Genomic DNA, 72,089 nt, shown 5'->3' on the forward strand with positions numbered 1-72,089 from the left:
TCATGGACTAAAAGGAAAAGGGAAAATATGATTGGTTGTATGTATAATGTGAGCCCGAGTGCAGGTGAGCAATACTACCTACGCATGTTACTCATAGTGTGTAAAGGTTGTAAATCTTTTGAGGATGTACGAAATATAAGTGGACAATTGTATCCCTGCTTTAAGGTTACATGTGAAGCTAGAGGAATGCTAGAGAATGATGAGGAGTGGTGTATGTGTCTTCAAGAAGCTGCATTGCAGAAAACAGGATTCCAACTACGTTAACTATTTGTCACTATACTGGTTTTCTGTGAGCCTATATCCCCTGGATAGCTTTGGAGAAAATTTTGCACAGAACTTTTAGATGATTTTTTTCATGGCTTGTAGTAGAGAGGGTGTGCTGATGATGGTGTTTGTCTTTCTATAGCAAAGAACCAAGCTCTGTTGCACATGGAAGATATCTTACAACAATATGGCAAATGACTACATGATTTTGAAGAGTTGCCTATTCCTGATAGATCAAGTGTTGCTATTATCAACAATGGTTTGCTGATGGAAGAGATGATTTTGAAGAGTTGCCTATTCCTGATAGATCAAGTGTTGCTATTATCAACAATGGTTTGCTGATGGAAGAGATGATGTTTGATTCAGTTCAACAGGCTGATTTGTCTGTATCCATGGAAAGGAGTCTAAATAGTTGTTAATTAAGAGCATTTGATACTATCCTTGAGGATGTTGCTTTGAACAATGGTGGTGTTTTTTTCCTTGATGGACCAGGTGTAGATCAAGCAAGACATATCTTTATAATGCCTTGCTATCTCGATTACATGGAGAGAATGAAGCTGCATCGCCCGGAATTGCTGCATTGTTACTATCAAAATGGTAATACAGCACACTCAAGTTTCAAAATCCCATTGGTTGTGAATGCTTCTAGCACATGTGGTATCAAAGGTAATAGCCGATTGGCTGAGGTGTTGAAGCTTGCAAGGTTGATCATTTGGGATGAGGCTCCAATGATGCATTGGCATGCCTATAAAGCATATCAAAGCCTACTGGATGGTAAGAGGGCTCGATGGATGTTGATTCTACAAGAATTTGAATTCACCAATGTCCATACTCTAGGAACAAGCCATACGATTGTCGATTATCTATCTCGGTTGGAGACTAGTGAGAGATTGGTGAACCTCCGAGTGCCTGATGATTTGCGAGATGTTCAATTGTTTACAACAGTAGAGCAGTAAGTGTTCCCATTACACCAACCTGGTATGATGAGATGTTGTAGTTTGTTGCAAAACAGGTCTTATGGGTGATAATATTTCTTGAGATCAGAGAAAAAGGCTAGTTGTCCGAAGCCAGAGTTTTGAGGTCATTGTTGGTCAATTGTACAAGAAAGGGATAGATCAGATTCTTCATCAATGTATTTTGCTACATGATTAGGAAGCCGTTTTAAGGGAAACACATTAAGGTATCAATGGTGGTTATTATGCCAGTGATGTGATGGGCCAAAAGATGCTTTGTTGGTTTGCGTGGCATCAATGATGAGGCTTGGGTCTTTATGAGAGGGGTTGCCAATGGCGAGGTCACTTGGATGGATTTACCTTTGTCAACTGCAGTGATGACCTTTTCATCATTATTGGATGATTTAGGATTGTCTTCAAGAGGAGCTATCACAAGACGATAATTTTTTTGTGATGGAATCCTTTGGGTGAGGTTGGTCAAGGAGGGGCTCTCGAAGTAGAGGCTTCATCATAAGGTGCTCCATTGATGTAGAGGGGGTAGGTATATATTATCAATAGAGAGGATATTTGCTTGAACAAAGGGTCTATTAATGTTAAAGATTTTGGGGGATTACCCTTGCTAGAGTAAGATTCAAACTGTGATGATGTTGATAGGGTATAAGAAGGGACATCTTTCAGCATGGTTGTGAGTTAGAGGTAGAAGCCTATTTGTTTAACGGCGGTGAAGTTAGAGGTAAAGGGGTAGATGAAAAGATGCAGGGGAGAAGAGAGCTTGAGCTCTTGCAAGCACACACACACTCACAAAACCCTAAAAGAGAACACACAAGGTGAGAGGCTAAAAATCTTCTTTTTCTTCACACAACACTCAACACACCATATACAAAGATAAGAGTACACACTATATGAAAGGTACTCAACCAAATACATACTAGGGTTCTCTATAGTGTGAACCCAACTAAATGAGCTGGCGCTATAACTATGCCAGTCTCTAGAATGACTGTCACACAGCCTGTCATCCCACTGGCCGCATATCACACATGATCTCACCAACCATGCTAGTGGTGTAAGTGTGGGGCCTATCCCCCAGGCGGGTCATAAGTGTCCACCGCCTCACTAGATGAGCTCGATATCTCAACACTCCCCCTCGAGCTCAACTCCATCTCATGCACACCAAGCGAAGCCCTGAATCTGTGGAGCTTCTCTATACCCAATGCTTTGGTGAAGATGTCAGCGGGACGATCCTGTGTGCTAACATAAACAAGGTCAACGTCTCTCCTACCAAAACCTTCTCTCTAACAAAATGGTAGTGGACCTCTATATGCTTCGTGCGAGCATGAAAAACTGAGTTCCTAGCCAATTGTATACTGCTAATGTTGTCATAGAAAATGACAACTTGTCTATCCACTGATAGACCCAAATCTGCAACCAAGTAGCTTTCTCAACCAAGCTACCTCACATGCTGCCATAGTAGCACCTCTGTACTCGGCCTCTGTACTGGATAGAGCAACTGTAGGCTGCTTCTTGCTGCTCCAAGTCATAGTAGCACTCCCCAAGTAGATCTTCTATCTGAGATACTACCAGCCCAATCAGCATCTATGTACCCATGTACACATATCTCTGTCCCAGTTTCATAAAATAGTCCACAATGCAAAGTAGACCTCACATACCTCAGTATGCGTCTCAATATACCATGTGGTGACCTAATCACCTCAATGCCCAAGAAATATCTGAGCTCCCCCAGATCCTTCATCTCAAACTTCTGTCTAAGCAAGATCTTTACATCAAAGATCTCTGCATCATGGTCCCTCGTAATGATCAAGTCATCTACATAGATGATAGCAAGCACAACCCCTCTATCACTGTGTCTCACATACAGCAAGAAATCTGCATTGGCTACATGAAAACCAATAGTGATAAGATATTCAGAAATCTTGTCAGACCATGCTCTTGGTGCTTGTTTTAAGCCATACAAGGCTTTCTTCAACCTGCAAACATGCTCGGGGTGACTCACATCCTCATAACCAGGTGGCTGCACCATATACACCTCTTCCTACAAATCCCCATGCAAGAATTCATTCTTTACATTCATCTGATGTAAAGACCATTGCTTTGACACTGCTATCACAACTCTCACTGTTGCCATCTTGGCAACTGGGCTGAAAGTTTCCTCATAATCAATGCCATATGTCTGTGCATATCCTTTGGCTACCAATCTAGCCTCGTACCTGCTTATGCTTCCATCACTGTTATGTTTTACTTTGTACACCCACTTACATCCAATGGCTTTCTTGCCTTCAGGCAATTGCACTAAATCCCAAGTCTCATTTCCATATAGTGCATCCATCTCCTCATCCATAGCTTTCTCCCAATACACATTTCCAACAGCCTCATCAATGCATGTGGGCTCTACAACCTGTACAACTTTTGCCATGTATGCATAGTGATGTGCCACATAACCATCATAGGTAAACCTCTGCACATGATTCTTCACTCTCCCAGATCTTCGCAGCTTTGCATTCATGGCTTCCATAGCCTTCTTTACACCAGGTGTTCTCATAGCTGGTATCCCAAGATCCTCATCAAGGCTCATCTCTGAGCCACTAGACTCTCCATCAACATGAGAATGCCCTGCAGAAATGTCAGGCATACTAAGGGGCTCAATCACTTTCTCTTTGCCTTTATGTGATGTACTAATCACATTTGCAGGACTGGTATTATGACGTAGCCTGCCACTCCATGGTCTATCAACAACTGAACCACTAGATGAGGACTCTCCTGGTCCACTCAAAGACTGTGATTGCTAACTTGCATTCTGTGCAACCACATTTCCACTTACATCAAGCCCAACAGCTTCTTTTTCAGCAGCATACCAGCTGCTCATCTCATCAAAAACAACATCCCTGCTTACTCTCAACTCACGTGTAGCAGTGTTATAACACCTGTATTCCTTTTGCTCAAGGGAATATCCAATAAACACACATTTTTTAGCTTTTGAATCCAGCTTAGTTCTCAGCTCATCTGGCACATACACATATGCAATGCATCCAAAGACTTTCAGATGAGACAAATCAGGTTTTCTGCGGGTAAACCTCTCCTCTGGAGTTACATCATGTATGGTTGCAGAGTTGGAGTCGTGTTCATGATGTAAACTGCTGTAGAAACAGCCTCAGCCCAATAGCTATGCGGTATATTCTTCTCCCATCAATGCTCGTGCAATCTCAGCAATGTGCCTGTTTTTCCGCTCAGCAACTCCATTTTGCTGCAAAGTGTATTTGCATGTAAACTGTCTCCGAATACCATTCTTCTTCAAAAATTCAGAGAACTCATTGGAGAAGTACTCTTCCCCTTCATATCTGACCTTAGGCACTTTACATATTTCCCTGTTTACTTTTCAACCATAACTCTGAAATTTTGAAAATGAGTGAACACCTCACCCTTCTCCTTCATGAAGTATACCCACACTTTCCTTGTGTGGTCATCAATAAATGTCACATGATACCTGCAGCCTCCCATAGACATGGTCTTCGTAGGATCCCATTCATCTGAATGCACAACATCTAGTGCATTTTTGCTCACATTTTTGTCACGTGGAAATACATGCTTTGTTTGCTTTCCAAATTGGCATGCTTCATATATTTTCTGCATACCTTCAACTTTAAACTTTGGCAGCCCTGTCACAATTCCTTTAGTCTGCATAGACTTCATGCTCTACACATTCACATGTCCAATTCTTTTATGCCAAATGTCTATGTCTGCAACAATTTCTGAACCATTTGCAAACATCGCAGCACTCACTTCAGGCATGTTTACATTCAATGTAAACATTATGCCCACTCTGTTGCCTTGTAAAACCAACCTGCACTTGTCTTTAAAGTCTTCAACATAACAACCATCAAGGTTAAATCGAACCTGCAAACCTTGCTCAATCATCTGGCCAACTGAAACCAAATTCTTTGTTATGTTTGGAACATGAAGTACATCTGCAAGGTACTTCACTTTGCCATCCTGCATAGACAATGGCACATCTTCAACATGGGCAATTGGATGAGCAGTGTCATCACTTGTTTCCACAAAACCTAGTCTTTCAAGGTTTTTCATCTCCTTGAAACATTCCCCATGACTTTTCATGTGGTTTGAAGCACCTGAATCAACGCACCATACATCATCTTTATGTGCTGCTTCAATATTTTCAGACCTAGCATTAACGATATGCTACATAACAAACAACCTTTCATTATCCTCATTGTTTCTGCTCGAGGATGCATAGTTGTTTTGTTGCAATTTTCCATTTTGCATGTCAGCTTGCTTCTTATAATAATCTACCTGCACATGTCCAGGCTTACCACAATAAAAGCATCCACTTGTATCATTATACTGCCTTTGCCAATTTCCACGACCTCTTTGACTCCCCCTGTCTCTGAATTGGACTCTTCCACCTGTGTGTTATTGTTGTTGTGAATTCTGGGACTGTTGCTGCTGCTGCTGCTGCTGGCCATAATTCTGATTACTTGTTCGGCCACCTCCTTGGCCGCGTGCACGGCCTCCTCTACCTCGTCCTCTTCCTGAACTTGTGTAGAAGGCCTGTTGCTCTGAACTGTTTTTTGTTTTGTGAAGACTATTGGTCTTCACCCAAGCTCTTCTCTTCTATAATCAACATAGACACCAAATCTGTGAAATTGGAAATGTTTTCTCGAGTCTGAATAGACATCTTGAACGCCTTGTATTGTGGCCCGACACCATGTAGACAGACTTCCACCTTATCATCATCATCTACTGAAACACCAATAGATGCAAGGGATTCAACAATGCCCTTGATCTTCAATGCATAGTCATTCACAGACATACTCTTTTTCTCCACAGTATGAAGTTCATTCTTCAACTGTATCTTTCATGCCTTGGTATTTGTTTCATAGAGTTTTATACCAAGGTGTCCCACGCCTCCTTGGGGGACTTGGCATCCTATATGTGCCCAAACATGGTGTCCTGTATACTGATAGAGAGCCAATACATAACTTTTCGGGCTCCTTGGTTCCAATCCTTGAACTCTTTCATATCTGCAGCAGTCAGATTGATCTCCGGTATCTCCGGTGCCTCTTCATGCTCACCTTCTATATAGTTCCACCAGTAATCCTTTTCCATCATGAAATTTGTCAACCTCAACCTCCAAGCATGGAAGTTGTTCTTATCTAGCTTCTCAGGAACAATCTGGTTTATGCCATTATTTGACATCTTGGCAGACACACAAATTTACTAGAAACAGCACTCTGGTTTGTCCTGCACACGCACAAACTGTTGTATTTTTTGTAGCGGTACTGTACTACACTCAAATGTCACAACCAATAACCTCAATGTGCATACATACGCCCAATGGAAACTGTTGACCTCCTTGTAGCACACACAATGTCTGCACAACCAATCTGTCTTCCTACAGTTCTTAAAATAGAGTTCTGCAGAGAATTGATGACTTACCCGCAGTGCTCGAAAATGCCTGCTTTTTGAAAAACGGAGGTTCTAACGCGCCCGAAACGCATTTTGCGCCCAAAAAAATAGTCCGATAGGACAGTATAGTTGCCCTATAGCTTTACTCCCGCGAAGAAAGCTCCTCAATCAGAGATCGTTTGCCAGTGCCTCCCGTAGAGCTCCCGACAAGGGTGTAGTCGCCAACACAAATAAGGAAGAGTAGATGAAGCTCTTACTCTCGTACCGCTTCCTGTGCTTCTCTTGCTTGCAGCTCAGCCCTTAGCATGAACCAGGCTCTGATACCATGAAAAGATGCAGGGGGAGAAGAGAGCTTGAGCTCTTGCAAGCACACACACACTCATAAAACCCTAAAAGAGAACACACAAGGTGAGAGGCTGAAAATCTTCTTTTTCTTCACACAACACTCAACACACCATATATAAAGATAATAGTACACACTATTATCTTTATAGTACACACCATATATAAAGATAATAGTACACACTATATGAAAGGTACTCAACCAAATACATACTAGGGTTCTCTATAGTGTGAACCCAACTAAATGAGCTGGCGCTATAATTATGCCAATCTCTAGAATGACTGTCACACAGCTTGTCATCCCACTGGCCGCATATCACACATGATCTCACCAAGTGGTGTAAGTGTGGGGCCTATCCCCCAGGCGGGTCATCAGTGTCCACCGCCTCACTAGATAAGCTTGATATCTCAACAGTAGAGACTTTGCTAAGAAGGGGCCCTCGATGGAGAAGGCAGGTTTTTAAGTTGAGGAGATTTTTGGGAGGATCCTTGTACCCTTTTACATGTAGCATCATACAAATCCTTCAGTGATGGATTTTCTTTATCACAAAATGGTGTCACCATCTCTATGTTGTGAACCTTCAAAGTGATTGTATTACTTATGAAGCATGGTTTTGCATTGGTAGCAATAATCTATGCCCATCCACGTACTATGTCTGCTTCCAACATAAACTCAATTATAAAGAACTTGTAGTTAAGGGGATTAGATTCCATGTAGATTGTATGCTCAAAGTACCTCATACATGGTAACTTCATTTCATGCATGAAAGGAATTCTCTCAGGATGAGCTTACAGTGCAGATTGACTTACTAACTCCCATATTTCAAGGGTTGAGAAATTATGTTTATGCCATCATGGACAAAGTTAGGCTTGAATTTTGTTGATATTTCCATTTGGCTTTAAAAGCCACACAAAAAAACTTTTTGGGCTCAAAAAATATTGAAAAATCTTTTAATTTTAGAAAATTAAAAGAAGATTTTTGAACCAGTGTGGAGCTCATAGAAATTTTCGGCAACAAATAGCTCTAAAAAGTGATTTTATGAGCTTTTTAAGCTTGTATTTTGTAAGTCTTAAAAACCATGTTTTTTCACAAAAATGAAACTAGAACGTGAGAGGAAGATTTTTACAACTTGAGTAAAGCATTGGAGCATAAAGGGAGAGAAATTGTGATGATTTGCCACTCAGAGAATGCTTTTAGAGCCTCCTTCCTTAGCCCTTCGCATCCATGGAGCCCGATTTTGAACAGGGAAGAAGAAGAGAAAAATGGTTTTGTGGAGAAAGGTGGTATCTTCACCTTCATTTACCCTTTGGCTCTTCAACTCTTTAACGTTTGGAAAAGCCTTCAATTTTTTCTACTTGTACAAGTACATTTGTCCTCCCAAAGCTCTGATACCACTATTGAAAGGTAAAAAAATACCCAATAATATTAAATCACAAAATAACACTTACAAGTATAGAGTGGGAAAAATCAATACACAAGATAGGGTCCAATTTGTCCCCACACAAGAGCGAGCCCACGCTTTCTCTCGTGTATTTTAATTTATATTGCTTCAAATAGCTTGTATGACTTGAAATAGCTTTACTTCACATGCATGTCCATCTCAAGCAAAAATAGCTTGCTTTACTTTACGTGCATGTCTTTACTTTACGTGCATGTCTTTACTTTACATACATGTCTATCTACTCAAAATTCATGTATACTTTTAACCAAATAAATATTTACAACCTTTGCAATAAAATCAAATGTCTATATATTTCAATAAATACGCTCTACCAATAAATATGGACGTCGTCTCAAATGAAATAAGTAACGAGCGTCCAACAAAATAAAATAATAATTTGCTAACATCCAAAGTCGAGCGTCTCAAAATCTTTCTAACCACCACTAGCTTGCTTCGATTATCCAACTAAAAATCTACACTTACATCAACTACACTAGTTCTTTGTTAATTGAATAAATTTTTTATATAAATAACCACATAAAATCCATCTAATGAAGACAATACAATCAATATTATCATGCATATACAGAGTCACCCCGCATACGTTCAAAATAGGCTACGATCGCTTGGATTTAGAAAGACGTCTCAATTAAGAGAATTCATAATTTATAAAAAAAAGGCATAAATTCCATCGACTTGGATTTAGAAAGGCGTCTCAATTAAGAGAAAAGAATTCATAATTTATTTTTTAAAAAAAGCATAAATTCCATAAATTACTCCTCATAATAGAAGGTCAACGCCTTTCAATCCTTCCATATCCATGACACGAGAATGAAAACCAGCTTGTTAATCCCCAACAACTAATCTCTCAAGAAGAAGAGTTGGATCACCCATTATTTCTCCCGTACACAAAGCCAAACCCACGACTCCACCAGTAGTTGATTCTCGCGTAGTGTCAACACCACATTGTGAAAAATAATCCAAATGCAAGAACGCTTCTCCATACTTACATGATGATGTACATCTCTCTCAGTAGGACCATTCCTCCAAAATAGTTTAACACAAGGCTTCTTTAAAACATGATCAAGGGCACTATAGGGAAGAAAAACTGAGAGAAGATGCAATTCACAAGAGAATGTCTTATTTCTATCCTGCCTTCTTTTTCCCAAAATATAAACAATACTACCATGCGATAGTAGCACCCCAAAAATTCAGCATTTGTTGAAAGTTGTGTAGATGCTGAATTCATGAGACAAACTGAGCGTCACAAGCAGCCACTCAACACATCAATACAACACCATTTGCATCCAAGGTCAGGCCAAACACATCAACAAAATCAAAAAGCTAACATGTATAGAGATTGGTTTGTGGACAATACAACCCCCTGCTATATTGGTATACTTCACATGTAATCTCTTAAGTCCATGGTCCCTTGCCCGAGTGGCTATCACAACACACTGCCATGTGAGTTTCAACCCCGATAGCAAAATACATAGCATATAACTCACAACAAAAAGTTATCTTGAGCAACACTTTCTGCACTAGCTCATCTATTCATCCCATATCCACATACAAGGTCATTACATCGAGATTAAATTCCAAACCTGGACTCCACATCCTCTTGGCTATACTATCAGTTGATGCTCGAGCTGTTCAAAGCCAAGACTGAACTGCTGGGAAGAGCATGCTTCGAGGCCCAAGTCACAAAGCTGAATGCATATCTGAAACGTGCTGGCTTGGCAACACCAAGGCAACCCACAACATGTTCTCGGGTACTAAGCCCCATTGCTCTCTAGTAAAGCCGTTGAAAGACTCAAGACATGGCAATTAAGATCCCTCAAGTTTACCTGCAACAGGGACACGATTGCATCAGCAAGCTAGTTACCACCATAGCCCTGGTGAATTGAGCTAGTAGTGAAGTCCATGGACATGACATCAGAGCAAGTCAAGGTGAAGACCACTCACAAGTACCGCAACTCCTGTGTCATAGAAGCGTGGAACACACACGAGCCGCACTAGCTGCCCATTTGGACCTACAGTCAAACCAATGCCCCCAGCGTTAGCTTAGTGATGACACAACTTTCATGAAAAGTAGCCATGGCTACACTGATATACCTTTCAAAAGACGAGAGGCAAAATTGTCCTGATTGCCACAGAAGTAAACGTGTGGGCAAGTGTCAATTATGAACGGATCTCTGTCTGTGTAAGGATAGCAACCTGCAGGTAATCCATGTATGGTAGATAAAATTTCCATGTACTTGCATGCATTTTGAGCAACTTTAGATGCACGAACAAGGTGTGCGTGTGTGTGTGTATGTGTCAGGAAATGAGACAGAGAAGGGAAGGGAGTAGGTACACAACAAAGCAAATATGTAAAGTCTAACTCCAAGTCAAACCATCAGCTTTGGCATGCACAGAATAGGCTAAGAGCAACCCATAGTGAAAAAGACTAAGAATGGGGACTTGAGCACACATGGAGAAAGCTTGACCACCAGACACCCCACCGAGATGTTCAGGCACTGTAAAGTCCTCACTAGACCATGCCCATGGATTATCTGACATAGAACTGTGGATTACGATAGAGGACATACCTGAGAAACCCTAGCAAGGTTTCCATAGATCTGACATCGAATCATCACATGATCGCATGATCGCAATAGATTGTGCTAGTGACTCACCACCCAACCGTAGGTTTAGTACCTCAAACCACCCCCAAGCCTGAGGTCAAGTTACTGCAAGCCTGCCAGTCACCAATGACCCCAACCTGGCGTCCCATACCACCAAGCACTTTCTTGCTTTTACTTATAAGCTTTTAGCCAGTATTAGCTCTTAGTTATTATTAATAGCCCGCGGCTATTATTTACAATCCCATGGCTAATCTAGACCTCCACTTGCTAGCACCCTTAGCCTACGTGTGAACCCCCCACGTCCCCATGCCCTTGGTTAAGCCTTAATCCTAATTATGGGTTAACCCTAACCCTAATCTTGGGTTAGTCCATGTGTTCCCCACCCTAGCCCTAGGCTGGTTGGGACGTAACATACTTCCCCCCTTAATTAATTTGCGTCCTCACTAATGCATAAGGAGAACACCTGTAAGCATAAACTTGGATCTAGACATCCGTCCATACTCCATAGCACGTAGTCAAGTCCACTGGCATGTACCTTTGCCAAAGTAAGACTTCAGCTTTAAAAAGATCCACCTTGCTTACTGAAACTAATCGTACTCCATGAGGAATATTCAATCACACACACGATAGTTTCACCAGAACAACTCAAGCATAGATTCATAGCACAAAAAGTCTGTCATACCAAATGGTATTTTACAATGGTTATTGGTAAACACTAGACTACTTAACCAAGTCTCACACTTGTTTCATGTACTACACACTGATGTGTTACAACTTGATCTCCCCCATTCCAATCCATGACTAGGACTGAACGAAGACCATAAGTCTCAACTCTAGGGAGTCATCTATTATGTTTTGAACCATCCCTTGGAACATAACCATTCCGGATGTCCATTACTACATGAGTAAGTAGCTTCAGCCACCCTTCCTCTCACTCCCCTATTCTCGGAATGAACATGTCCTCATGTAGAGGCCCTACTTCCAAAACAAGGAAGTATAACTTAATCCACCCCTAACATGTCCGTAGCTACAACTCCTCGAACAAGCGGAATTCCATGAGACTCCAAAATTCTAGAATCAAAATAACTCCGTGGCACATCCATCCACACAAGAGTGTCTCTAACCATCAATAGATCAATACCAAACCTTGGACACACAACTGGGTCATAGGTACTCAGTCCTAGACCAAGTTACAAACTCCTTATCTCTCTCATGTACAATTTCGATGCATCAATATCACTTGGCCATCGTGAGAAAGTGTGTGATGAATCACCTTACGGGTGACATGTCATGCACAGACAACCAAGAAAGTACCTTATCTTGTTGTCACGCATAGACTAGCACTGCTCCTCACAATTACCTTAGATTAACTATGCCCAAGCATAGAGTGTCGTAGACAAAAAATGCACGAAGCCTCACGAGATCCTACATGAGAACACACTCTCGCGTCCCATACCACCAGAGCACACCCCACATGAAATCCTCGTAATTATTTGATCATAGGTGAGATGGCCAACTTCTCCCCCTATATTGTAGCCTCAAAGCAACCGAATTCCCCTCTGAAGGGTCAGCTCCATTGGCTGTTGTCTATAAGCCCCCCAGAAACCTTGGCCTAGGCATCTCTGAGAATGACCAACTCCACAGGACAACTTAACTAGCAATGCATGTGATTCTGACATGAAACCCACATAGATATCGCCTCCACACACCACTGGACAACCTCAAGGTTATCGTTTGGTTAAGGCATCAACTTCCTCCCTTGCGGGATGTTGGATAACGTGCTCCTGACTTATGATCTCATTCCCCTTGGGACTCTCGACAATGCTCTTGTGATCACCTTCCAGCATATCTAGTGGAGGATAATGTCCAATGACTTCAAGTGCTCAAAGTTACAATCGTCAAACCAACTCTACAGCCTTACTATGGACGCACTTCACTAAGTTATTGCCCACAGATTCCACATAAATACATCCCTTTGAATCCATAAAGTTTTGTCAAACTTGCGTACTTTTTTTTGGAAAAAAGAGTAGTAAAAGGTGAGGTTTTACGGACTGGAAAGAAGTGAAAAGAGTAAAGAAAGGTTTGAGAAGAGGCAAACAAATCCTGCACGAACGGGGGGGTTAAGAAAGACTGGCACCAATATGATGTGCTCCATGCACCTGGAGAGCCTTTTGAGAGATGCTTGAGAGACTTCAAGGTACGTAAAACAATAAGAGTGTAGATCCTTTTACATGGATTAAAAAAATCTTTGTGCTTCTTCTTCATTTTTAAAGCTAGCTTTCTGATTTTTATAAAAAGCTTGGTCTCTAGATTAACCCTTAGCTTGGTTTATAAAGCATGGTCCTTAGAAAACTAAAGCTCGGCTTTTGCTAAAAACTATAGCCCCTTGCTTTTTATTTTTATTTTTTTACACACACACACAAATTCACAATATATACCTTGATTTTGCCTTATTATTCACTGCATTCTCTCGATGCAAGCGCCTCCACACTTTTTCGCTTCTACCCCCTTGTCGTAAAGTTTTGCTTCTCTCTCCAACGTTTGTACTGGCTTGGCCTGAACCGCCTTGCTGTGTGCCGCCCTGTGACTCGCTCCCCACGTGTGGTGCATGCCAGACAACCCACTGCCCCGCACACGTGCCTGGGCTTCCTGACTGGCCTGTGTACCCTGTTGTGCGAGCCTGAGGTCAAATTACCGCGAGCCTGTCAGTCACCAATGACCCCAACTTGGTGTCACATACCACCAAGCCGAATCACATGATGCTAATAGCTCCATGGCTGAGAAATCGTGCACGCTCCTTGGTAACCCCAGCTACTGCGTGGCTACTTGATCTCTTGAATTTGCAAGTAGTAGGTGCTTTTTTTAGGTTTTGCTTGCAAGATAGGATTTTTGTGGATTCTGGGAAAAAGAGGAGATTTGTATGTGAAAGAATGGGTACTGTGCTGTGATACCCACAAAGAAATGCTGCAAGAACTGTACAAAATTGTATATGGACAGCAAGCATAAAGGAGAAAAGAAGATTACTACTGAATATCACCAGAAAAGGTAGTACATCATGTGGAGCACCATGAGGAGATGCTGCCTATCATTGCAGAAGCTGAAAAGAGAGATGATCTAAGGGAAAAGGGAGCCAGCCCTTTTATACTACCTCAGTATGCTGGTCGGCCAGCTGTAGCAAGCCAACAGCATGGCTGTAGCAAAAAAAATGCCTTAAAATGCCTTTAAAAATACCAAAAAATGGTAGAAAAAATGCTGAATAATCTCTGCTAAGATATGCCAATGCAGGGCTTCATATGGTGCCAGATACAAGCATGAATGTGCATGGGAAAGTCCATCTGGGGATGAAATAATTTCCAACACCTCCTCTTCAGTGCCAGATGGGTGGACCAGGTCCGGTATGCTGCAAAAAATCCTCCAAAGAGTCTGAAGGAACAACCTCCTCATAAAAGGCACAAAGCTCACGAAGATATGGTACATCTGAATACTAAGAAGGTCTCCGGAAGAAGCCACGAGAAGATCGAGAAGATATCGAAGACGAAACACCAGGATCAATCTGGAGAGAGAAGCCCTTGGGAGATGGAACCATAGATGGCTCCAAAAAATGTGGTACCTCCTCTGCATCTGCAACAAGTATCCGGACCGAAGTAGAATCCTCCTCCGAAGAAGAAGAAACCGAAACAACCACTGGAACAAACTGATCATCAGTGATAGCTGAATTTGCAAGTGGAAGATGCCTCCTCTAAAACATAAGAAGGAGAAGTAACTGCCAGGAGAGAAGCCGCCAAAGTAGGAAGCTCCAGAATATGTAAGGATATCTCAACAAAATCATCCACCTGCTCTATAGAAGAACCACTATCCTCCTCTAAAAGAGAGGAGAGAAAATATGCAATAATAGCAATGAGACTTTGTACTCTCCTCTGTCGTTGATGAAGTATCTGACCCATATGTGGGTGAAGTGTCTGAGCCATTGGAGGAGGACTCCTGCTTTGCTTTAGCTTTGTGGGAAGCAGCCTGTCGGGCAAAACATTTGGCCTCTGAACGACCAAGTCGGCCACAAAACTCACAAGAATCCTTCATCCTGGAACCCTTGATACTGTTAGAATTGTCAGAATCGTCGTCGTCAGAAGATGACTTTGTGGTGACTTTCTGCTGCTTGTTGTTGGAGTTCCCTTTTCCGCCTTTGCCTTTGCTAGAGGCAACAAAAGCAGACTCCGACTTGTCTTTTCCGGCAAAGCATGCACTTGTCATGGAGATAACTCACAACTTCCTCAAAAGGGGGGAGAGGATCACAGAAATAAATATTATCCCTCAAAGAATCAAAGGAGGCAGGCAACTTACCAAGAAGTTTATGGATGGGATTGTTGATGGTGCTCCCGTACTCCTCAAGTTGCAGCTTGATACGGGAGAACTCTCCAATCTTCTCAATCAAGTTATCTGACTCAGTGATGGTAAGCTTCTCCAGATCTGACTCCAATTTGGCAATCTTTATTGTCAAAACTCTCCCATAGCTCCTCTGGATCTCTATCCACATCTTATGAGTATTACTCAGAGAGGAGACAAACTGTGCCTATATGGATGGAGTCATGCAATGGATGATGATAAGATGAGCCCGAGCATCCAATATGCTTCGCAAAGCAGGGTCCACCAAGTGAGGTGTGGAGATAGCCATCTCCACACTGGCTCCTTCCAGCAACAACTGAGTGTAGAAAGACTGAGTATGATAGTTGGTTGCTGTAAGCTTCATGGAGTCACTGACTTGGGGAGGATTATAGGATGGTATGTGGGTAGGGGAGGGAGCAAGACCTGGATGAGAGAAACTCAGAGAGGAAAGATTGGGAATAGGAACCACCTATGGAGCGGCGGGAGCAGGTGATCCAGGCTGTGATGGAGCGGGAGAAGAGATAGGAGAAGGAATGGCTGTAGAAAAGTGGTCTCCTGAAGCCATGTCTGCTGCCGACAAATAATCCTCCTCTTGTCTCAGGTGGTCTGCTAACAACCTGCTAAGCACCACTGCTACAGTGCATAAGAGTATGGAGAAGTAACGGGAGCAGAGAATACTCTAGTAGCCTTGTCTTCTGACAAAGAATCCTTCTCTTACTCAAGTGGGCTGTAAAAACCAGTAGAGTACCTCCTCTCAAGCTGTGCACAGCAAGAGAAAGAAGAAAGAAAGGGAAGGGAGGGTGGGAATCTGAGGATAGAAGAAGCAGACTATCTTAGGAAAGTGTCATCTCCAGAAGCCATCACCTCCAAGAGCCCAAGCCTCCTTTAGAAAGACTAGAAGAGAGGGAGGGTGGGTGGGAGGGAACCAAAAAGAGAAGAGTATAGAATGACTCTCCAGTGGTAAGGCTGTAAAGCAGCTCTGTAGAAAGAAATTGCAGCACTTGAGGCAGTCCCGAGTGAAAACGCAGCTGCACATGAAAACACTGGTTACAGATGAAGAAAACGCAGCAGTAAACAGCTCCTATGTGCTGAAAACAGTCAACAGCAGCATGGGAAAAGAAAACGCAGGTCCTTGTAGATGTTACCCGCTCTGATACCATGAAAGAATGCTACAAAACTGTATATGGACAGCAAGCATAAAGGAGAAAAGAAGATCACTGCTGAATATCACCAGAAAAGGTAGTACATCATGTGGAGCAACATGAGGGAGGTCACATAGATGTTGCCTATCACTGCAGAAGCTGAAAAGAGAGATGATCTGAGGGAAAAGGGAGCCAGCCCTTTTATACTACCTCAATACGCTCGTCGGCTAGCTGTAGCAGGCCGACAGCATGGCTGTAGCAAAAAAAATGCTATAAAATGCCTTTAAAAATACCAAAAAATGGTAGAAAAAATGCTGAATAATCTCTGCTAAGATATGCCAATGCAAGGCTTATATGGAGCCAGATACAAGTATGAATGTGCATGGGAAAGTCCATCTGGGGATGAAATAATTTCCAACAGTATGAATGTGTGCACAGGGGAAATTGTCTTGGGAACCCCTTGTTTTTTCAAAAATAAATCTCACTCTTGAGTGGAGTGAATGCAAAACTGTCGTCCTAAGACCACGCATGAACAGGGGCTCTCGTACTAGAACCTAGCTCGCTCGCTGTGGTGTAGGTCCTAGATGCACAAGTACACAAACAAGTACATGTACTGTGAAGTACGTGAATAAGTACTTGTAGAAGAGCGGGTACTCAAGCACGTACCAGGTGCTGCAGGCAGGAGCATCTGCTGTAGTGGATACAGGAGGTTCAGCCGGTACAACATGTAGGCAGCAGCAAGTTCACAAGTACAGATGTGTATGGCTGCAAGTACACAGGTGGCTGCAGGCACACTGTCCGCAGGAGAGCTGTACAGATTCTGGCAGCAGCAAGTACAACCAGATGCTACTGGTCAGGTACAGCAGTTACAGGTTCAGCAGGTATGGCCGGTTACAATGGGCACAGTGGGTACAGCTGGGTTCAGTACAGCAGGTACAGGTACGGGTTCAGCAAGTATGGCCAGTTACAATAGGCACAGTGGATACGCCAGGTTCAGTATAGCAGGTACAGATACAGGTTCAGCACAGCAGGTACAAATATGGATTCAGCACATAAGATACAGGTATGGCTGCATGGTACAATAGGTACTGGTAGTACGGCTGTGAGGTACAGCAAGGTGCAGGCAAGTCCTGTAGGGCAGTTGGGCACTGTGGGGTACACTGCATGTGCCATCGGGGACTGTAGGGTACACTGCAGGTGCAGTCGCGTACTGTAGGTACTGGTCGGGACCTGGGTACAACAGCTACTCAGCAGCTTCACAAGAAGTCGTGTACAGTACAGTAGCCGGTACAAGTAGGGTACAGCTGGTACGGCAACAGGTACACAGCAGTCAGCAGCTTTTCTCTCTTTGTAAACTTCTGTGGTAATGGACTTGCATAGGGAGAGTAGACCCAAGAGAGAAAGATGTGCTTGAATACGTGAGGAAGGAGGGTGTCGTGGAAAAGTTGGTGGAGAGGAGGTTTAATGGGGTCAAACCCCCTCATGCCATGTGGCATAGCCCACCAAGATTAATAGTGGGCACCTCCATTAAGTGCCCACACATTAAAGTGGCCACAAGGTGGGTCTAATTGACCAAAGAGGGTGCCCGAAGCTTGGGCTGCCAACACATGGCCCTTGGGCCAAGGGCACAACCCAATGGGCGATCTAGAATTTAATGAGGGTCTGAACGCCCAAAGGTTATAAAACCTTCGCCCAATAACTAAAGGGTTAAATAAGATTCTTACCACTTGTTCACTTGCCACAAACCATGTCAGAATACAGAGCATTCGCACGGTTCACGGGTGGGCATCCCTTGCCCATGAACTAAGGCATGCACGTGCATTATGCACTGGATATATCTCCCATTCTTGGAACCTGTAGATAGCAGGTTTTCCCCGAGCATGGAACTGGCTCACACTATCCCAAAATCAGCCTAAAGCGCTGATACCACTGTGACATGCAGAAGCTCTAGGTAGTCTTCTTTCAGCCCTAAGCACTGCATAGGAACTCTTGATGCAAGAAAAATCAACATAGAGAGAGAGAGAGAGAGAGAGAGAGAGAGAGAGAGAGATGGTTGTATATTCAGTATATTCATATAGTACAAAAAGGTACATGTTCTTGTGGCCTTTGGCCTACCAAAAGGATAAACAAAAAGCCTATCTAGGACTTGCCTCACCGTGGGGGGAGATATCCAACAATGAGCAATGAGATGCCTTTTATAGACCTTGTAAGGAATAATAAATTGGCCGTCAAAGTTCCATGGACATGCATAAATCTATTTTCTGCTGACTCGATAGATAGATGCTCAACTATTGGAGCCGATAGTGTCCTGGTCCACACATTATGCCTTCCCATGCCTATGACAGTTGCTACTACAAAGCCTAATGTTTTATCTGCTGCAAATAAGGGATTAGCCTAGGATTGAGCATGTCCATGTGCATGCACATGACATTTGAACACTTGTGCCACAAATATCTTGACCATATGCTCAAGCTAAGGATGTCATCTATGCATGGCATTGGAAACTGATTCTTGATGGTAAGCTTCTTTAAAGCCCGGTAATCCACACACATGCGGAAGGAACCATCCTTCTTCTTCCCTAGCAAGACAGGTGAAAAATATGGCGAAGAGCTTGGCTGAACCAAACCTCAGTCCAACAATTCGGCCACCTATTTCATGATTTGTTCTTGCTGTGTCCCGCTTACCCTATATGCCGGTCTATTTGGCAAGGAACTATCCATCACCAAACCAATGCCGTGATCCTCGGTCTTTCAAAGGTAATTCTCCTGGCAAAGCCTTTGCAAAACAATCCTTAAATGGATCGCGTACAAAAAGCAAATACACAGAAACACTCTTTTTCATTGCTTTATTAATCTGAACATGAGATACAACTAGGATGGAGCTTTCCTCTTGGCCAGCATCAATAATATGCATGCGGCCTCTATGCATAAAATCATGTTTGTTTTATACTCCTTGTGTGGCTCAATGCGGTGATACCACGGCTTTCCTAGCAATCCATCACATCCTTGCAATGGTGCAACCAAGAAATTTTCATGATCAAGATATTGTCGTATATAAATGCGCAACTTCCCAATGATAGGGGTCACTTGCACTTGCTTTCCCACAAAGGCAACCTCTGCTTCAATTTGGGGTCCCATGTCCCCTACATTAATGTTTTATGCGGCTGCCATCTCCACAGAGATGAAATTATTTGTAGCACAGTCATCAAACATAAAGAGTGTAGGCTGATCCTTAAGCTGTCCCCAAGCTTTGCAAACCACCCTCTCTTTATTGCTCTCTTTGCTCTACGGTTATACTAAACTTGTGCTTTTTCAAAAAGGCATCTTTGGGCTGCGAATTTACAACCTTTCCTCCACTTTTTGCACTTTAACATGAGGTTTAGCATGATGTCCATTCTTTTGCAGGTTATGTTGAGCACTCTTTTTTCCCTTGAAAGCATGATCCCCTTTGCCAATATTTTGTAGTTTGTGCTCTAACTGCTCTATGGCAAGAGCGGCTACTATGTAGTCCTACAAGTTAGCATTGTGATGCATATCAAGACCGGATTTGTAAACTAGTTAAAGCCCAGAATTGAACTTCCATCTCTTCTCGGGCTTATCCATGAACAAAAATGGTGAGACATTCAAATAGATCTTCCAAAATTTATTAACATAACTTGCACAGTCTCATTGTCTTTCTGCTCTATCAAGGCCAACTCTCTATGAACTCCAAACTTTCAAAATAAGATAAGTCCCAACATCCCTGAGACATGATTCAAAACATAAAGACATTTCTTCATGATCTTCTCCACTGCATTGGGAGGTAAGAACTATGCATTGAACCTCTCTTTGAAGTCCTCCCATGTTTGAACAAGGCTACTAGAAAGCTTTTCGGTGATCCACCAATAGGCAGCTAAGCCGTTTAGAAACATGCTCACATGGCGAATCTTTGACTTCTCAAAAAACTCCTCATCTCTGAAGGCAATATCAAACCAGGCTATAAAAGCCATTGTCTTGCTCGCATCATAATCACCATGATAAGCTTCAAACTTTACAGATTTATCACCTATCTTAAATTCCTTCAATCACTTGGCATGGTGGCCCCTCATCTATCTTCCTCTTTCCCTTATCCAACGGCACAGCACTCAGTGCTGCATGCACATGACCTTGGAAAGAAACATGGGGCACGGTGACCTATGCAAAGGTGGCCTCCCAACACTTGCATTCACAAAAGGATCCCTACATGAAACTCATTTTCCATTGGCATACCTGGTGACATGAGTAACGGGTGACACATGATTGTCCTTGGCTGTCCCAACCTTATGCATAACTTTCAGCCCATGATAGGGTTCTTCCCTAACCAATTCCATAGGCAAAGTACCGTGGCTAACACGCCCATCACTTTCTCCATGGAAAGCATGTATCACAAACATTTCTATCATGTTTGCTAATCTCTCTTGCATGCACATCTCTTTCTTTTCCTAACCCATGCATGGTAGAGACTTTTTTTGAAGTCACTAAAACCTCATCCATGTGTACATAAGACTTGATCCTACAAGACAAATTGTTACCTATCTCCACACGCGGGAGTTCTGACACAAAGTTCACTTGCTATGCCTTTAACCACATATCCACTATTTATGAGACAGTTGAGAGCTCTCTCTTGAGGATCCACACCCAATTCCCTAGCCATAGAGTCCATAGTGTGTGCAATCATAGACTTGGCCTTTGTGGCCTCCATAAGCTTATGAACCTGCGAGTTCTCATAGAGCATCTTCAACTCTTTTTCCATTGCCTCTTTATGTGTTCCATCTCGGCCTTCAACCAATTTGGGTCATCTTCATGTATCTCATGTTTGCTTTGAGTGTCACACATGAGTTTGTTCCTCCACAACCTGTATGCATATGCCTATTACGCAAAGCATCAGAAGCATGTGTACCACTTGGTTGGCCATGTGAACTAGGTCCTTGCCCACTCTATACATGGCTGTCCATAGCGTATGACAGCTGTTCATAGGGAGCCCAATGCCCAAATGATTGTTTCCCCCACTGAGAAGAGGAAAGCACCCATGCTCTGATACCACTTTAATAACACCGGCTAGGTGTGAATGTTCCTGGGCACTATCTCGTCAACACTTCAATATGAATCAACAACAATGCAACAAGTAACTGAAAATATACAACTCTGCATAAGATAACACTGCAAAGATAGAGACTACACAGTACACCACCACTGGGGCCACCCAAGGGTTTTCCGGCCAGATATTCCATGCGATGCAAATAATGAATACATGTTACCCAAACAAGGGTGTGTTGGAGTAGAATGTAGCTGCAGGACTCATTAAAAGAGTCAAAATGACCAAACCATCAACGTCATACTCCTGGAGAGGAGTGAATGTGAAACTGTCGTTCCGAGACCATGCACGAACAAATGCTCTCACACTAGAGCTTGGCTCGCTCCCTCATAGAGGCTGTGGTATAGGTCCTAGGCACACAAGTACTCACGAATTTGTAGAAGAGCAGATATTCAAGCAAGTACAAGGTGCTGGAGGTTCAGCTGGTACAACATGTATGCCGCAAGTTCAGCAAGTACACAGGCGGCTGCAAGTACACACGCGGCTGCAGGTACACTGTCGGCAGGAGAACTGTACAGCAGTTGTTACAGATTCCAGCAGCAAGTACAACCCAGCGCTCCTGGTCGGGTACAGCACGTACGGGTTCAGCAGGTACGGCCAGTTACAGTAGGCACACCAGGTACAGCCGGGTTCAGTACAGCAGGTATAGGTATGGGCTCAGCACAGCAGGTATGGCCGGTTACAGTAGGCACAGTGGGTACAGCCAGTTCAGTATAGCAGGTACAGGTACAGGTTCAGCACAACAGGTACAGGTACTGGTAGTATGGCTGAAAGGTACAGCAAGGTACAGGCACGTCAGATACTGTGGGGTACACTGCATGTGCCATCGGCTACTGTACGGTACACTGCACGTGCAGTCGGGTACTGTAGGTACTGGTCGGGTACAACAGCTACTCAACAGCTTCACAGGAAGTCGGGTACAGCACAGTAGCTGGTACAAGTAGGGTACAGCTACTACGGCAGCAAGTACACAGCAGTCGGCAGCTTTTCTCTTTGTAAACTTCTGTGGTAGTCGACTTGCATAGGGAGAGTAGACCCAAGAGAGAGATGGGCCTGAATACATGAGGAGGGAGGAGGTTTAATGGGGTCCAACCCCCTTATGCCATGTGGCATAGCCCACCAAGATTAATGGTGGGCATCTCCATTAAGTGCCCACGCATTAAAGTGGCCACAAGGTTGATTGACCAAAGGGAGTGCCTGAAGTTTGGGCTGCCCACACATGGCCCTTGGGCACAACCCATTGCACTTTAATGAGGTCTAAACGCCCAAAGATTACAAAACTTTTGCCCAATAATAGATGCGTGCGCATGCATTATGCAATGGATATATCTCCCATTCCTAGAACCTATAGATAGCAAGTCTTCCCGAGCACGAATTAGCTCAATGGGAAGCCTAAAACTAGGATCCCTGACACTGGGTTCCGTGTCCTGGCCACGATACAGGTGACATGAGGCTTGGCCTCCCGTAGGTGACACGAGTCCCTGCCTCAGTACGGGAGACACAAAGCTCCTTGGTCTCCCGTACCTTGGCACGAAATAAGGGAGAGCCACTTGGATGGCCAAATGGTGACAGAAAGTCTCTCAAAAACCTCAAACCACAGAAACCTCTGGCCATGCTTTTAGGCATAAACGACAGTTTAAGTCTGAGAAGGCTCCACAAGACCAAACCCAATCTTAGGGTGAACCCAATCCAAAGAAGAATCAGAAGTACCAGCAGACACTCCACAACATTAGGAATGGCAGGTATTTCTCTTGCAGTCAGAAGGGCCATTTGGAACCAAGTCATCCGAAGGCAAAGACCAAGGTAGCTCATTGACCGACGTAACAGATAACCCTCAAATTTCTTCCATGGATACTATTGTTTTAGGCCAAAGTGCTTGCATGGAATGTGTTTTCAGCATGGTAATCTTCAATCCTATAACGACTTGATACCTATGTATGGGTCGGTGTTAGGGAAGACTGTGCACATCCTTTTTGGCCCTAGTAGCACTCACAACTTCATGAATATTAAACTTGTGCATAAGGTGGGAGTTAAGATGCAACCGAGTGATCACAAGTACCGTGTGAAAGTAGCGGCGGGACATGGACAGATCCGGGACAAGTGCACGTCTCTGCTACCACTGATGTCTATTCAAAGTTATACCTCTATCTAGATTGGAAGAGTCATGTTTGTCCTTTGTAATGGAAGATGCTCCAGTATGTTTGAAGGGTGATTTTGCGGTCCCACCCTCTATTTTGCAACTCAACAAGACTTCATAATATAATGTACATTTGTTATGAAGTGTTTCACTGTGTTGCTACCCTTTCATCTAATGTTTAATTGTGGTTTATAAAGGTTAAGTTAGAGAACACTGGTTTAGGAAGCATCAGTACAAGGTTCCACAGTTGAGTTAGTTGTGGTCTTCTAACTGTGAGTTAGTTCAGTTAGTTGTGCAGGGTTTCGCACGTGTTTTCTCAATTGAGTTAGTTATGGTCTTCTAACTGGATGGTTGGTTAATCACAGGATTGTTTGGATCCCAGGGTCTCAGTCTATGGGTACTGCATCTTGTTTATGCCTGTGTATTAGGTGATCCTCAGGAGGACTCCCTCACACCCTTGAAAGATGGTCTGGCATAGAGTAAGCTTGCAGCCTTAACAAGGGACCACCTGAGTAGAAATCACTAGCAGTTTTTGGGCATCTGCTTAGTTGTAATTACCTCAATATACCCTTGCAATGTACCCTTCTGACCTATTAAAGCAAGGGTGCACTATTATCATGGAATACTTCAAAGCCGTATAGACACTGTTGTGACACTACCATGAATGCAAATGTGTGCATTGTAATCACGCTGCAAACCCCAAGAATTACTCAGTACAAGCTTAGCCAAATAGATTTTTCCACCTGTGTTCATTCTACACATACCACATTATCAAAAATGCAACTTTGGCAATCAAAGTATTTGCACCTCGCACTGGGTCATTCCACTCATATCACATCATCATCAGCACAAGAATACCTAATGTATCTGGAGCAGTAGGGGCAACATGCCGCCACTTCAGAGTTCTTTCCATGAAGTCCACGTGTTCACTTGCATATGAGTATTTGTTTAGGTCATCAATGTTCTGACCTGAAGTTCCAAGAAACCTGTCATCAAACACGTCATGACTTTTTTATGGAAATATAGGAACTTGGAGATGAACAGATGAGCACCTGTAAAGCATCATAGGTAAATTTCAGATGTTTATTTGCAAGCAAGCAATAATGTACTTCACCTAACTCCATCAAGGTCGAAGCAATGGGGATTTGTAGCAGAGTAGAAAGTACTGTACACAGAAGCTCCTGGAAAGAGGCACGTATGCAAGGGCTGATCCAGTCCAAAGAGAAACATCAATTGCTATGTAATATGGAAACAAGATGGCACAGTCTTAACATGTAATCCAGAAATTATGAAGTGTCTTCTGGTTAACCTGCTGAGGTAGGGAGAAGTTTGCAGGATCATTCAGACCAGGCATTATATCTACAGGCACAGCTGCTGCAAGCTGATCATATCAAGGGTAAAGATGTCATGACCAAAAGTAATCAGAAATACAATCTCACTAATCCAACTCGGTGTTTGGGTGACATGAGATACTTAACCTGGGTTAAAGCCAGATCAAGCTCCTTAACTGGCTGAACCAGCTTAATTTGATCCTTGGAAGAGATTGACTGTGCAAACATCATGTAATGAAATGTGATGGATCCATGACAGAAACACCTCAGTTTCCACTCAAAATCTTGGAAGGACCAAAAATCTGTATGGCTAGCAGTTCAGTGGAGTTGCTAAGACAGCATAGATACTTGATGAGTGAGCACAAGATATTCTACCTGGCCTGATAGCAAGTTATACTGCATATGGACAGAATCTCCAGCTATAATAACGTGAACAACTTGAGCCACAGCATTTTGTTCCTGTTGAGTGCACAGGTGGTCATGACTCATTAGCCTTCCTTTGAGCTACATCAGGAGTAGAATCTTAAGCAGCAGAACATGATGCCCCTCAAAAACTGGGAGAATCAAGAAGTGTGTTAGAAACACAAGCCTTTTTGTCTCCCAAGTGTCCAGTAAGGTAGTCCACAAGGAGTTGAAACTGGAGGGGATTAGCCTCATTGGCACAAATCCTCAGTCCGGACAGTAATGCCACATACTTGTCTTCCACTGCAACAAAGATGAATAAGGCTAATTACAACCTTCAAGCTAAGCACTGCAAGCAGTATATAATGTATCCAAAACTTATCATGTGTGCATTAAACCTGGGTTTGTTTGTGAAGGCAATGGCGTTTGAGCAGGTAAACCTGGCTCTAGAATGTGCTGGACCAAGAATTCCCCGTCACTACCTTCTTGCCCATAGACGGCAACAACTACACCTGTGAAGAAAATAGTTGTAAGCACAAAATAGAAGCCAAAAATAATTTAAACACACAAGGCATAAGCAACCGTGATGCTGCTGGAAAACATAAACCAGGATGCTTAGAGAGGGGACATGCACCACCAGAACCTTCCATAGATGCCGGGAAAACATAAACTAGCAGCCAGTAAGGATGCCATACACAACCTGTTTCATGAGAGAAATAAAGCCAACCCGATCATCGCTCCTGTCATGCCTTACATAGACAAGGGTATATTTGTGCTTACATATAATAATGTATGCAGTCATGCCTACTGCCAGAAAAACTGGATAGCAAGGCATGTCTCTTATGCTTCAAAGCCCTTCCATAGCCACAATCCTCGGGGCAAATTTTCCCCATGACAACCACAACTCAAGACACCTTGCTGTGGATGGTCACCTTTACCAATTGACACATTAAAGGGTTGCCTAATGGACATTCGCAAACTTTTTTAAAACCCACTTGGAGCTGACAACGTTCTTCCTTTTCATTAAATCCACCAACTCTCAAGTCTCAGAGTTCCAATTGGAGGTGCCAGGTTCGAGCCTTATTTTCTGCAATCAGAGTCATAGTTGTCAGGCATGATTTGTACGATACCATACTGTACCGGAAAATACGGTATTATATTTAAAAAAATCTTATCGTACGATAAAATATGGTGTTTTAAAAAATTACTTATAAGCTTAGGTAATCCAACTTCGAGATATGGAGTATTTTAAAAAGGAGGGAAGCATCATAGTATAGAGGAAGCTCAAACAACCATAGAAAAGAAAAAACAAGACCATTACTCCCCAAAAAAAAAATATATGAAACAATATTTTTTTTGGAAAAAAAAAATCCCGGGGGGAGAGAGGGGGGGGGGGGGAGTTCGTTCGTACGGTATCGTACCGTACAATGTTCCGTACGATATGTTGTCTTACGTTGTACGGAGACAACTATGATCAGAGTCATCATGCTGCTAGGGTGCAAGAGGAGGGTCTACTTGGGTGCATGATTGAAATCTCTCATTAAAAAAACGTCCTTTCTTTCTCAATAGACAATGTCCTGTGTATATATTACTTTTGGTTTCTACGGGAAAGCATTCCTCTCATGTTCTTTACGTCCCCGCACTTGGTTTTCATTTGTTGTCAGTGCATGAGGTTTGCAAGACTGGCTTCCGGGTGGAGTTTGAGGAGCATTCTGTTGCTCTACAAGACCGCGAGACTGGCCAGGTTGTTTGGGAAGGCGGAGTGGAGAATGGTATATACAAACTCTCAGCACTCTCCTCTTTGACAAGTTCTCAGATTGGTGATTTGTGGCACTTTTGGTTTTGCCACTTAAATGTGGATGCGTTGCGGCGAGCTTTCCGGGACCAGATGGTGGGTGGCTTGCCAGATGTTGGCAGTAGGCAAGGACGTTGTAGTTCTTGCATTCGTGGTAAGCAACACAGGGAATCTTTTCCGAAGCAGGCTTCCAGATGAGGATACCTTTGCACCGACAGCGAGGATGACCACAATTCGGATCGTTCTTGCCCTTGCTTCTTCTCAGCGGTGGCCCATATTTCAGATGGATGTGAAATCTGCGTTCCTTAATGGTGACCTACAGGAGGAGGTGTATGTTGAGTAGCCTCCAGGCTTTGAGGTTCCAGGATCGAAGGGGATGGTTTACAGGTTGCGGAAGGCCTTGTATGGTCTTACGCAAGCTCCCAAGGCTTGGAATCAGAAGATTGATTCCTTCTTTCTACGGACTGGATTTCAGAGATCGGTTGCAGATCCTAACCTATATCTCTTTCGAGAACGCGGCATGGTCACGTTGATCATCCTTTTGTGGATGACCTCATTCTCACTGGTGGTCGTACGGAGCACATTGCAGTGACAAAGGCTGCCTTGTCAAAGGAGTTTGAGATGACCGATTTAGGCTTACTCCACTTCTTCTTGGGATTGGAGATCTGGTAGACGCAGAGGGGGTTCTTTGTCTCTCAGCAGCGGTATGTCCATGAGTTGCTTGAGGCCTTTGGGATGGAGAACTGCAAGCCTATCACGTTGCCGATGGACCCGAACACGAAGCTTACAGTGAATGATCCTTGTGAGCCAGTTGATGCCTCTCTGTACCAGAAGCTGGTTGGTTCATTGATCTGGTTGCTGAACACCAGATTAGTCTTGAGCTTTCCTCTGCGGTATCTACAGGGTACGAAGGATCTTGGACTCTTCTACACCACTAGAGGTGAAACGAAGGAACGAGTTCGCCTCCAAGGTTGGAGTGACTCAGATTGGGGAGGAGATCCAGACATGAGGAGATCTACATCAGGCTACAGTTTTACCTCGGCGTAGGAGCTATTTCATGGAGCAGCAAGAGGCAGCCAACTATTGCCTTGTCGTCTACAGAGGCAGAGTACCGGGCTGCTTGTGGTGCTACTTGCGAGGTTGTGTGGCTGCGGAGGTTGCTTGGCGAGATTGGGTTTCCACAAAAGGAGCCCACCGTCATCCATTGCAATAACCAGAGCTGTATCGCTATTGCTCGGAACCCGGTCTTCCGTGCCCGGACCAAGCACATAGAGATACAATATCACTTTGTTCGTGAGAAGATCTTGGCTGATGACATCTTGCTTCTTTATTGTTCAACGCAGGACAATGCAGTAGACCTCTTCACGAAGTCTCTACCTCAGGCTATGCTCCCAGTAGCACTCCAGCTCACTGGGGTTGGTTCCACATCCAGGAGCTAAGAGGGGGTGTTAGCAGTCATCTCCTGTCTGTACACTATGTCAAGGCCTCTGTTGTGGGTGTGGCTGCCCATATTTAGTGTCTTCCCATTTTTCCTCACTCTCCGTATTTTTTCCCATTTATATGGAGCAGTGTATGGGCTGTCAGCTGCCCCCAGATACTGGCCAACTTTGTTTGCTTGCTGCCCGACCCATCACTGAGTGCTGGTTTTTCACTGTCGACTATCAGGTTGCTGGTCGTGGGCAGCCAGGGCAGCTGCCGACTGATTTTGGGCTGGCCGACCAGCATCCAAGGGCCATATAAAATGGCCCCTTGCCCCCACACTCCCATATGTATATTTTCGAGATTTTATTGGTGTATATAGCAGAGTTACACAGCTTCTCTCTCTCTTTCATTTGTGTATTGCTCTCTACAGCAGTTGTCTTCATTTCTGTTGTGCATTCTGACAGCGATGTCACTACTGCTCTACATGAGATGTATGTGTACTAGTATGATGCCCCCTTTTCTCACAAAGAGTCTTATCCACCTTGTCCCGAAAGGTGGGGACAAGACCAATATTAGACAGTGGAGGCCCATAACTCTACTTGGGTCTGCTTACAATCTTAGCGACGGCAGTGAGTATGAGGCTTCAGCCTGCTCTTCACAGAGTTATTCATGATACACGGAATGGCTTCCTCCAAGGAAGGAGTATTTTTGGTAACATCTTTTCATTTTGGGAGGCTGTGGAGTGGACTAAATCTAGCCAACAACCCCTTGCCATTCTCTTGCTAGACTTTGAAAAAGCTTATGACAGAGTGTATTGGGACTTCTTGGACGACATGATGGCACGGATGGGTTTCTCCTAGGAGTGGATCAAAGTGGTCTCTTGCATGTATAGGGAGGCCTACAACACAATTTTGGCCTGCAAAGGGCGTGGTGAGTGCTTTCTGATCTCCCGTTCCATGAGTTAGGGATGCCGCTTAGCTCCGCTACTTTACCTTATAGTAGCGGAGACTACGAGCAAGTTTCTCACGGTTACCCCAAAGGTTTCGGGCCTCAGGCTGCCTCTTTGCACACAGAGGAAGAGTTACCGGACTCAGAGTTAGCAGATGATATTGCTACGTTTTTGGAGGCTTCACATGCATTCCACTGTGCTTTCCGCACTGCCTTGGAGATGTTTTGCTTGGCAGCAAGCGCCACCATCAACTGGCCTAAATCAACGGGATTCTAGATTAGTGACTCTCCGCAAACAGATTGGGTGGGGTTTACTTGGAAAAAGAGAGGATGCATTGCCGAAAACCTAGGTTGGCATTGACATCTCGCCTGCACAACAGTTCACTCCAATGCCCATGAGCATTAAAAGCAAACTTCAGTATTGGAGTAGTAGGAAGCTTGATTTGACCTCTAGGGCCTTGGTAGCTAGCCAAGTGCTGCTGGCGATTGCTTGGTTTGTCACGTCGTGCTGGGTTTTTCATAAGGGAAGCATTGGCCAGCTTCGTCGGCTTATTCATAACTTCCTGTGGTAAGAATTAAATGGCATTGTACAGACTAGGGTGAGAGTAGCTCGGGATACCATTATTATGCCTAAGCAAGAGGGAGGATTGAACATCATTGACCCAGAGGTGGAGTTGTCATGTGCAAGACATGCACTAGCTAGAGAATGCTTTTGCACCCAGCACTTGAGAGTCACTAGTCAGAGGATTATGCGGATGCATGCAACCATATGTAACCACTGGATCACAGGGAACTTCGTGGAAGGGCCTCATCACTTATGGTTTGGAGTATTTTCAAGGAGAGGGGTACCTCTTCAGGTCATGTGCCTTCCCACTTTGGGTGAGGACGACGTACCAGTTTTTTACTCCATTCAAGATAGATGGCTCTTAGAGAGAAGTCTTGGGCATGATATTATTGAGGGTCCGGCAGGTGAGAGTGGTAGGCAAGGCAAGGAAACACGTTTATATTAATCCCCCTCAAGGGATGATTACGGACTCTTGGAGCCTTTGGTTATATGATGGGTGTCCTATCAGATACCTGCACTGGGACCCGATGCGTGAGAGTGGAGGGATGCTTTTAACACCATGAAAAGCATGCCCTTCTTTAGTACACTCTGCGGAACGCCAGACACTTGGTTCTGGGACAAATCCAAAGAGTCCCTACTTTTAGACCGCATTGGGAGGCTTATGGGATCACCCTTGACATTTAGAGGTCTTTTTGGCAAAGGTTGTGGCACTCGTACAAGGAAACAAAGATTATTTGGCTCTCTACATGGTGGCCTTGCCACCAACCAATGGAGATCGATCTTTGGTGCTAGCCCATCTTGTTTGAGATGTGTAGGAGCTTCAAAGACAGTCTACCATAGCTTATGGGAGTGCAAGGAGGCACAGAGGATTCGGATTGCAATAGCACACCCTTTTTGAGGAATGCTTACATTTGTTTTGGTGCTATTGTTTGGTTGACACAGTCAGGCCTGCAAATTAGGTTTGAAGGGAATGACAGAGATATGGTCATGCGGGTTACCCGGGGACTAGGTCAGCTGTGCCGTCTTCAAGACATGCCATAGTCACGCTACGTACCTCTAGCATAGAGATTGAACACTGCATAGGAGATCATTACTAGCATCACAACCTCGCACATCTAGAAGGCTAGATGCACTAAGTGAAAGAGTGCACAGAGCGGAAGCAGAGTTGCACTAGAATGTGCTGAACAGAGAGTGCAAGAGAGAGAGAGATATGGAACAAACTATGCTGAATATACTGAACCAAAACAGTCCCAAGCAAGAGACAGTGTTAGTCTCATAAGTGAGGGAGCAAATATGTACAAGACTGAATGAAAAATGAGAGGCCAGCAAGTGCTGGCCGACTAGAGCTCATAAACAGGCCGACTGGAGCTGTTGGACATGGCCGACTGGAAAAATGCCAGAATGGCTGGGAAAAATCCCAGAAAAATAGTAAAAAGGGGTGGCCAGCCCACAAGCAAGGGCCATACAAAAGGGGACCAAATGGACACCAGAAATGGGCAGAAACTGGGGATGAATGTGTTAACACCCCCTTTCAGCACTAGATGCTGAACATATCTCTGAGAAGCCGAAGAAGGCGTCCTCTGTCAAAGACAAAAGAAAGCAGCAACAACAGGTACCAGGAAAGCTCCACAAGCAATCTCCATAGCAACTCAGCTACAAAAGTAACAGTACAAGCTGCCAGGTACACTGTTCTTCTAGAAGAGAACAACCATGTCAGTTGCGTCGTGCTACTCCAAATATCGGTGCCAAACCCAAATATACACACAGTGTCACAGGAATCCCTAGAAACCTGTAGCTCCAAGAAGATAATACCCTCAAAAGAAATAGAGTCCATCTGCTCCAACTCTATACCAAGAGTAGCCAAATGCTGTATAATAGCACCCTCCTCGAAGGTCGGCATCGCCAGATGTAAGAACTCAACTGCCCCCTCTGAAAACTGATGTTGGGACTCCACAAGCCCAACCAAATCCAAATCCCAATCCTTCAATCCCTGGAAGTACCACTGTGCCCCAGGCACGGTCACGGACATACCTGACCACGATCCTAAATCCTCACATAGAGTAAGGGAAATAGGAAAATTCACTGTAGTGCTAACTGAAGTAGTAGTAGCCTCCTCAATAGCATCACACAACGTAGAAGCAGGCTCCTCCATAGAAGGCAAAGGGACCAGCAACACATCCTGGTTACTGGTAGATGAAGAAAGAATCGGAGGCGAAGCAATAGGAGAAAAATCCCCCCCAAAAGCTGTGAGCAAAGATAGCCCACTGTCTTCCTCAAAAACATTACCAGAGATATCATCCTGGCAAGGAGAAGTATGCACAGAAACTGAAGGCAGGGCAACAGGAGAAACAACCTCCTCAGACGCAATGAGCAAAACTGGCCCAATATCCTTCGCTGCAGGAACATCTCCAAAAGAAGTATCCACAAAATCACTGGCTGCACAGCACCCAGAAGCAGAAAGCATCTGTCGGTCATTGGCATCACCATAGAGGTCACAAAGCAACTGCCATAGAGGTCACAAAGCAACTGCCACACATAGAAGGTAGAAGCATCATTAGGAGCATAGATGAAGTGTCGAAGAACCGAATCCTGACAATTCAGGAGGAGAAAGCCATAGATCTGTCCGTCAGTCTTCCTCCACCGACACACATCCTCCGCAGAGGCAAGGTCCGGCAAGCACCGATTCTTGTACGAGAGAAACTCCATCAAACCATACTCCCTAAGAATAGAAGTAACCTGCAACTTCCATGACTGAAAGTTACCACCATCCAACTTGTCTGCCTCATCAAGGAAATAACAAGAGAGTGGTACGGGAGCCAAATCTGAAGTTGCCATAATTGATCCAATAAAGAGAACCAACCCTCATAAGATAAAACTGTCCAAATCAGAAAATGCTGATATAGGGTCTTTCATCCCACCAAAACGCAGCCCTAAGAGGCTGGACAGCACCCAAGAATCCTCCTGTAGCAAAAAACGCAGAAGCTTCTGTCGACTGTACCTCCAACCTTGAGGTCACTAGAAGAGGGAAGCATAAAATGCAAATTTGATAGAGAGAGAAAAGGTAGCCACACGGGGCCAGGGAATATGCTGTAAGAGGGTGCAAGAGGGAAAGGCAACAACAAAGACAGTAGCTTGGGCTCTCCTCATGAAAACACACAATCTCTGAAGAAGAAGTGTCCTTCACAGGTACCAAGAGTGCCACCAAAGCCTGCAACACCACAAGCCCCCTCTGCACAAGGAAAGGGCCACTGGAGAGGAAAACGCAGCAGTGAACAAGTGCTGTCCTGTAGAAAACAGGCCGCCTGCAGTCCAATCTCCAAGTGGGCAATGAAACGCTGATCAGCAAGAGCCAAATGACTGAATTGGTGAAGCCAATCTGAAGGAAAAGCGACCAGCAGGGTGCTGTCCAGAAAACGCAGCAGCAAAAGCTATGAATCTGAAAGAAAACGCAGAGGAGTAGGTGCTGAAAACAGGGCTGAATCTGGGGCAGCAGAAAGGTTGCTAAACTGGGAGCGATGATACCATGAAAGAGTGCCACAGAGCGGAAGCAGAGTGGCACTAGAATGTGCTGAACAGAGAGTGCAAGAGAGAGAGAGATATGGAGCAAACTATGCTGAATATATTGAACCAAAACAGTCCCAAGCAAGAGACAGTGTTAGTCTCATAAGTGAGGGAGCAAATATGTACAAGACTGAATGAAAAATGAGAGGCCAGCACCCACTATTTATAGTGGGAAAGTGCTGGCCGACTGGAGCTCATAAACAGGCCGACTGGAGCTGTTGGACATGGCCGACTGGAAAAATGCCAGAATGGCTGGGAAAAATCCCAAAAAAATAGTAAAAAGGGGTGGCTAGCCCACAAGCAAGGGCCATACAAAAGGGGACCAAATGGACACCCGAAATGGGCAGAAACTGGGGATGAATGTGTTAACACTAAGGCCATGAAGGGAACTTTGGTTTATGACAGGCCTTGCTAATCTCCTTTGTGGCTTTCTTTGCATGGAGTTCCTTTGAGCCCTACGAGACGATGCCACAAAAGTGTGTGCACAGCTCTCTTTGAGGTTTGGCACCATGGGTGGCTCTTTTTAGATGGGAACGGGATTAGATGGAGTCATGGGCAAAGTGTTGCCTTGCTTAGTGTTTGTCCATGGACTCTTTCAACTTCTCTAGAGGTGGTATCGAGACATGAGCCAAGCTAGGGAGCCACTGCCCTCCATTCCTACTTAAGCTTTGGAATTGTTAGCATCGGAGGCACAACTTTAGTATCCTTGGTCTGGCATTTGTTGATGGTGTGGTTGTAGAGGCTTGTGCACAAGGTTTTCTTGACTTCGAAACCCAAATGTATTTTACATATATTTTATACTTATTTATTATATATCTTTATATTTTTGCATTATATTATTTATTTAAATGGGATACACTGCATTTGCAAGATCAAGTGTGATATTATCCACACGCTCATGGCCACTTGGGCCAAGATTCACAGACCTTTGAGGGTTGCAGGAAAACATGGCCAATTCACAAGAGAATGGGATCATGGCATCTTTTTCACTCTCATATGGGGCCTTGCTGGCAACACAAGGCACTAGATTGGTTGAGATTAAGATACGCTTAAAAAGATTGTTGGCCTTCAGCTATAGCCTGCAGCACCCCCCCCGGGGGGCCGTGCCGTGCCATCACCCCCCCCCCTTGGTGCGGTGCCCTCACACCCCGCAAACATTCCCCCCCCCCCTGGTGCGGTGCCAACACATGGACATGGCTAATCTAAGGGCTAATCCTTGGAGTTTGCAGCACATAAACAATAGTCTAGGGCAGGTAGCAAGTCCCTGACAAGCACCAGAAGGCTTCCTTAGTGTCCAAGATCAGGTCGGCCAGGCATAGGAGGTGTCTCACTTCAGGTCGGCAGCATATATGTATTTATGTGTCCATGAAGCTGGTCAACCGGCAGGTGGCCAGTTGGAAGGGCTTCCAAGAGCCTACAAAAGGCAAGGCATAGCTTCATTTGTAGATCGTTTGACCCCCTTTGGGGAAAGTCAAGAGTCGATCTTTTGGGTCCTAAGTAGCTGAATAGGAACCTTGGGTCCTAAGTAGCTGAATAGGAACCTTGATGCAAGACACCAACAAAGACAGAGAGAGAAGAGAGAGTGATAGCTGTATTTTCAGTATATTATATAGTACAAAAGATGTCAAAAAGACTTGTACAAAATCTGTGGCCTTCAACCTTCCAAAAGGTATCCTAAGACCGCTGAAAGAGAACACACAGAGATTATGTGCATGTGCCAGCATCAAGCTCAGTAAAGCTAAGTGCTGAAGGTGTCCTAGGAAGGTGCATAGGTCCAAGTAGAGTAACACAGCCAGGGTAGAAATTCCATGGGGCTAGTTAGTGTTAGCAAAACCCACGGGAATGGCAGCCTTGAGAGTCAGATGCCATTTGGGGCATACCAAGAAAGGCTCTTGGGAAAATAATTCCAAGGGGGTGGAGCAAGGATGCCCTGACCAACCTCCGGAAGGAGACCATTGTAGTGTTTAGGGACAAGGCATGAAGGCAAGGGAACAAAGTGGAACAAATGCATAGATCACAACACCAAATTTGTTGGACTGGAATGAGAGACATGGAAAGGTTGTCAGTGAAAAGATTGCCAAAAAGGAAGGATGACAAGTTTGGAAGCCCATGAGGATACAAGGGACATTGACAAGCCTCCATAACAAAGGCTGGAATCCCATCATCAAGTTTAGCAGGAGGGGATGTCATGTGCACACATGGACATGGCTAATCCTTGGAGTTGGCAGCAGGTTTACGCTCATCAGGGCAGGCAGGCTTCAGGAGAGCTTTCAATACCACTGACCATGTATTCACTTTGAGATGTATGATTGATCAGGCCAGAGTGAGGAAGAGAAAGCTCTATTGCTGCTTTGTGGATTTCCGCAAGGCATTTGACAAAGTACCACGAGAGAGGCTCTTTCAGTGCCTGCAGTCTCTTGGCATACCAGCAGATATGACATGGGGCATCTATGCATTATATGAGCAGGTTTTTGGGCGAGTCAAATGTCCAGGAGGTATGTCCGAGACTATTGCTAGCACCATTGGTGTGAAGCAAGGATGCCCACTTTCCCCCACGCTATTTGGGTTATACATTGATGAGGTGGCTGACTTCATTACACGGGGAGGCGGAGATGGAGTTGATTTAGCAGGTACCTCAGTACATATTATGCTCTATGCTGATGATATTGTATTAGTGTCTGAGTCTCCAGGTGGTCTACAGCAGCATCTACATGCACTCGATGATTTCTGCACACAGAGGGGTCTTACTGTGAACCTTGGGAAAACAATGGTTATGGTCTTTCATACATCGAGACAGGGCAGGAGTCAGCTGACATTCACTCTCGCAGGATGCCAGGTGGAGGTGGTGACATCATACGTGTACCTAGGGGTTACCTTCTCTGCAGCAGCCACACGCTTCACCATGGGTTCAGTAGCCAGAGCTAGATTGACACGGGGATATGCAGCATTGAGAGGGTATGCAGATTGTGCAGAGAGGAGGTGGAGAGTGAGGAGCATTATGTATGCAGATGCAGAGCATATACAGCCATCAAAGAGAGATATCCCATTTTATTCAGAGAGCCACATTCCCTGCGCCGCCAGATCTTTGAGGCAGCAGACCAGCGCATACTGTGGGGAGATACATTCTAGACATACAGCGCCACAGAGAGACATTATTACAGGCTCAGACAGCTCCAGAGGGGGGGCGACAGACACAGATTACTACATTCTTTCAGAGATCCATCCCCCTCCCAGCCCCTACACGGCAGGGAATTACTCTCCAGAGAGCAGAGACACTTAGAGCCCGCAGGAGACAAAGGACACCTGGCTTTCGGACACCACGCCTATACCAGAGAGAGATGACAGAGATCAGAGCTCAGTTTCACAGAGAGGGTGCGGAGCGACTGGCTAGCTTCAGAGCACACCCAGGCATGTTCTTCAGGGAGCTGTGGACACCCCCTTCACTGATGTATACCATTTTATACCCCCAGTATGGTACAGGATGGAGCTAGCTAGGTTGCATTGCAATTTCTACAGAGAATGGTGATAAGGTATATGGTTTACATTACTCAATTGCTACAGAATGCTGCCACCAGGAATGTAAGTGCATTAAAAACTTAGATACTACTAAGCATATTAGTATTCACCAGCCATCAAAGGTGGCCTTGAGCCAAATGTGTTTCCTGAAATGCACGCATGATTAACACTCCTCAAAAAAACCAGCTTTGAGTCTATCTCAGAGTCACAAGCCAGACTTTCACACCTTATGTGAAAATTTTTGACCCCCTTGCACTTACTTACCAGTTACATAAGATTTGGGAGAAACGTTTTCTCCTACTAATTTGACCCGCCCACTTTCATCCTCGAGAATCAGATAATCATTAGCATGCATGAAGTTATGGGCAGACACCAGTGGAGCAACTGATCGCTGCAAATCAAACCCAAATTGTTAGTACTATTAAGACTATTTAAATCATGCTATTAAAAGAGTATATGTTCTATTCCTTTGATGCCTTAAGAACTAGAAAAGCCTTGATGAATATTTTTTGTTTCTAATATTTTCCCCTAATACACAAGAAAACCTTACGTAACTCCCCAGAAAGGATTCAAAAACCTGTGCACCTCTTTTGCATATTCATCCAGAATCGATGGCTTGAGCTGCATTTGCTTGTACAAAGTGCCAATCACGATGCAATCCTCACCTTCTTCCAAGCCCAAGATGGTTCGAACTGCCCCACATAGATTTGTAAGACACTTTCAGCTTCTGCAATAGCAGAAAAAAAAACTAGGGAGAATGCAATCCAAAGATGGACCTAAGAGACTGCACTACATAAACACATGTGCTAGTCCCTCTGCAAGGAAAACTTCCAGGGGCATGGCCAAAACACAGAATCAAACAGCATTCTGCAAACCCAAACTTTGTAGCTACAAAGAAGTATTACACTGGACACATCAGAACATAGAGCTGGGAACCCTTGCTAGGAAAGCCAAAGCAGCAGTACACAAGTCAGGTACAGATACCCAAAGTAACCAGACCCAGATAAAAGGACAAGGCTAGATCAGAATCTGGACAGCCAAGCATATAAATATATATCGATGGAAAGTTCAGGCTATTTCCCAAACTTAACAAAAACGAGTGAAATCTCCATATGAGTCTACTCACAAAGCTTCAAATCATCAACTCCATCATGCAGAGCATAGACTATGCGCACAACATCCCCCGTCATGTTTATGCATAAATATGTGTCCATATCAGTGGACAAATCTTCATGATAAACCATTCTGTCATAGATAGCTTTGACTAGGTTATGGAAAGGCAAGCAAACCATCAATTAAGACTCGGACTACATACATATATACCTAGATGAATCCAGGAACATGCCCAAATTCACCTTTTAGGAACGTGCATGTTATATACTCATGGCAGTCAACCCACAAGACTATATAACTATCAACTCCATTATGCGTGGTACGGACTAGATACTACAACATCCCCACTAATGTCATCGGACTACATAAAGCTTTTTCTAATGCTTTCACCTAGGTCTCTATTCTCTTTTGCCATGTATTCATAGTAATGGATGACGTGTCACATTCTCCCACACCAAAACTCCAGTTGTACTCTCGATTGCATGGTCGTCTCATCCATTGGCAGCAGAGAAAGATTCTTCTTTGTGATTTGGATCTTATAGACATTTGCCAACTCCACATAAGAGTGCCCTCCCTCAAACCTCTCATGTTATGCCATACGTCAAAACTAGGCGGTTGCTCCCACCAAGAAGAGAGAACTATAGATGCTGCTCCCCTGAATCTCAACTAGAAATGGCCTCTATTTCTATCCCCATGCAAAAGATGGTTGAGCCACCTTCATCCACCGGATCAGTATCGGGCTCATAAAGCTGAACCTCCCTTTGGACCTTTGGACATCCCCAAGGACCATGCTTGAGAAAAGAGTGGCCTCCCTCAAACCTCTCATGTTATGCCATGCATCAAAACTAGGCGGTTGTTCCCACCAAGAAGAGAGAACTGTAGATGCTGCTCCTCTGAATCTCAACTAGAAATGGCCTCTATTTCTATCCCCATGCAAAAGATGGTTGAGCCACCTTCATCCACCGGATCAGTATCGGGCTCATAAAGCTGAACCTCCCTTTGGACCTTTGGACATCCCTGAGGACCATGCTTGAGAAAACAAACTTTGAGAACATGCACAACCAGAAATTGCAACCATGTCCTCAAAAGCATCTACAACCAATGAGGTAGCATAGTTGAATTTGAAAGGGTAGATGCCTACATGGTCCTCAGGCCAGCGTGCCCAAGGTCATTGGGTAACATGAGCGGCTGTCAAGGGTAACCTCAGAGGTAACACCACTGAGCTTTAATAATACTTCAAAGCAACTATGAAAAAAACATGTTGCCTAGATGGGGTGAAGTGGGCCTAGTGCAAGAGGGCAAGCTCACAGCTAGTGGGGAGGAGAGAGAGAGAGATGATGACCAACAATATAATCAGCACAAGGGCAAAGGGATTGAAGGAGTACAAGAGTAGTGGAAAGCATAAATTCATTGCATAAATTCATTATGCAGATAGGTCCTTTTTATGGGAGAGATCCTCTTTACAAAGATGATACATATGCTGCCACCACATATGCCATATGCCAAATATGATGCAAAGTGTCCCTAATAGGTGTCACTTTGCCACACATCACTACTTTACATAATATCCTTCTAAGAGGATGTTCCCACACAAAAGACTTATACACACACGTTGGAATTGTTGTATTTAAGCCTTCATAAAGTGCTAGTTTACACAACCACCTAGCACTTGGTTATTCCCACATTAATCACTATTAATATTTAACATTACCACCCATAGTGATAATATGGCTAGAAAGCCTAGTCATCCTGGACTAGGTTTGCTGTTCCGTCTTGTCATCAGAGGTAAAAATAGCAGAGTTTGCAGAGTCCCCATCAACTTTCAGCTTTGCAAGCCTCTTCCAACACTCTTGGATATAGTAGTAATGACACTTTCCTTTCTTCTTCTTGGTGTCACCCTATGATTATTCCACTTTGCCTTTGTCCCTAGAGAAGTAGGTGTCATGTGCATGCTTGCCCATGTACATTCTCAGGGCTAATCCAAAAGGGGCAGCCAAGAAAAACATCATTAGAGCTAGAAGTTGGAGCACAGAGTGCTATTGTCAGTGTGGACTTGGAGGAACTTAGGGCTGCAAGAAAAAGGAGTCGGCTGTACCAGAAGGTGTCGGCTGCAGCAAGCGCTTCAAGTCGTGGAGAGGCGCAGCCTAACTAGGGTTTATGGAGGTCCGACAACAGTCGGCCAGCCCATCCTTGACTCAAGAGCCTATATAAGGCATAAGGTGCTCATTGTGTTGGGTATTCTCTCCCTTATGGAGTGGATCAAGTTTAGGACAGATTTTGGGTGTGTTACACCTTTTGTATGAAGGCAACTTAGGGCTGCAGATTTAGGTACCTTTTTGTACCATTAGAATATACTGAATTTCCAGCATATCTCTCTCTCTCTCTCTCTACTCTCTCTTCATGTCTACGTTTTGCATCAAATTGTTTCCAGTGGTGTTTAGGGCTGAAGAAGACCCCCAGAGCTTCCGCGTGTTACATTGGTATCAAAGCATCAAGCTCAGCAAAGCTAAACACTCATTCAGTTCCATATGATGGTGTACAGGTCCAAGGTACAGGAAATTACACGGATACGAAGCCCAAGGCAAGGAGCACAGAATCGGGAAGAGCTCCCAGGAGGTTTGTTGGTGGTGTTCCACAGAGTCAGAGGGGATGGCAGTCCTGTGAGCCAGATAGGTTCTCGGGCAACGGTCCCAAGGGAGGATTATCCTCCAAGGTGTCACCAATTGGCCGACCATTTGGTCCATCTCCAGTTTTTGCGTCTCGTTCACTTGAGGCCAGGCCGGTGTCTCGTGTGAAGAGGCCAGTATTTTGCTAACATGGACGGGAGCCAGACTGGTGCCACCCGTGTGTTAGCAGGATGGTGTCGTATGGACGGGAGCCAGACCAGTGCCACCCGTGTATGACCTGGACTGTGTTCGACCCATGGGATTGTCACGCCATGGAAGAGCCAGTATTCGTGCCGTGTTTTGCCTATGGGACTGTCACACCATAGGGAAACTCGTGCCTGGAACTGTATCTTACCTATGGGACTGTCACTCCATAGGAAGACCAGGTTTTTATGTTTTTATGTCGTGCCAGTTTTGTGCCGACAGATATTTTGTACTTGCTCCATGAACGGGAGATATGTCCATGTTACTATTTGCACATGCACACATATTTTGCATGTTTGAAACTGTTTTCGCATGACATGTATTTGTGTGTTTGCCTGCTTGACGTGTTACTTACTGAGCGGGGACGCCTGCCAGTGAGTCGTGAAGTCTGCTCTGTATTCTGATGAGTTTTGGTGCATGTGAACAGGTGGTAAGTATGTTACACATGTTGTTTTTATTATTTTATCTCTAACCTCTTATTTTATAAGGTTAGGTGTTCACATTTATTTAAAAGTGGGCACCCCCTTTGGGCACCCACTTAGGGGCCAAGGTGGGGAGCCCCACTTTAAGTGAGTGTGGGGGTGGGCATGGTCACCTACCCAAACTCCCCACCCCCATGCAAGCGTGGAGTAAACTCCACTTTCATTTTATTAAAAAAAGGTTCCCTCCTTCAAGCGTGGATCATCACCATCGGCGTGCTCTTCCACCATCCTTCGTAGAAAAAAGGAAAACGACCAGCGCTTCATCTTTTCGCTCCTTCAGGCTGCGCTTGTACATGGGCAAACTGCCTCTGCACTTCTGAATGTGGCTGCACACAGGCTACTCTACCTTCCTTGCAGCAGGCAGCCAAAACAGGCTGCGCATGTTTTTTTTGAAGCGGCTGATGTACTGCTGCGCCTAACCCATACAGGCGACTGCTTCTACTCCTCCAACAGACGGCTGTCTCCCCTGCACAGCAGCTGCACTTCCTCCATACAGGTGGCTGCGCCTGTTTTCCAGCAGGCTGCTCTGCCTACATAGAGACAGCTGCCACCACCTGAAGGCTACGCCTCAGCTCTGCTACAGCTGGCTGCTCCTCCAGGCCATCTCCTTTTCAGGCTACAGCCAGGTGGCTGTGCACTGCAGCCAGGTGTTACTGAACTGCACACCGAGGCTACTTCTGAATTGCTCCCCCAGGCGGCTGTGTATCCTTCACCAGCAGGCTGTGTGAACATCTCCAACAAATTATATTCTGCAGCAAGTATCCCTCTTCTCCATACAAGCCAGGTCTCTCTCTTCCCTTGCAAGTGGGAACTCCTTCTCTCACAGCAGGCGGCTGTGGTTTTCTTGCGGTGGTACTTGCCTTGGAAGTTCACCACAAGGCGACTGAGTCTTCATCAAGGGGACTTCGCATCTCCTGGGTGGCTTCATCATACCACGAGTATTGGCTTTCTATCAACCATCTACAAGTAAGTGAATTTCAGATTCCAGTAAAGTATTTTATGTTTAAATCTGATAAGGGATTCATCCCTCTACGGCCACACCCGTTCGGTGCCGGGTTATCCAAGCTCTATTGGAGAACCTCGGTCCAAAGGTGCTGAGATCGGGAGAGCCAGGCGTTAGTACGAGAGCGCCTGTTTGTGCGTGGTCTCGGAACACCAGTGAGGCGCTCTCCGCGGAGTCCAGTGAAAGCACAGGACTGTAGAGATTGGACCACACTAGTGGTCGTTCTGCTTCGAGCTTCTACATCGAAATTCGACTTCGAGCCTATTTGTTTGGTACTGTTTTCATATGTACATGGACATTATCTGGTTCTTGGAACCCATGGAGCATTGTATTTATTAAATACTCCCAATAAATATATCATATATTGAGGGGGGGGTCGGCCCGGTCCGGCCCCAGTGCTGGTGTCCATCTTTCCATTTCATTTCATTTAAATTTCAAGTTGTATTAAGTTGTCCATTTCAAATTTGTGGTTTTAAAGTTGTGCTATTAAGCGTGTGGGTGTCCAACGGAGTCTTTCCCACTTGACGGGATCGGTTTCACAAGGGGTGATGTGAGAGTGCCAAACTCAGTTCTCAGGAATGCAGACCAAGACAGTGTTCAGAGTCAGGGCCGGAATAGATTGGGGACTGGAGGGAATAGATGCATAGATTTTATTTAGAGACAGAGTGGTTTTGGAGACCGGGCCGGGTTTTCAGAGAAAAGGGTTGCCAAGGATGGATGGATGACAGAGGGACTTTGGGAAAAGATTGGGATGATGACAGTCATCCAAGAACAAGTTGGATTCCCGTCATCAAGTTTAGCAGAGGGGGATGTCATGTGCATGACATGCTCATGTCCATTCTCAAGGCTATTCCAGAAGGGGCAGCCAGAAAAAGACCATTAGAGCTAGGAATTGGAGCACAAGATATAGAAGTGGACAGTGTGGACTTGGAGCAAGGCCTGGAGGGCATGAAGAGGATGTCTTGTCAGCTGCATTAGAAGAAAGGATGGCTGTCGGCTGCTCACAGAGGTGGTCGACTTAACCAGAGGACAGGGGCGGGCTGTAGGCGCATCATACCAAGTGAAGAAGTCCACTCGGGCAGCATTGGAGAGCATTTAATGCAATTTTGACTGGCCGACCAGCAGTCGGCCAGTATACCAAGTGTCCAAGAACCATATAAATAGCAAGTGTGCTCATTGGTTGGATCATTCACTCCCATAAGGGGTGGGTCCTTAGGGTCTAGCTTTAGGACCAGATTTTGGGTGTTTATCACCTTTTGTATGAGGCAGCCTAGGGCTGTAGAAGAGTACCTTTTTGTACTATATGATATATACTGAATTTCTAGCATATCTGTCTCTCTCTACTCTCTCTTCATGTCTGCATTTTGCATCAGATTGTTTCCAGTGGTGTTTAGGGCTCAAAGAAGACCCCCACAGCTTCCACATGTTACATTGATGTCATGTGCATGACATGCTCATGTCCATTCTCAGGGCTATTCCAGAAGGGGCAGCCAGAAAAAGACCATTAGAGCTAGGAATTGGAGCACAAGATCCAGAAGTGGACAATGTGGACTTGGAGCAAGGCCTGGAGGGCATGAAGAGGATGTCCTGTCAGCTGCATTAGAAGAAAGGAAGGCTGTCGGCTGCTCACAGAGGTGGTCGGCTGAACCAGAGGACAAGGGCGGGCTGCAAGCGCATCATACCAAGTGAAGAAGTCCAGTCGGGCAGCGTTGGAGAGCATTTAATGCAATTTTGACTGGCCGACCAGCAGTCGGCCAGTATACCAAGTGTCCAAGAACCATATAAATAGCAAGTGTGCTCATTGGTTGGATCATTCACTCCCATAAGGGGTGGGTCCTTAGGGTCTAGCTTTAGGACCAGATTTTGGGTGTTTATCACCTTTTGTATGAGGCAGCCTAGGGCTGTAGAAGAGTACCTTTTTGTACTATATGATATATTCCATCCACCAAGCTCTGAACAAAGTTTTGCCCAAACAAGACCCTGTTTGCCCCTATTGCTTCAAAATCTAGAGGTTTCACCCAGCTTCCATGGCCATTGTAAGCAACAATGAGAACTCCATCATTTCCCATGCTTTGTAGCTTGCCTCCTTTTGTAATCTTGTCCAACGACCAAATCATGCGTTTACCTGACATCGATAATGCCATGTTGGCATGTGTGAGGCATGGACAGCCCATGACTCCAAGTACCAGTTTTCCCTCTACCACCAATGCCAAACCAATCTGGATGTCATAAATTGTGTAAAAAGTTATTTAATGGCATGGTTCCATAACAAGGAAGGCAGTTTCCCTTGTATCAGTTTGTTAATATTAATAAGGAACCTTTCATATGCTTACTGAAAATCGTTGAAAGACGTCTTTTTTTCTTGTAGTTCTAGTTGTGTTTTCTTTTCAACTATTTTATAATACTGCCTAGGTTATGTGCTAACATTTTTATCATTTCAATTGAATCTCTCGCGCTCGATCCCATAGATGGAACTCGTGGGTTCTTGGAAGGTGAAGATGCCTTGTATGTGGTACAGTTAATGTCACTTGCTTGTTGCACTATTTTTATGCATTTCAAATTGAAAGTTGTGAGGTGTTCTCTACTCTCTCGTCATGTCTGCGTTTTGCATCAAATTGTTTCCAGTGGTGTTTAGGGCTGAAAGAAGACCCCTAGAGCTTCCGCATGTTACATTGATGTCATGTGCATGACATGCTCATGTCCATTCTCAGGGCTATTCCAGAAGGGGCAGCCAGAAAAAGACCGTTAGGAATTGGAGCACAAGATACAGAAGTGGATAGTGTGGACTTGGAGCAAGGCCTAGAGGGCATGAAGAGGATGTCCTGTCACCTGCGTTAGAAGAAAGGAAGGCTGTCAGCTGCTCACAGAGGTGGTCGGCTGAACCAGAGGACAGGGGCAGGCTGCAGGCGCATCATACCAAGTGAAGAAGTCCAATCGGGCAACGTTGGAGAGCATTTAATGCAATTTTGACTGGCCAACCAGCAGTCGACCAGTATACCAAGTGTCCAAGAACCATATAAATAGCAAGTGTGCTCATTGGTTGGATCATTCACTCCCATAAGGGGTGGGTCCTTAGGGTCCAGCTTTAGGACCAAATTTTGGGTGTTTATCACCTTTTGTATGAGGCAGCCTAGGGCTGTAGAAGAGTACCTTTTTGTACTATATGATATATACTGAATTTCCAGCATATCTCTCTCTCTCTCTCTCTCTCTCTCTCTCTCTCTCTCTCTCTCTCTCTCTCTATCTCTCTCTCTCTCTCTTCATGTCTGCGTTTTGCATCAGATTGTTTCCAGTGGTGTTTAGGGCTGAAAGAAGACCCCCAGAGCTTCCGCGTGTTACATTGGTATCAGAGCATTAGGCTCAACAAAGCTAAACACTAATTCAATCCCATATGATGGTGTACAGGTCCAAGGTACAGGAAAGTACACGAGTACGAAGCCCAAGGCAAGGAGCACAGAATCAAGAAGAGCTCCCGGAGGTTTGTTGGTGGTGTTCCACAAAGCCAGAGGTGATGGCAATCCTGTGAGCTAGATAGGTTCTCGGGCAACGGGCCCAAGGGAGGATCATCCTCCAAGGGGTGATGTGAGAGTGATAGACTCATTTCTCAAGAATGAAGACCAAGACAGTGTTCAAAGTCAAGGCAGGAATGGATTGTGGACTAGATGGAAAAGATGCATAGATCTTAATCTGAGACAGAGTGGTTTTGGAGACCGGGCCAGGTTTTCAGAGAAAAGGGTTGCCAGAGTTGGATGGATGACAGAGGGACTCCGAGAAAAGAGTGGGATGATGACAGTTGTCCAAGAGGAAAAGGTTGGAATCCTGTCATCAAGTTTAGCAAAGGGGGATGTCATGTGCATGCTTGCCCATGTACATTCTCAGGGCTAATCCAGAAGGGGCAACCAAGAAAAACATCATTAGAGCTAGAAGTTGGAGCACAAAGTGCTATTGTCAATGTGGACTTGGAGGAACAAGACTTGGAGGACTTGGAGGACTTGGAGGAACTTAGAGGGCTCAGTCGGCTGTAGGAAAAAGGAGTCGGCTGTACCATAAGGTGTCGGCTGCAGCAAGCGCTTCAAGTCGTGGAGAGGCGCAGCCCGACCAAGGTTTATGGAGGTCCAAAGCCAGTCAGCTGGTCCGACAGCAGTCGACCAGCCCATCCTTGAGTCAAGAGCCTATATAAGGCATAAGGTGCTCATTGTGTTGGGTATTCTCTCCCTTATGAAGTGGATCAAGTTTAGGACAGATTTTGGGTGTGTTACACCTTTTGTATGAAGGCAGCTTAGGGCTGCAGATTTAGGTACCTTTTTGTGCAATTAGAATATACTGAATTTCCAACATATCTCTCTCTCTCTACTCTCTCTTCATGTCTGTGTTTTGCATCAGATTGTTTCTAGTGGTGTTTAGGGCTGAAAGAAGACCCCCAGAGCTTCCGCGTGTTACAGTAGGCTTGGTCTCCTCTGCTTACATTACCCCTCGATATGTTCTTCCTTGTCTGCTAAACATGGAGAATTAATCCCGCCAGCTCCTCAAAGGATAGAGGATTGCCTTCTCCTCTTATAGAGAGATTCAGAGAAGTATGGAAACTCTGATAGGACTCAAGTAGGGAGTTAAGAATGGTGGTGACCAATTTTCTCTTATCAACTATCTCATCTATATTCAGCAACTACTCTTTTAGGTTTGTTACCTTGGTAAGGTGATCTGCGATGGAATCACCCTCGTTCATGGTCAAGTTGTCCAACTCCCGCATCAGGTACATGACTCATGCTTCATTACAAGGCTGAAACATGGTCTCAAGGACCACCCAATCAACCCTTGCAAAGCTGCAAGATAGGATGTGAGGATCAATGGATTGCTTGACTCAAAGAGCAATCATGACCATTGCTTGAGCCACACACACAAACCTGCACATTAGGGTTAGGTGCAGGATGGAGAAGCTCACACACAGAAATGAGAGAGAGAGAGAGAGAGAGAGAGAGAGAGAGCCAAAAGTGTGGTAGCCACAAAATGCAAGTCAACCCTTGCATGTGTGTCACATCCATATAATATAGAACAAAATATTATATGTAGAGTGTCCTTTCACACTTGATATCCAAGGGGAAAAACCACATGGGAAAAAGTGCCCTTGGTTAAGCCCTATTCACACATAGCACTACCATAAGTGGGCATATGCCTACATCCTTCTCTTTTGTGTCTTTGCTAAACATAGGATTAGCATTAATTGTCTTTGCTTAGCATTAATCATGAACACGCTTCCGCGATGCACATTACAATCATCCTCTTCTCTCTTTCCCTCAAAAGCACAAGACACAACAAGGCTATGGATTGAGCTGGAGCGTGGGCAGGGGCAGAGTCTATGAGCTGAACCGGAGAAAAAGCTATGGGCGAGGCAATGGCGGCAACGGCAATCTCAGAGGCAGACAGTGGACGGAGCTAGTCTCACAGCCACCGAACAGTAGGCGCAAGCCAGCTTAGCATATGCAACCACCACATATGCCATATGCCAAATGTCCCTAATAGGTGTCACTTTGCCACACATCACTACTTTACATAATATCCTTCTAAGTGGACGTTCCCACACAAGAGACTACACACGAGCCGTTGTTCACACACATCCCAAATTAATCACTATTAGTATTTAACAAAACCTTGACTGACACGTTTGTCTCACTACATGAGCTTGGTCTAGTTAGAAAACATGAAGTGTGAAGTTTGTTTTTCAATAACTCTACACCCCTTAGGTTTTGGAGCAGCAACACACAAACCATAGTCTGACACATAAGCACTGCTTTCACGACAACCTCGCCCACACCCTACTGCTTGGCTCATCGACACAATGTGTTGAAAAAATACAAGTATGCAGTTTCTCTTTCAATTACTCCATAAGTCATCAGCAAACAGCAGCACACACATTGGCTCCAGGGCAGCAATTCACAGAGCACTGTCTAACAAATAAGCACTAATTTCATGACCTTATAAAAACCTAGCCCACTATGGCACGTGGTTCATGATAGCACATGAGACAATAAAGTAAGGTGGGTAATTTGATTCTAAATGACTCTTCAGATCATCAGCAAACAGCCGCATATTCAAAGTGGACAAACTAGCAGCAAGAGTCTGACAAACAAAACCTTGCAAAACCTTAGCGCCCTGATGCATGGGCGCTAAGGTTTTGCAAGGTTCATGGAGGCAAACGTAAAAACAGCCATCCTTTACTTCCATACTGACGGGTGCACGGTTCATTTTAGGATTTATACATTCCTTTTCTTTTCTTGTAAGGATGGGTGCTTACCACGTGATTTGGGCCAGCGTTGCTGAGCAAGGGCAGTGAGAAGCTCTCTGAACTTGTGGAGGCGGCAATAGTAAAGATGGCTGTATTGCTGCCCTTTATACTTCTGGGAACGCAGATCGAAACACTCATCCTGCATAAATGAGGCAAATTGGTGAAAAGCTTAGAATCGCCAATGCAGGCTGTGTAGGATCTGTGTAAGGGTTCTGTCGGGGGATGACCTGGGGGTTGTAAATGGCCTGTTTCCTGAGAAGAGGTTGCTCCTCCATGGTGCTTCTGCAGTGTTGGCGGGAGTTCTTGGTCTTGGAGGGGGTTTCACATGGAGCGTTGTGGCCGTTGCCAATACAGCTGACGCCCAAACACCTCCTTGTGTGTGCTTTCACACTCTCGAGGAATTGCCCGCAGGACAGTTCATATGTACCTATCGAGTCTACATACTTGGGCCTCCTATGGACAATAGCGCAAGAGTCTACATACTTGGGCCTCCTATGGACAATAGCGCAACGCTCGTGCTTGCTAGAGTCTCCCGGTCAAGGTTTTGTCAGAGAACCTATATTGAGAGTGTAGGTATCACATGTAATTGTGGATTGATTCCTTCTCCAACTTCTTTACATGATATAGCTTCCTTATCAAAGGTTCTACCTGACCGTGAGCTCTCTTCGAGGCATAAACGTTTGCCTTCTTATCTTTGGGTTTCAATGAAACCCAAAGATTGGCCAGCTTTTCCCTCGATCATGAAGCCAAAGGCACGCAGCTTTACTTGGTTGCCTACTTGACTGCATGTTTCACACATCTCCAAATTAACAATGGGATCTACAGTCCCGTTAAATTTTGGCATTAGGTTGGGGATGTGGACTAACTTGACCTTCTTAGATTGTCTTAGTGTTGCAATAGTTTAGTGATGTGGACTAGCTTGACCTTGTTAGGTATTTGGAGTGCTGCTATGGGTGCCATTCACATCGCTACCCCCCTCCCTATTTCCATTTCCAATCTAAGCACATCCGTCTCGTTAACCCTCTTACGGTTGGGCGCTAGTGTAGGGATACAAATATGGATATGGTGTAGGGGCCTATAACCCTCTTGCGATTGTGTGTTTGTGTAAGGATACAAATATGGATATACGAACATTGATATAGATATGGATACGGATACAGATATGGGTATGGTGGATATTAGCCTCCTCATGGAACTCCTACTCCGGAGCTTCTCGGCTCCACGCCTTGTTCATGACTAAAAACCTCCTGAGCTATCCACTCTAAAAATAGATGATCTAAAGCCTATAGCCCCAGGTGCCTCCTACTCCAATATTAAACACTTCAGAACGAATCCTGCTCCAGAGCTTCCCAACTCCGAGCCTTGTTCACATGAGTGAAAATTTCATGACCTTCCCACTCCAAAGATAGATGATCTAAAGTCTATGGCCCTAATGTGCCTCCTCCCGCTCCAACATTAAATCTCCAAAACTAGTTGCTCCAAACCTCCAAAACCCAAGCTAAATGATTCTAGGCCTAAGCTTCTGGACTCTGTTCCTAGGCCAAATTCTTGAGAACTGGAAGAACCAAAAGCTCCTAAAGATGATGTAGTAGGAAGACCTATTGTGGTGACACTTATGTTGAGGGGAGAAATTGCTCTTGCCCTTGATGAGTTCACACTTCGCCAGCTAATCCAAATGCATTGGGGTTCATTCCCAGGGGACGGATGGCCCTACAAGTGTCATAGTGGGCCATCTTGGTAGCCATTTGAACTTTGTTGGGTGCTAAAGGTTGGGACGACTCTTCGAATAATGAAGTCTCTTATCTAAGAAATAATGAAGTCTCTTATCTAAGAAATAAAGCTTCTCTCAGTGGGGGGAGTTGTTGAGAAATGTGGTGCCAAAGAGTGTTAAGATGTCAAGCTCAACACGAGTTAACACTTATGATATGCCTAGGTGACCGTTTCTACCACTTACATCACTGGTGTGTTTGGTAGAATACTAACATGATAAATCTTTGCCAGTGATTCTATAGGTGGACTATGCCAACTACTAGTCCACCCCACTGAGTTATGGCATACTTATCTTGCCAGCTCACTCACTTAGTATGTTCACATTATGGACCACACGTACATAGTACTTTAGTACTTATGTTGTATTTTCCTCATCTCTTTGATAAAACTCTTTTGTGGAGAAGAAGAAGAATAATAATAATAATTTTCTACCTCTCGTCTTGTGTGTCCTCTTCTGGGCTTTGTGTGAGTGTGTGTGTGTGTGTACTTGCAAGAGCTCAAGCTCTCTTCTTCCCTACATCTTTTCATGGTATCAGAGCCTAGTTCATGCTGAGGAGCTAAGCAGTAAGCAGGAGAAGCACAGGAAGTGGTACAAGGGTAAGAGCTTCACATACTCTTCCCCCTTTGTGTTGGCTACTACACCCTTGTCTCGGGAGCTCTTTGGGAGGCACCGAAACGAACTCCAATTAAAGAGCTGTCTTCACACGAGCGGAGCTACAAGGTAATTGTATTTTCCTTTGGACTAAGTTTTTCGGGCCAAAAACATTCTTCACCTCCGTTTTTAAGTTAACAGGCGTTCGCGTGTACTGCGGTTTGGGTGTAGTATAATACTATTGCAGAGAATACAACAGTTTGTGCAAGTCAAACAAGAGTGTTGTTTTGGTGAATTTGTGTTACAGACAAGATGTCAAATGATGGAATTAACCAGATTGTTGTGCAGAGAAGCTTGACAAGGATAGCTTCCATGCTTCGAGGTTTAGATTAACAAATTTTCTGATGGAAAAAGGCTATTAGGACTACATTGAAGGTGAGCGTGAAGAGGCACCAGAGATACCCGAGATTAATCCAAATTGTTACAGATATAAAAGAATATAAGGATTGGAATCAAGGAGCAAGGAAAGTCATGTATTAGCTCTCTATTAGCATACAAGACACCATAATTGGGGGTATACAAGATGCCAAGTTATCCAAGGAGGCATGGGACACCTTGGTGAAGTTGTATGAAACTAACACCAGGGCACGAAAGATTCACTTAAAGAATGAGCTTCATATTGTGGAGAAGAAAAACATGTATGTGAATGATTATACCTTGAAGCTCAAGAGCATTGTGGAATCGCTTGCGTCTATTTGTGTTTCTCTTGATGATGATAAGGTGGAAGTATGTCTACTTGGTCTCGGGCCACAATACAAGGCATTCAATACGTCTATTCAAACTTGGGAGAACATTCTCAACTTTACACATTTGGTGTCAATTCTGATTATTGAAGAAAAGAGTCTGGGTGAAGACCAATCTTCACAAAACAAAGGCACTTCGGAGCAACAAGCCTTTTACACAAGTGCAGGTAGAGGACGAGGTAGAGGTTATGGCCATGGCCAAGGTGGTGGCCGAACATGTAATCAAAATTCTGGTCAGCAACAACAGTCCCATGAATCACAACAACAACACATAGGTGGAAGAGGCTAGTTGAGGGGCAGGGGGAGTCAAAGATTTCGTGGAAATTGGCGAAGGCAGCAAAATGATACATGAGGCTCTTTTTATTGTGGTAAACTTGGGCATTTGCAGGTAGATTGCTATAAGAAGCAAAATGACATGAGAAATGAAAAAGTGTAGCAAAATAACTATGCGTCCTATAGCAGAAGTAACAAGGACAATGAAAGATTGTTTGTTATGCGGCATGTGCTTAATGCTATGTCAGGAAATGATGTATCCACATGCAATGATGATGTATGGTATGTGGATTTACGTGCTTCGAACCACATGACCATTCATGGGGTGAGTAGTTCAAGGATATAAAAAATCTTGAAAAGCTAGGCTTTGTTGAAATAGGGGATGATACTACTCATCTGATTACCCATGTTGGAAATGTGCCATTATCTATTCAGGATAGTAAGGTGAAGTACCTTGCAGATGTACGTCACGTTCCAAATATTAGATGATTGAGCAGGGTTTACAGGTGCGCTTTAACCCTAATGGTTGTTATGTCAGACTTTAAAAATAAGTGCAGGTTAGTTGCAAAAGGTAATAGAGTGAGCAGAATGTTTACACTGGATGTAAATATGTCTAAAGTGAAAGCTGCAATGTTTGCACAGGGATCAGGAGTTGTTGCAGATATAGACATTTGGGATAAGAGAATTGGGCATGTAAATATGCAAAGAATGAAGTCTATGCAAACTAAAGAAATTGTGACAGGGCTGCCTACGTTTAAGGTTGATGATATACAAAAAGTATGTGAAGCATGTCAATTTAGAAAGCAGACAAAGCATGTATTTCTACATGATAGAAACAAGAGCAAGAATGTACTAAATGTTGTGCATTCAGATGTATAGGGTCCTACAAAAACTACATCTATGGTGGGTGGCTATAAGTGTTATGTAACATTCATTGATGATCACATGAGGAAAGTGTGGGTGTATTTCATAAAGGAGAAGAGTGAAGTTTTCACTCATTTTCAGAATTTTAGAGTGACGGTGGCTGAGAAGCAGACATGAAAGCATGTGAAGTGCCTTAGGTCAGATGGAGAGGGAGAGTACTTCTCCAATGAGTTCTCTGTTTTTTTTGCAAAAGACTGGCATTTAAAGACAATTTAAATGTAGATACACTCTGCATCAAAATGGGGTTGCTGTGAGCGGAAAAACATGCACATTGCAAAGATAGTGCAAGCATTAATGAGACGGAGAAGAATACGCCGAATAGTTAGTGCGAGCATTAATGAGACAGAGAAGAATACGCTGAATAACTATTGGGCTGAAGCTGTTTCTACAGTAATTTATATTATAAACTATTTCTATAGCAGTTTATATTATAAACAAGACTCCTACCTGCAGCCATATTATAAACAGATCCAAAAGTAGAAAAATGTGTGTTTATTAGATATTCCCTTGAGCAAAAGTGGGATAGATGCTATGAACCTACTACACATGAGTTGAGGGTAAGCAAAGATATTGCGTTTAATGAAATGAGTAGCTGGTATGCTATTAGGGTTGATGTAACTAGAAATATCATTGCACAGAGTGCAAGTCAGCAATCACAGAGTGCAAGTCAGCAATCACAGTTATTGAGTGGACTAGAGAGTCCTCTTGTGTTGGGTCTGTTGATAGACCATGGAGTGGCAAGCTGCGTCAAAACACTAGTCATGAAAATGCAGTTGGTACATCACATAAAGGCATTCTTTTGTTGATGGAGAGTCTAGTGGCTTAGAGCAAAGTCTTGATGATGAGCTTGGGATTCCAACTATAAGAACACATGGTGCAAGAAAGACAAGAGAAGCTGAAAAATGCCAAGCAATGATCATTGACAACGCAGGTCAGGAAGATCTAGAAAACATGTCGACAGGTTGACATATGATGGTTATGTGGCTCATCATTATGCATATACGGCTAAAGTTATGCAAGATGTTGAACCCACATGTCTTGAAGAAGCTGTAAGGAATGTAGATTAGGAGAAAACCATGGATGAAGAAATGGCTGCAAATAAGACTTGGGACTTGGTGCCATTGCCTAAGGACAAGAAGACTATTGGATACAAGTTGGTGTACAAAATAAAGCACAACTCAGCTGGAAGTATTAACAGGTATAAAGCAAGATTGGTTGTTGCCGCTCAAACTTATGGCATTGATTATGAGGAGACGTTCAGCGTCTTGCCAAGATGGCAACCATGAGAGCTGTTATTATAATGGCTACATCAAAAGCATGGGTTTTACATCAAATGGATGTTAAGAATGTGTTCTTGCATGGTGATTTGCAAAGAAGAGGTGTTTATGGATCAGCCAACCAAGTTATGAAGATGTGGGTCACCCTGATTTTGTATACAAGTTGCGTAAAGCCTTATATGGCTTAAAACAAGCACCGAGAGCATGGTATGATAAGATAGCACAATATCTTATCACCATTGGCTTTCATGTAGCAGATGTTGATCATTCACTCTTTGTGCGTGTGTGTGCATGTAGGTGATGCTCCTTGGGCTTGCCTCTTCTTCTTCTTCTTGCTCTCTCTCTCTCTCTCTCTCTCTCTCTCTCTCTCTCTCTCTATCACATACACAACACATGTGAACAAGCCATAGAATCATAAAGAACATACGTAAAATTACAAAAAATATCTTAAAATGCACACCTCAAAAGCCGGAGGGAGGAATCTTACAAGAAGAGACTTGCACTTGTTGGTCCATGGAATCACCGCTTTTTTCCTCATTTACGAGGCACAGCCGATGATCCTCTCCCATAGAACAAGGTCTTCTTAAGATTTAAAACTAAATAACGTAACTAATCGTATCTAGTTGTTTCTCAAGAATCCTTCCGGCCCATGGGTTAGTCAACCACCGGACCACTGAATTGGTGAGATTCCTTTATAAAGATTTGGTTTGGTTTTTGCCCGGGTACCGAGAGGAAAAGAGCTCCCAGGCCCCCTAGCTAGCGATTCATGCAAAAATCACACACAATATAAACTTGCCATTTATAAACAGATTCAATTGACTGTAAAAACAATCCTTCAATAGAAATCATAATATTTTTGATCATCATTTTTTAAAATTTTGAGTCCATTGTATTACAAAAATGTATCCTTTGAACTCTCCGTTGAAACGAGCTGGCCAACCAACGAGATCCAGTATCAAAATTTGGTTTTAAAAAATCTTTCCTTTTTGTCCATCCGAAATCTTCCTTGACGTATGCATGGGTGTCCTAGCAACCGCGAGCCCATGCATCGCCTGGTCAGAACCCTCTAGGATCCTCCTTAGGTATCCTAGCACTTCACTCAAGGAGGACCGCTTCGTCGGTCCTCGCCCATCATACTGGAAGCGCACCATTTTAACCGTACCGAGGCTGGTCAAGACCTCGGCAGGCTTTGTCGCGAGCAACGTCCCTTGACGACTGCCCGCCAGCTGTTCCAACGAACCTCCTCTTAGAAAAACATAAGCCAATTGCTTCCTCCCAGCATTCTGGCGTAAAACAGTCCTTTGAATGAAAAAAACAAAGGTTCCAATGCAAGTAAAATTTCAATTTGAGATTGGTTTTGACAACCCTTTTTCCATAATTCCTAGTTTCATAATGAGGATCCTTGATCTCTCCTGAGGGTAATCTACTCATCATTTTGTCCATTTGTCCAACTAGATTCTTGGTGAGTTTGGTGAAGGAAAAACTAGATTAGTTTTGGTAGTCTATTCTTTGGATTTAGTAACTGGAATTGGTCACGAAGTTTTTGTCTGATTCAGATCGAGAGAAGGACAATTAGGTTTACTGTCCGTCCCTCACGTAGTCTAACCAAATTCATTCGGTTTAGTTCTACAAGGATTCCCTTCAACTAAACATCTAGATTTTGGGTAAATATCAATTTAGTGATTTTACCAATTAAAATATCCAAGAATATTCTTTATGCCACATAATTTCTCAGCCTTAATTCATTAGGTAGAATTATGGTGGAAATTCATCTTTTGACACTAAAATTTAATTCAAATCCATCTTTTCTTAAATATCATAAAAATTCATCTTTTAACTAAAATATCAATACCTATTTTTTTTAATAAACTTCCTTCTTTTTCTCATTTCAATGAGTGCAATCCAATTATCATGGGAATTCCTCTTTTACCATAAATTAAATCTACTTAAAATTCTTCTTTAAAATTACATAAGAATATCCATTAATTACATTAAGCTAAAAATTCCACTTTTCTCATTTAAACATTTGAATTCCAATATGGTGGGAATTCCTCTTTCATCATTTAAAATTATCTATACAAAAAGATAAATTTAACTAAATTTTTTCTTAAAATTAAAATAAAAATCTCCATTAATTCCTTTGCACTAGGAATTACACTTTCCTCATTTAAATATTTTAATTCCAATATAGTGGGAATTCCTCTTTCATCATTTAAAATTTATCTATGCAAAAAGATAAATTTAACTAAATTTTCTCTTAAAAATTTAAATAAAAATCTTCATTAACTCCTTTACACTAGGAATTACACTTTCCTCATTTAAATATTTGGATTCCAATATAGTAGGATTTCCTCTTTCATCATTTAAAATTTATCTATGCAAAAAGATAAATTTAACTAAAATCCTTCTTTAATTTTTAAATAAAATATGCATTATTTTAGCATCACAATTTTTCTCTTACTTCATTGGAGTACATGGATTTCCATTGTCATGGGAATTACTTTTTTAACATAAAAATGGATTACTAGAAATTTCTCTTTTTTATAATTAACTATTTATGCATAAACATAAAAATTAATTTTCCATGATTATAATGAGAATCATTCAATTAATCTAGGATGATTAATCCTAGAATATGGTAGGAAGTCCTCTTTTCATGATATAAATGAAAATGATTTATGTGTTTATTTTTTTAAAATTTTACCATAGCTCTGCTGCTATTACTGATAATTCTCAAATAATTTGAAAGCATAAAGTTTAGTATTATTCATGTGATTAGAATAACCACTAATTGGATCTTTATCCAATTATGGATTGATTCTTAATTTTACCATAAATTTATGTGATTAGAATAACCACTAATTGGATCTTTATCCAATTATGGATTGATTCTTAATTTTATCATAAATTTAATAGCATAAAAGTATTAAAAAGCCATTATTTTGGCCTCCAATTAGACAAGCATAGAAATTACTTTTAGATTAGAGAAATGCTTCATGAGAAGATTCATTCGAATTGAGAATAGGTCATAGGAATGACCATTCTTTGGGGGAGAGAGAGGAATGCTTAAAAAACCATTATAAATTAAGCATAAATGAAAATTTATGTATTGTCCAAAGTCGAAGAGCTCAATGTCAGCTTTCCAATGAACCCTAGAGTCCCTTCACATCGGATATACGGTTTAGGAAATACAGGCCTCCAAACAGGGGTGTTTTCTAGAGTCTTTTTTTTTTTTGGGACCGACGGACCCTTTTTCACGTTGACGGACTTCACAAGTTTTATAAATTTTAATTTTTTTAAATCGCAAAAAATGGTTCATGCTGTAAACCGGACTTCATGGAATATTAAATTTGATTTTTTTAAAACACCGTGAAACCTTAAGTTTTCACGTCGTGAAATGTTAAATATTTCATGCCGTGAAATCAGACTTCACGGAAGATTAAATCTGATTTTTTAACGCCATGAAACCTTAAGTTTTCACGCCGTAAAACGTTAAATGTTTCATGCCGTGAAAGCGAACTTCACGGAATATTAAATTTGATTTTTTTAACGTCTGACTTTTCACGACCGGACTTTTTCACGGCCTGAACTTTCACGGCGGCTGGACTTTTCAGCAGAATTTCTTTGATGAGACTGGAATTTTTTTCACTGGAATTTCTTTCACGACCAGATTTTTTTGCCAGAATTTCTTTCACGGTTGGAATTTTTTCGCTGAAATTCTTTCATGGTTGGTTTTTTTTTTGGGAGTCTAGTGGAAAATACGAATTTCCCTTTTTGGGGGGGAATATTTTTTGAATTTAAAATGAAAGGAGTATGGGCATTTTTCCAAAAAGGTAAGTGGGAAGTAAAAAAGTCAACCTTTTAATGACACCCCTTACACACACACAACCCTTACACACACACTAGCATGCATTAGGGAGAGAGATTAGCAAGAGGATTAGCAAGAGCAAGACTCAATTGCACAATGGGAGAGTACGTTGTATTATGAGAGAAATTCACTTTTATACATGGCCATAAGTGTTCACACTCACTTAAACTGCGGCGGCCGGTCGGGCACTTTAGGCTCATAAGAGGCCCTAATGCTATTACAATGACTACTCTCATAATATATCCATGAAGTACATCACTTAGGACTTCGTCCTAACTTGCTACCACACGCTCTTGAAGTGGGAATCACCATAAATACTCCATCACACCATTATGGGCGCCCATCCAAGTTGTAGCTTTGGACACTATTGCTTCATATCTTGAATGTATGACCCTTTGGTGTATCTATCGTGACTCCTTGATGTACGATAATGGCGGTAGCTCTTGTTAATCCTAGAATTGGATTAATAGGAGGTGACGATCCTCCTCTATTCGACTGCCCTTTACACTTTAGTCCCATCCTTAACACATCAGTAAACTTCTCTTAAAATGAAGGGAGAGCATTCCCCAAAACTCAATAAGACTTACCAAGAAAGTGCAAAAGCCTCAACTCCTTTAAAGAGAACAATCTATCCTCGCTCTTGATAACCATCTCCAATACTAGAGCCTTGACTTTTTGAGACAACATCCATTGAGCAACATAACCAAGCCAATCCACCACCACCAAGTTGCACCCCAACTTCATATAAGCAGTTGAATAGAAACCAAAGCAAGGCTAGTAAACCTCACCTACAAAGAACCTTTGTCACATGCTAACAATGTTGCTATGAAGCTCAAGGCTTTTATGATGGCAACTGAATCATTTGGGATCTTAAGAACAAGTCCATCACCATTCACACAAGTCTCACAAAAACTAACTTCATTAAATCAAATGGTGGCAGTTGCCTAAGGAAGTGCAAGGCGGACCATAAGAACTCTCCTCATCACAATTGAAAATGACACAAGGACCTACATGGGATAACTATATTGGTGGCAATTGCCTAAGTGCAAGGCATACCACAAGTGCAAGGCATACCACAAGAATTATCTGCGGAGTATGTTTCTTTCACTGGAATCAGATGGGCAACTTTGGTTAGCCTGTCAACTACCACAAAAATGGAGTTGTAACCTGATTGCACTGAACGTAATCCAGTGACAAAGTCCATACTGATGCATTCCCACTTCATCTGTGGAATGTCTAGAGGCTGTAGTTTCCCTGGCATCTTGACTCTCTTTGCCTTGACTCTTTGGCACATCAAGCATTTTCGCACATGATCAAGTACATCCTTTTTAAGTCTTGGCCAGAAGAAGCTTTTCTTCACAGACATATAGGTTTTTATAAACCCTGGATGTTCGACTATCAGGCTATCATGGGCTTCTCTCAGAATTCTTCCCTTTATTTCCTCATCACTGGGGATACATAGCCGATTATTATAATACATGCATCCTTCATCCAATTTGTACCCAAGAACTTGACTCATTTCTTGAGGAGTCTTGCTTTCCTGCATCAGAAGGGTAGAGGGGCAAAGAATTTGTCCTGCATGATTTTCTCCCTTGCTTCATTAATTAATGAATTTGACACCACTGTAATTGCAAGCAAGGAGGCTTTTCTGCTGAGCGCATCTGCAACCACATTTTCTTTCCCCGGCCAATACTTATGAAAAGCTGCGAAGATCTGGGAGAGTGAAAAACCCTGTGCAGAGGTTTACCTATGATGGTTATGTGGCACATCACTATGCATATATGGCAAAGGTTGTGCAGGTTGTAGAGCCCACATGCATTGATGAGGCTGTTGGAAATGTGTGTTGGGAGAAAGCTATGGATGAGGAGATGGATGCACTATATGGAAATGAGACTTGGGATTTAGTGCAATTGCCTGAAGGCAAGAAAGCCATTGGATGCAAGTGGGTGTACAAAATAAAACATAATAGTGATGGAAGCATAAACAGGTATAAGGCTAGATTGGTAGCCAAAGGGTATGCGCAGACATATGGCATTGATTATGAGGAAACTTTCAGCCCAGTTGCCAAGATGGCAACAGTGAGAGTTGTGATAGCAGTGGCTGCGTCAAAGCATGGTATTTACATCAGATGAATGTAAAGAATGCATTCTTGCATGGGGATTTGCAGGAAGAAGTGTATATGTTTACAGCCACCTGGTTATGAGGATGTGAGTCACCCCGAGCATGTTTGCAGGTTGAAGAAAGCCTTGTATGGCTTAAAGCAAGCACCAAGAGCATGGTCTGATGAATATCTTGTCACTATTGGCTTTCATGTAGCCAATGCAGATATCTCATTGCATGTGAGACACGGTGATAGAGGGGTTGTGCTTGTTGTCATCTATGTAGATGACTTGATCATTACGGGGGACCATGATGGAGAGATCTTTGATGTAAAGATCTTGCTTCGATAGAAGTTTGAGATGAAGGATCTGGGGGAGCTCAGATATTTCTTGGGCATTGAGGTGATTAGGTTACCACATGGTATTGGATTACTGCAGAGAAAGTACGGCTTGGACATGTTGTCCAAGTATGGTATGACAGGCTGTAAGCCTATCTTAGTGCCATTGGATCAGAATGGCAAGTTGAGTGCAGATTCACGAGAGATTTTGGAGAATCCTACTATGTATAGGCACATAGTAGGAAGCTTGATCTATATGACGATCACCATACCAGATTTGAGCTATGCTGTTGGGTTGGTGAGTCAGTTTATGCAGGTTCCACGAAAACCGCATTTGGATGCATTGAGATGCATACTGAGGTATGTGAGGTCTACTTTGCATTGTGGACTATTCTATGAGACTGGGACAGAGATATGTGTACATGGGTACACAGATGCTGATTGGGCTGGTAATATCTCAGATAGGAGATCTACTAGTGGTTTTATGTTTTCTTTGGGGAGTGCTGCTGTGACTTGGGGCAGTAAGAAGCAGCCTACGGTTGCTCTATTGAGTACAGAGGCCGAGTACAGAGGAGCTGCTATGGCAGTATGTGAGGTAGCTTGGTTGAGAAAGCTACTTGCAGATTTGGGTCCATCAGTGGTGGATAGACAAGTTGTCATTTTCTGTGACAACATTAGCAGTATACAGTTGGCCAGGAACCCAGTTTTTCATGCTCGCACGAAGCATATAGAGGTCCACTACCACTTCGTCAAAGAGAAGGTCTTGGCAGGAGACCTTGACCTTGTTTATGTCAGCACAGAGGATCAGGTAGCTGACATCTTCACCAAAGAATTGGGTACAGAGAAGCTCTGCAGATTCAGGGCTTTGCTTGGTGTACATGAGATGGAGTTGAGCTCGAGGGGGAGTGTTGAGATATCGAGCTCATCCAGTGAGGCGGTGGACAACACTGATGGGGGATAGGCCCCACACTTACACCACTGGCATGGTTGGTGAGATCATGGGTGATATGCGGCGAGTGGGATGACAGGCTGTGTGATAGCCATGGCATAGTTATAGCACCAGCTCATTTAGTTGGGTTCACACTATAGAGAACCCTTGTATGTATTGGTTGAGTACCTTTCATATTGTGTGTGTACTCTTATCTTGTATATGGTGTGTTGAGTGTTGAGTGAAGAAGAAGAAGATTTTCAGCCTCTCACCTTGTGTGTTCTCTATTAGGGTTTTGTGAGTGTGTGTGTGCTTGCAAGAGCTCAAGCTCTCTTTCCTCCTCCATCTTTTCAACCCCATCCGGCGGCCCGTGGGTTAGCCAACCACCCGACCACTGAATTGGTGGGGTTCCTTTATAAAGATTTGGTTGGGTTTTTGCCCGGGTACCGAGGAAAAGAGTTCCCAGGCCCCCTAGCCGGCGATTCATGCAAAAATCAAGGTAGGCATACCACGTACACACCCAATATGAACTTGCCATTTATAACAGATTCGATTGGCTTTTAAAAAAATCCTTCAATAGAAATCATAATATTTCTGATCATCATTTTCCAAAAGTCAAAGTCCATTGTATTACAAAAATGTATCCTTTGAATTCTCCGTTAAAGACAAGCTGGCCAGCCAACGAGATCCAGTATCAAAATTTGGTTCTAAAAAATCTTTCCTTTTTGTCCATCCAAAATCTTCCTCGACGTATGCATGGGTGTCCTAGCAACTGCGAGCCCATGCATCGCCTGGTCGGAACCCTCTAGGATCCTCCTTAGGTGTCCTAGCACTTCACTCAGGGACCGCTTCGTCGGTCCTCGCCCATCGTACCGGAAGCGCACCATTTTAACCGTACCGAGGCTGGTCAAGACCTCGACAAGCTTTGCGCGAGCAACGTCCCTTGACGACTCCCCGCCAGCTGTTCCAACAAACCTCCTCTTAGAAAAACATAAGACAAATGCTTCCTCCAGCATTTTGGTGTAAAAGAGTCCTTTGAATGAAAAAAATAGAGGTTCCAATGCAAGTAAAATTCCAATTTGACATTGGTTTCGATAACCCTTTTTCCATAATTCCTAGTTTCATAATGAGGATCCTTGATCTCTCATGAGGGTAATCTACCCATCATTTTGTCCATTTGTCCAACTAGATTCTTGGTGAGTTTGGTCAAGGAAAAACTACATTAGTTTCGGTAGTCTATTCTTTGGATTTAGTAACTAGAATTGGTCACGAAGTTTTTGTTTGATTTAGATCGAGAGAAGAACAATTAGGTTTACTGTCCGTCCCTCACGTAGTCTAACCAAATTCATTCGATTTAGTTCTACAAGGATTCCCTTCAACTAAACATCTAGATTTTGCGTAAATATCAATTTAGTGATTTTACCAATTAAAATATCCAAAGATATTCAATATGCCACATAATTTCTTAACCTTAATTCATTAGGTAGAATTATGGTGGAAATTCATCTCTTGACACTAAAATTTAATTTAAATCCATCTTTTCTTAAATATCATAAAAATTCTTCTTTTAACTAAAATATCAATACCTATTTTTGAATAAACTTGAAATCCTTCTTTTTCTCATTTCAATGAGTGCAATCCAATTATCATGGGAATTCCTCTTTTACCATAAAATAAATCTACTTAAAATTCTTCTTAAATATTACATAAAAATATCCATTAATTCCATTAAGCTAAAAATTGCACTTTTCTCATTTAAACATTTGAATTCCAATATGGTGGGAATTCCTCTTTCTTCATTTAAACTTATCTATGCAAAAAGATAAATTTAACTAAATTTTCTTTTAAAATTTAAATAAAATCTCCATCAATTCCTTTGCACTAGGAATTACACTTTTCTCATTTAAATATTTGAACTCCAATATAGTGGGAATTCCTCTTTCATCATTTAAAATTTATCTATGCAAAAAGATAAATTTAACTAAATTTTCTCTTAAAAATTTAAATAAAAATCTTCATTAATTCCTTTACACTAGGAATTACACTTTCCTCATTTAAATATTTGGATTCCAATATAGTAGGATTTCCTCTTTCATCATTTAAAATTTATCTATGCAAAAACATAAATTTAACTAAAATTCTTCTTTAATTTTTAAATAAAATATGCATTATTTTAGCATCACATTTTTTCTCTTACTTCATTGGAGAACATGGATTTCCATTGTCATGGTCGGGATTACTCTTTTAACATTAAAATGGATTAGATCTTTATCTAATTATGGATTGATTCTTAATTTTAATATAAATTTAATAGCATAAAAGTATTAAAAAGCTATTATTTTGGCCTCCAATTAGACAAGCATAGAAATTAGTTTTAGATGAGAGAAATGCTTCATGAGAAGCTTCATTCGAATTAAGAATCAATCAATTGGTTTGGTATGTTGTTGGAGTCTCCAAGGAAGATTGAAGAGAGAGAGAAGCTCCAATCTCTTCAATTTGTAGAGGGTTTTTAGAGGATAATAGAAAATAAGCTTAATCTAGAGTAATACCGGCATAGTTTAGTTCATAGATGAGAATACAAAGGAATGAGGGTCTATTTATAGGTGAGGGAGGCCACTAACTGAGTCCAACTAAGTTCTAGAATTTTCTAGCTTCAGTTTGGCTGAATTTGGACAAGTTTTGGACTAGTTTGGGTCCCTTTTTAATTGGTTTGATTTAGGAGAGAGGAGAGATGAAAATATCCTATTATTTTTGAGTTTAAAACTCATCCAAACATGTGAAATAGGTGCCTCCTTGAAGGGCCCCCTTTTCCTTACCCATGTGTCAAAAATGAATGATTACTCTAAAATATCTCATTTTTTTATTAATACTTCATAATTTTTAACTAATAAACTTAGTACTTAGTCAACTCTTCATCTTATGTGGGCATTTACTTGTTTTTGGGTATTTTCTTTTATTCTTTGGATTTATCTTGTCCCAACACTTGGATTAATCTTATTGGTCCATAGGAACCTTAATTGGACCATAATAAAAAAAAATTCGAAAATCTTGACCCTTAGGCTAAGGTCTTCTAAATCAATTTTTATTAATTCCAATTGCACCTTGGAAAATATATTTTGATTTTCTGTTTCAAGGAAACATTTTTTTGATATCTGTAGAATTTTTTAATCCAAAAATATTCCAACATTGATTTACCACTCTCTAGAAATTTTTATCTCACTAGGCAAAACAAGGGAAAATAATATTTTCTTGTATTCAGAAACATAGAATGATTACAAGGGATTGAAGTAGAGGCTTAATCAATATTAAGCCCGAGGAGGAATCTTTCATCCTCTCCCACTTGAAAAATGCGAGATGTCCTCATCTCGCAAAGTGGGGGTAATCCTTCGCCAACTCTTCTTCTTTCTCCCAGGTGGCATTTTCTAGAGGGAAGAACTTCCACTTTACTAAGAATTTTTGAGGACTCTGCCCCTGAGAATCTTCTCTCAAACGTCAAGGATTTTCTCAGGTTGGAGTACCATCTGGCCTTGAGTCGAAGAGATCAATTGCTCATCATCAAGCACGTGACTCGAGCTAGGTACATATTTCTTAAGCAAGCTGACATGGAATACATCATGTACCTTGAGATAGGGAGGCAGAAGAAGTTTGTAGGCTAGATCGCCCACTTTCTTTATGATAGCATACGGTCCACAGTATCTGGGAGAGAGCTTCTTGTACTTCCCTAAGGATAAGGAACTTCTTTTTGGTCGTACTCGAATAATGAAGACCATATCTGATTCTTTGAACTCTCTCTCAGATCTCTTTTTATCTACATACTGCTTTTGCCTGTCTTGGGCTGCCTTTATATCTTTACGGATTGATTGCACTTACTGGTCCATGTCGTCAAGCATTTGTCTGGACATTTCGACTCTGATCAATGGGTCAAACCAAGTCAACGGTGTAAGGCAATCTTGTCCATACAAAGCTTTGAAAGGACTCATTCGAATGCTCCGATGATAAGAAGCATTGTAAGCAAATTCGACCAGATGCAGTTGACTTAACCACTTCTTGGGTTCCTTGCCGCCGCAACATGACCAAAGAATATCTTCTATTACCTGATTCACCCTTTCCGTCTGGCCATCTGTTTTGGGGTGATAGGGTGTGCTGGGATCCACGAAAGTTCCTACTTTGCTTCAAAGAACGCATCTTAGAATTTCGATGTGAATTTGGGATCTCTGTCACTTACTATCCTCCTGGGTAAACCATGCAATCTGAAGATCTCCTTAAGGAAAACTCTGGCAACATCCACTGCGGAGTATGTTTCTTTCACTGGAATCAGATGGGCAACTTTGGTTAGCCTGTCAACTACCACAAAAAATGGAGTTGTAACCTGATTGTACTGAAGGTAATCCAGTGATGATAAAGTCCATACTGATGCATTCCCACTTCATCTGTGGAATGTCTAGAGGCTGGAGTTTCCCTGGCATCTTGACTCTCTCTGCCTTGACTCTTTGGCACATCAAGCATTTTCGCACACGATCAAGTACATCCTTTTTGAGTCTTGGCCAGAAGAAGCTTTTCTTCATAGACATATAGGTTTTTATAAACCCTGGATGTCCAGCTATCAAGCTATCATGGGCTTCTCTCAGAATTCTTCCCTTTATTTCCTCATCATTGGGGATACATAGCCGATTATTATAATACATGCATCCTTCATCCAATTTGTACCCAAGAACTTGACTCATTTCTTGAGGAGTCTTGCTTTCTTGCATCAGAAGGGTAGCAATAGGGGCAAAGAATTTGTCCTGCATGATTTTCTCCCTTGCTTCATTGATCAATGGATTTGACACCACTGTAATTGCAAGCAAGGAGGATTTTCTGCTAAGCGCATCTGCAACCACATTTTCTTTCCCCGACCGATACTTTATTTGACACCACTGTAATTGCAAGCAAGGAGGCTTTTCTGCTGAGCGCATCTGCAACCACATTTTCTTTCCCCGGCCGATACTTTATTTCAGAATCAAATTCCTGTAAGGTCTGCATCCATCTCCTTTGACACATGTTGAGATCCCTCTGGGTGAAGATCCACTTCAGACTTTGATGATCTGTCATCAAGGTGAACCTTTGTCCCAAAAGATAATGTCTCCACAACTTCAGAGCATACACTACTGAGAGTAACTCCAAGTCACGGTTAATTCCTCTCATGTGTTCTGAGTTTTCTAGATTCATAGGCCACTGCATGACCTTCTTGCATTAGAGCACCGCCTAAGGCAAATCTAGTGGTATCAGTAACTACCTCAAAGGGTTTGGTAAAATCTGGCAGTTTAAGAACAGGGTTGGTTACTAAGGCTATCTTTAGCTTGTAAAAGGCACTCTGACACATTGCAGTCCATTGAAAAAGTGTACTTTTCTTGAGAAGGTTAGTTAAGGGGGATGCTATCAGAGCATACCTAGGTATAAAGATCCTATACCATCCGGTTAACCCTAGGAATCCTTTGACTTCTTTTACTGACTTGGGTTCTGGCCATTCAACTACTGCTTGAATCTTTGTGGGGTCAGGAGAAATCCCATCCTTTGACACTATGAATCCCAAGTATTCAACCTGGTCAACAGAGAAGGAACACTTGCTCTTCTTTACAAATAGTTGCTATTTCCTTAGGATTTCCAGGACTTTGCGCACATGATCTTCATGGTCTGCAGCATTCTTTGAGTATACTAAGATATTGTCAAAGAAGACGAGAACAAAATCATCCAAGTATTCTCTAAGAATATCCTACATAAGACGATTGAATGTCGCCGGGGCATTAGTCAATCCAAACGGCATGACTGTGAACTCATAATGCCCATAGCAAGTATTGAATGCTGTCTTTGGGATGTCTTGCTCCTTGATTCTGATTTGGTACTAACCGGATTTGAGATCTATCTTGGTGAACATTTGGGTCCCACTTAACTGATCCACAAGTTTATCAATCCTAGGAATAGGATACTTATTCTTAATTGTTAATTGTTAACGTTCCATCTTTCTTCTTCTGAAAGAGAATGGACCCACCCCAAGGCAAGACACTTGGGTCTGACGAATCCCTGTTCTAACAGTTGTCTTAACTGTTCCTTAAGTTCTATGGCTTCAGGGATTGGCATTTTGTATGCACGTTGGGCTACTGGTGGGTGAGCTCCGGGGGTTAATTCGATCTCATGATCTACTTCACGAGATGGAGGCATCTCAGTCAGCTCTTAAGAGAAAACACATCTGCATACTCACTTAACCACTCTGGTTCTTTAGCCTTGCATTTTATGTCTACTGGATTCATTTTAATGACATACATAGCTTGCCTCTTTCTGAGTCCTTTTAATAATTTGGAAGCCTTGACTAATTGTAGCACTGGGGATCTGAAAATTCCAATTCCTTGAACTTTATTCCCGTGAAGGTCAAGGAAAGAGATTGTTCCTTTGTGACAATCAATGTCAGCCTCATTCTTTTGGAGCCAATCCATTCCAAGGATTCCATCATATATTCCAGGGGTAGGACTCTAAACTGGCACTCTGTTAGGTTCCCATCTAGGCTAAACTGAATAAGGTCAGTCTCTCAAGGTGAGTGAAAAGAATCTTCCCCCCACTGGCTAATTCCACTCGCATAGGTTTCCCTGATTTTTGATTTAGGACTAATTTACACAGACATCCTAGGGAAATAAAAGAATTAGTACTACCTGAATCAATCAAAATCTTGAATTTCTTACCTTGGTACTCTGCTGGAGTCTGGAGGATTGAGAACTGACGGTTATTCCCCTGATGCTCAATTGTTGCATAGATCTGTCCTTTCTCTTCCTCCACTTCCTCAGCTATGGTGACTGCTCTGGCTGCTACAGTCTAAGGTGGATCTCTCTCTCTTTGGTTATTCTAATTCTGGGAGGGAGTTTGGAATTTGCTTTGCATGGAGGCTGCAGGTTGAGCTGGCACTCTTCTTGGGCTACCCTGATTCTAGCGCGGGGGACCCCGATTGGACTGAAATGAAGGAGTCGGTCTCTGAACTCTGGGACCCTGGCTTACTTGGCCCACCGAAGGAGATGGGAAATCCTTGAGCTGGTGCCCAAATCCTTGACATCCGAAGCATTTGTTCTCGCTTTGAAGCTCTTCCCTTTGTATTCTAGGGAGAGAGCCGGAGTTCCTGAGAATGTACTTCAGGAGAAAGGTCTTCCTTCATTTCTAAAGCTTCCTATCTCCACATTCTGGTTAGGACCTTGGTGTCTCTTTGGAGGCGGAAAGTTGGAAGAACTTCCTGGTGTCTGAAATCTTTTAAAGGATGAGGGAGCTGGCTTTGGCGGGACTTTTACGATGAAGGCTTTGGCAAAGTCCTTCGCCATTCTGACAGCTTTAGCCATGGACACTGGCTTGGCATTTTTGACCAGTGTGTCCAAAGGTTCGTTCATTCCCCAAATAAATCTGGCCATGAGTTGCTCTTCATTTAGAGGTGGTGAATATTTGAGTAGAAGAGAAAAGGCATGATGATATTCCTCGATGGTTTTGCTCCCCTGCTTCAGCTCTAAGAATTCGTTCATTTTGCTTTCCAAAAATCCAAGGGGACAAAATATCTTCCTTAAATAGGATTTAAGGTCGTTCGAGGACTGAGTATTTTTGTCCAAACGGTTGGTGTCACAATGGTTCCTCCATGCCACCCTGGCTGTTTCCACTATCTTCAACCTGGCAAGAGCCATTTCGCTTCGCTCATTATAGCCGGTGACATCAAAATATTCTTCCATGGCTTCCACCCATTTCTCCATAGCCTTGCCCAGGTTCTCCCCTTCTCCTTTGAAGGGTCCTGGCTGAGTTCTATGAAGAGCCTTGTGAACGTCAGGGTCAAGCTCATCATCTTTAGAGAGAGGGTCTGGCTGACGGCCACGGTTTCCTCGTCTCATGATTCTGCCAAAAATGATATATTTTTAAATTTCTATTTTTGATATCGTCGTCCACGAGATCCTAAGACTTAAGAGGTTCGGAAAATAATTTCTTAAACAAGACAAATGATCTTATTTGGAGATCTATGACATATGTCCGATAACAAATTTTTCTTTATCAGTTCGTCCATAAACAATCACTTATACAGCAGGGAATTTTTCTCTAGAATACATTTCTTTATTTATATAAAAGTTTCAATATGTACATAGAGCAGCTCGGTATCTTCTCCTTAGCTACTATTAGGAATAAAGCGACTAAGGAGTCTGTAGATTTGGCATGAGAGTCTGAAATTCCGAGGCGTTGAATGATATAGAATGACACCATGTACCACTTTCAACTTTATTAGAATCATGGCCAATGAGAGGTTTTGCCTCAGCGTTGCACGCCGGTCGCAAGAGGCATGGACATACTGCCCTGCAAACCACTTATGCTGTCGTCTCTCCGCTAGGTCAGGAAAATATAAATCCTCGAAATGGCATGCGAGTTTGACTCGGCTTGTTCAAGCTGCAGTGGAAGAGATGAGATGCTCAAAGGCAAATGCAGTCATGTCTTGCGACTGGGTGAGGTCGGGAATACCAGATAAGTAATGAACTTCCATCTATAAAAACAATTTCTTTGATTAAAAATTCTTCATTAAAGAAGCTTACGGAATGAAAATACATTATGAAAATGCTTTTTTCTAAGTTTTTGTTATCAATTTCTGATAAGAATTTGTTTATCCTTATTAGCTTTCAACAAATCTCTGATACCAACTGTGAGGTCCCCCGCCCGTTGCTCCGGGACTCTTACCGGCGGGGCGGAAGCGACGTCGGCCTCCCGCGCAGGGCGGGGTCCACACACTCGGGGCCTCGCCCCCGGATGTCCGGGAACGAGAGGCTAGCCCGAGTGGCCCCTCCGAGACCGGGCCCGGAAGACTCCCCTCCCTGGAAGGCATCATTAGGAACTCAATGGAGTCTTTTTGGGCCCTTTAATTTGCCATTGCCTAATGGAGGTGATTAAGAAATAGACAAATAGGGAGATTACATGTGGACTGAAACCAATGGTTTGTAAGAGCCTAGAAGGTAGTGGTCAAACTTAGAATAATAGGCTAAATAGGCTCTTTTTAAATTTTCAAAATCAACTAAAACTCAAAAATTTAAAACGTATATGCATTTTTCCCCTATTTTATATAGAAAAGGATAGCTGCAGCCTGCCAGCAGCCTGCAGCCATCATTAACTAAGGCCTCCAAAGTGATAGAGGCCCAAAAACGAGTTCCCATGCATTCAATGCACATTCCCCTTCACTTTCCACTATCCCTCTCTCCCACGTTCCCTCCAAAACGCTCTCTCTTCCCCCTTTCTCATAGCAAGGCGTTTTTCACTCTCTAGACTACTTCTTTTAGCTATCTACCTCTTGATCTACCTCTCTCTTCACTCAGAAACCTAGATCTATAGCTATGGAAGCTTGATCTGCAACCTCCTCTTAGAAGCTATGGAAGTTTGATCCTCACTTACATTTCCTTCCTTCATCCTTCTTCCTTGTCCAACCTCCTTTTACAGAGTGTAACAGCAGAGCTTAGCTATGGAAGCTTGATCTGCAACCTCCTCTCAGAGGCTATAGAAGTTTGATCCTCACTTACATTTCCTTACTTCATCCATCTTCCTTGTCCAACCTCCTTTTACAGAGTGTAACAGCAGAGCTTAGCTATGGAAGCTTGATCTGCAACCTCCTCTCAGAAGCTAGGGAAGTTTGATCCTCACTTACATCCTTCTACCTTGTCCAACCTCCTTTTACAGAGTGTAACAGTGGAGCCAAGCTATGGAAGCTTGAGTTGCAAATGCTTTGGCTCTCATAATCTTACTCATTGTCTCCTCTCATCCCCTCCAATATCCTCTTTCAAAGTGCAGTAATAGCACAGCCAAGCCCTTGGAACTTGCTCTACAACTCCTCCTCTTTTTTACATCTCCCTAGTCTAAGTTTTTTTCTCACCATTCTATTTTTCTTTGCCATCAAGGTTTATAATCTCTCTAATATATACATCTGATGTCTTCTTCTAGAGCTCGAAGGCCTCCGATCAGTATTCAATCTCTCTCTTGTAGCAGTGGTCAAGATGAGGATGGGCACTGGAACATCAAACAGTACGAGAAGTGGAATTGGATTACGATGCAGCCTAGTACAAGAG

At 43.1% G+C, this 72,089-nt stretch overlaps 1 protein-coding gene across 4 annotated transcripts; it reads right to left on the reverse strand.

Moving 5' to 3' along the window:
- Positions 1-9,769: 9,769 nt before the first annotated feature.
- POLD2 (DNA polymerase delta small subunit) lies at positions 9,770-49,556 on the reverse strand. 4 transcript variants are annotated; one of them, XM_086787600.1, is made up of 14 exons: positions 49,354-49,556; positions 49,136-49,265; positions 37,964-38,070; positions 37,643-37,769; positions 25,970-26,083; positions 25,759-25,874; positions 25,545-25,628; positions 25,317-25,385; positions 25,148-25,219; positions 24,953-25,044; positions 24,697-24,824; positions 10,556-10,657; positions 10,406-10,473; positions 9,770-10,287 (listed from the first exon to the last, which is right to left on the reverse strand). In XM_086787600.1, exons 1-14 carry the CDS (start codon positions 49,399-49,401, stop codon positions 10,216-10,218), a joined length of 1,329 nt encoding a protein of 442 aa, XP_086643726.1. In that variant the 5' UTR covers positions 49,402-49,556; the 3' UTR covers positions 9,770-10,215. The 4 variants fall into 4 exon arrangements, with proteins under 4 accessions (XP_086643726.1, XP_086643727.1, XP_086643730.1 ...); XM_086787601.1 differs by having other exon boundaries at positions 26,012-26,083; positions 49,354-49,503; XM_086787604.1 differs by lacking the exons at positions 37,643-37,769; positions 37,964-38,070 and having other exon boundaries at positions 26,012-26,083; positions 49,354-49,503.
- Between the last annotated feature and the right edge of the window lie 22,533 nt (positions 49,557-72,089).

Source organism: Cibotium barometz, chromosome 51 (assembly GCF_041138505.1).
Source record: "Cibotium barometz isolate CiBa-2024 chromosome 51, ASM4113850v1, whole genome shotgun sequence".
Classification (NCBI taxonomy): domain Eukaryota; kingdom Viridiplantae; phylum Streptophyta; class Polypodiopsida; order Cyatheales; family Cibotiaceae; genus Cibotium; species Cibotium barometz.

Bases quoted from the DNA above. Each gene is read 5' to 3' on its own strand.
- POLD2 (XM_086787600.1), bottom strand. From the start codon at position 49,401: ATGGAGGAGCAACCTCTTCTCAGGAAACAGGCCATTTACAACCCCCAG. The intron at 25,386-25,544 runs GTAGAATATCTT...ATGTTTGCACAG, and splicing joins ATAACTTGCTATCAGGCCAG to TCAATCTCTTCCAAGGATCA. The intron at 10,658-24,696 runs GTATTCTTGTGC...GATTACCTGCAG, and splicing joins TACTGCTCCAGATACATTAG to GTTGCTATCCTTACACAGAC.